The following is a 60,303-nucleotide window of genomic DNA, read 5'->3' as shown; positions in this document are numbered from 1 at the left end:
TTCAAACACATAACTAACTGAAGCGTCATAGACCTTCATCCATCCAAGCTGTCGTTTATCAGGTTGTTTTACTAACTAACTAATCTGGGTCAAGACAAACCTTTCTGTACTACAACTGTGTGAGTAACGTTAAATCAGATGTTATCAACGTCAGGAAATAGTGGGTGTTGTGTGCCGTGTTTTATTGCCTGTTTGTCGGAAACATAGCTTTTGGTGACAAGGTGATATTACAGTTAGCTTGCAATGACCTGTAATACATTAGCATTAGCTTGGTATAGCTTGTGCAAATGTGATTTATTGTGTGTCACCTGCAGGCGAGCAGCACCACAGCCCACTGGAAGAAGTCATGGCCCGTCTGGTAGCAGTTTGCAGGGAAGGAGAGGAGGACTACCCATTTCTCGCCAGACAGATTCCTCTGTATATCGATGATTCTCTCACGGTTAGTCAGCTTTCCCATATTGGTGATCACAAAAAAGAATGGAGATTACATGTGTAAAGTGGCTAATCATAATCCTCTTTGGGTCAGGTGTTAGCACTCCATCAGTTCTCTGACTGATTTCCACAAATAAAGGCTAAGTTATTACCAAGCACTGATTAGTATCTAAACATTTAAATCCAGGGAGGGACACACATTTTTGCTAACATTGTTATACTATGCATTAGACAACGATAGATTTTTTTGTTATTACTTGACATTTCTACACCTTAATGTACACCTAAAATGTTCTGCTAACTGCTCTGTACAAAGACACCTGCAAGCCAATCAGTGTCAATATAGTATAAACTATAACAACAAAGACTGCAATCTTGCCATGTGAAACTTATCAGCATGGCTGCAAATAAAACATTTCTACAAATATTGTACTTTAACTGTAATATGTTTTCTCTCTTTGTCAGATGGTGATGGCATTTTCTGATAGTGTCATGGATGTTGACAGCCAAGAAATAAACACGTCTCATTGGAAACAATTTTCTGAGGTAAGCGCTAGTTGTAATCTTCCGTGTACAGAGGCTGACAGAAGCCTCATGTGACTTGTCAACAAAGTGGTAACAAATGTATGATTCCTTCAGGATCACTCCAAGTTGAAGCAACAGGACTTGAATATTGCCTTGATGGTGACTTCCAGAGAGGTGTACAGTGCATTATCTCAGCTGGTGCCATGCGTGGGCTGCAGACGAAGTGTGGAGCACCTTTTCTCACATTTAGTGGAATCTGGGAACCCAGCCCTGGAGCCCCTCACTGTGAAACCCACAGGCATGCTCTCTGTCACCAAAGCATGTTTAGCAGACGTAAAGAAGCTGTACACCCTCTTCTACGTCCACGGGTAAGATACAAACAAGTGTGTTCCTAATATGTGACATCAGTAAGAAATGCTCTCTATGTTTTTTGGAAGATTATGAAAGCATACTGCTACAGTATACAAGCTGAAATAATGCTCTTTAGTACAGTGTTCCTACAGCTTAAGGCAATTAAGATGTATTACTTTTATTAATGGTACTCAAAATTAAATGTATTACCAACTTTACAATTAGCAAAATGTAAGAAAAAACCCAAAACATCAACCATTTAGGGTTAGGTACAACTTTGCCTCTTTTTTTGGTCCAATAAAAAGATGGTCTAAGCATTTTTGTATTACTTTTATTGTCAATACATTATATACATATAAATGTAAGGCCTTATAATCAGATACATGAATTCAATGCACATACTGAGTAAAAATAGGTTCTGACACTGTGTCCCTTTCTTCTTGGATAGTGTCATATGTGAACAACTTGCACTGTTTTCTTTTTTTCAGGTCAAAGTTGAATGACATGATTGATGCCATTCCAAAAAGTAAAAAGAACAAACGCTGCCAGTTGCACTCCTTAGAAACACACAAACCTAAACCTTTGGGGTGAGTAAAATGACTTTTTCCTGTTGTATCAGTGGTTTCTTTCTCTAAAGAGACCTTAAGGCTGTTTGTGTTATGAGGCTGCATTTTAAGTCATCTTTTATCCAACCGTAGTGAAGGGATCAAAGAGAGAGTTGTACGTTTTAAGAGTTACACTGAAAGAAGGCAGTCTTCTTTCCTTTTGGACAGTTTGTGTCCCCTGTCCAGTAGAAAGAAAACGGAAGGTCTATATTTTGGGTCAGTCATCATCGTGTGCCATTTGATGTTTTTAATTTTTTACAGTTTGAATGTTGTTGAGCACTTTGTCAAACATGACATTTAAGCCAAGCATGAGCCAGATATACAACTAGAGCTAAATAAAGAGAATATTAGACCTGTTTTTATATGCCAGGTTGTCAGAAACGCAACCACTGAGGCACGCTAATGGACGCTAATGTCGCTCAATATCTGCTGGATGTGCGAATTCTGTAAGGTATTGTTTGTTAAGAATTTCCTAAAAGGGTTGCAAGTGTTGTGTATTACATTACATGTCATTTAGCTTTTTTTTTTTAATCCAAACTGACTTGCATATAATTCAATACCTTAGACCAGAGATGGAGTCCTGGACTCGGACTCGGACTCGGACTCGCGTCATGTCGTCATTTTGCATGCTAAGTAGCCATGTGCTTTCTGGGGCTTAATCTTTATTGATATCATTTAAACATTCACTATAATAATTGTATCGTCCCCCTGAATGATGGTCAGACTCTCCAACTGATGGTATCTGTTTATTGCACACCCTTACTTTTATACAATCATTACCAACGTAAGAACTTATGCCCTTATCAGCCAGGTGCTAAAAACCGAATGCAACTATTTAGTATAGGTCAATTTATTTGTCATCTATCCTCATTATACATGTGTGTTTACACTGCTCCGTTGTCCATTGACTTCCGGTATGAGTTCCTTCAAAATAAGAGTCCCGATCTTATTAGTATCAAAATAAAAGTGCAAAACGAAAACTTTACCATAAGAAAATATTAGCACACAAATATAATCACTTCTCTAAAACTCATTTTAAATATAGTTAGACATATTAAAGGTCATATACAAATAATATTAATATGAATATTAGTAATAAGCTTTATATTTGTATAGCACCTTTTATACAAGAATTGTAGCCAAACTGGCTTCACAGCAGTTCAATAGACAAATTAGTATAAAATGACAGGATAAAAGCAATGTAGAGGAGCTAGAGCTACATTTCAACAAATATATCCACTAAGATTAATACATGAAGACTTGTGACTCGGACTCGACTCGGACACTCCTTGGGTGACTTGGACTCGGACTTGGACTCGGACTCGACTCCGACTCTCCCTAGGTGACTCAGACTTGGACTCGAAAAGTGGGGACTCGTGAATTGGTGACTTGACTACAACACTGCCTTAGACTACATAGCTACAGAAGCAATTTATGGTTGAGTGTCTTGCCAAAGGACACTTTGACATGTTGACGGCAGGGGGCTGGGGATTTAACCACTTACCTTCCCCTTGGTACATGCCCATTTTCCCCCTAAGCCAGAGCCATTTTTTGTAAACAGTTTTTTTTTTTTTTGTATCCATATGTTGGCAAAACAATCAATAGTTACATGTTTGAGTGATGATGACTGTTCAATGTGATGGCACAGCTATAATATTTGTATGTCTGCTTACAGGGGAAGCTGGATGGATGTGTGGGAGCTGATGTCTCAGGAGTGCAGGGATGAGGTGGTCCTCATTGATAGCGCTTGCCTCTTAGAGACACTGGAGACATACTTGCGTAAACACAGGTAAATTGTTATTATCATAGCCTTTATTTCAAACATGTTCTTTCCCTCTTAATTGCTGTGTCAGTGGTACAAAAAGGTTTCAATTAACCGTGTGGATCATTCTTGTCCACAGGTTCTGCACTGACTGTAAGAACAAAGTGCTGAGGGCCTACAACATCCTGGTCGGGGAGTTGGACTGCACTAAAGAGAAGGGGTATTGCGCCGCCTTGTACGAGGGACTATGCTGTTGCCCCCACGAACGCCACATCCACGTGTGCTGCGAGACCGACTTCATCGCTCACCTCCTCGGCCGGGCTGAGCCTGAGTTCTCGGGAAGCTACGAGTAAGTAACGGTTTACACCATGAATACTACAGAGCTCTCTTTCAACCAATGATTGCTTCAGTTTAAATGGAGTATATTGTCCTGGAAAGACAAGGTAAACTTAACTAATGTGCATTTAAAAAAGAGGAATTGTTTCGGCGAAAACTAAAAGGTACCATGGGGTCAGATTATAATTTTCCAAAGGGGGGTTCGTTTAGCATGAAACACTTGAAATAACTAAAGGATAAGTTAAAAAAGAAAGGTCATAGAAAACTATTTCTGCTAAAAAGTTAGCAATGATTGAGAGTCAGACCTAAACATTTCAGATGTGTGTATCTCACACGGCACTGTAACTTTTATTCATGTACCTTTGTGTTATTGTGTTTTATTATCTTTGCTTTTAAATTAGTGTTTTTAAATGCCATTTTATATCTTTGCTTTTAAATTAGTGTTTTTTATAATATGCTCTTAATGTCTTTCATTTTTGTAAAGTACTTTGAATTGCCTTGTGTTGAAAGGTGCTATATAAATAAACTTGCATGCCTTGCCTATATCATGCCATGTTTCTTTTCATTTGATGATAATGTTTTTGATGTTTTTGAAGACGCAGAGAAAGACATGCCAAGACTATTGACATTGCACAAGAAGAAGTCCTGACCTGTCTGGGTATTCACCTGTATGAGCGGCTGCACAGGATCTGGCAGAAACTAAGAGCAGAGGAGCAGACCTGGCAGATATTGTTCCATTTGGGGATTGATGCACTACGTAAACATTTTGAGGTACAAAAGTTGGAATAATGGTGTATTTCAGACAGAGAATAAACGCATAATGGCCATTTGATAATCTATATATTACCATGCCACCAGATGGCTGTGGAGAAGATGCAGGGGATCAGTCGGCTGGAGCAGTTTGTGGAGGAGCTGTCAGAGGAGGAGAGGGCCAAAGAGCTGAAGCAGGAGAAGAAGAGGCTAAAGCGGAAAAATCGTCGCAAAAACAAGTGTGGCTTTGAGATCTCTGAGCAGGAGGGAGAGGACAAGGAGAAAACTCTGGATGAGGTAAGGGTTAATTCTCATGAAATCTGCGTTCACCTGCAGATAAACATTAATTTGCATGTATTTATTTATGTCTGTCCCACTTGGTGTGTTCCAGGGTTCACTCGAGGCCGTTGAGGATGCTTGCAAAGTCTGTGGTAGCCACAATGAGGAGGAGGAGACCGGATGTGATCAGAGTGTGGCTGCCAATGGAAGCACTTCCTGTATCTGCCCAGACAACACAAAACAGGGTAATGCTGCATTCACACCGGACGCGATGCGATGTTTGGGACGGCGCGATTACATGTAAAGTCAATGCAGAGACGCGCACAGACGCGAATACGCTCCGACGGCGAGCATGAAGCGGTGGACGCGGCGCGATTGAACGGTGCCTCGTTAAACGCGAGAGTTCAATTTTTTCAACTCGAGCGTCAAATTCACGTGGCGCGTTCTCGCGGAAGCCAATCAGCGGTGAGGATCTCAGCCTGCCGTCACTGACTTTCAACCACACAACATCAGCCGTTAGCTGTTAGCATTTAGCACACAGAGCTCACAGCTCCTCATATCTGTTCAGAAACTGGACAAAAGTTAAACAAGTACAAACCACAGACTGTCTGTGTCATGGTGAATACAGTCGCTGGTTTATTTATGTCTGTAGGCCGTTGTTATGAGTGTGGAATGAGCATATACAACGTTAGCTTAGCCTGGTCGACCCGATCTTCATTCAGAAAACAAGCATTTTAAAAGGTGTTTTGCCTGCCGTCTTGTCTGCAGACTTGTCAAGCATTAATTCATGGTTTTTACTAACCGGTATCAGTATGTTGTTACTTCGGCATCATTTAGAAACGTGTATTACAATTTAATCACGGTAAAATATGTTCATTTTGTTGTAGTTGTAGCTCCCGAGCCAGCGCGTCTTGTTTGAATGATGCGAGTAAACACCGCTGGCAGCCGCGGTGAAACTCGAGCGTTTAGAGCGATGCAATAGGAGCAATTAGAGCGAAGCGAATATTCGCATCGCGTCCGGTGTGAACGCAGCATAACATTGCACGGAGGAGGACAAGGCTGTCATTGGAACTAACGAGTAATTTGTTGGAATTAATTCAAAATCAAATGCCTCCGCTACAAACAGCCCTATTTTAGTTTTTGATTTAGCCATTTGCAGCGTAGAGCACATGATATTTTTCACATTTAGGAAAGAAAGTGACAGCCACGACACGAACATCCCTAAAAGCCATTAACTCTGTATTTAAATATGTATCCATGTGTTTTTTTCAGATGTGGCTCCCCACAGCAATGGTAGTGACTGCGGCTACTCCTCCAGTATGGAGGGCAGTGAGACAGGATCGCGAGTGGGTTCTGATATTGCCTGCTCTGAGGGAATATGCAACCATGACGAAACAGGTCTGGTTTGAGCTGCTTTTAAGATGCTGAGGCCTCTGAACAGAGTCTTAACGTATAGTAGAGTGTCTCAGGTCTTTTTCTCACAGTGTGTCTTTGTTTACCTTCTGCAGGAGATGACTCAAATGCTCACCACTGTGCTAAAGAAAAGGAGGAGGATGGAATAGACAGCTGTGTGGACTGCTGGCCACACTCTGTGGAAAACCCTCAATGCAAGAGTAAAAAGAAGAAAAGGAAGGGCAAGGGTTTATGCAATGACCAGGTAAGAGAACACACTGTAGAAGACACATTCTGTATGCTGAACATTTACCGTTGTGAATTAACACAAGTATGCTCATTTCCACAGGGACAAAAAGATGACGGTTCTTTGTCAGAAGAGATCACAGGCCACAGTCAACCAACATCACACACTTGCCGTACCAAAGAAATCTTTTCCTCCTTATGTGGCGGCCCATTTGCCAGCCTTGCACTACAGTTACCGTGGGCAATACATCACAATAACCTCAGGCACGATGCAAGGCATCCAGAGGCAAACACAAGTCTCGTGGAACTTCTGGTCAGTATTTTTTATTTTTATTTAATACTAAAATAAATATCCTCCTTACAGGAGACAATGTGTATTTTTATGAATGATAGAAACAATGTTTTTCATTATCGATTAATGATTTGTTTTGTTTATAAAATGTCAGAAAATAGTGTAAAATGTACATCCAAGTTTCTATAAGTCCAAGTTGATGTCTTGAAATGTCATGTTTGTCAGTAAAAGCAAGAAACCTCTATATTTAATCAGAAAAGAGCATATCTGACATTTTAGTATGACAAATTACAATAACATTTCAGAATATTATACAGTGATAAGGCCGTGTTGCTGCTGCTCCTGTATGAAAACTGCTGCATGAAAGCTCTAGTTTATTCTTTAAAATAATTGCTTTTGTTCCCTCATTTTTTTCTTAATAAGAATTGATTAAAGGTCCCATGTCATGGCCATTTCTACTGATCATAATTCCATTGTTGAGGTCTACTAGAATAGATTTACATTGTTCAATGTTCCAAAATCACATTGGTTTCTCATACTGCATCTCTGTATAGTATGTGTATTCACTCTCTGTCCTACACGCCTTGTTGGAGCTCCTGCCCCCCCCCCCCTCCCTATGTGCTCTGATTGGTCAGCTCGCCCACTCTGTTCTGATGAGTCAACCACTGTTACAGCGGGACATCAGCGTTTATATGTTACAATGGCGTTTGTTAGCAACCAGAAAATGACACCAGTAATGACAAACAGATGAGAATGCTGCGTGGGGTCTGGGTGCCGTGTTGGCGGGACGTTGCGCGGCTCGCTGCTCCGCCCTTTGAGGCTCGAGGAGCGGACAGTGTGAGCTGGATTACTGGTGTCGTTTCCTGGTTGTTGCGTGGGGTCTGCGAGACACCGCGGAACTCAGCCTGAGCTGAAATGGTGGTTTTACACACACACTCACAGCCAGGACCAATTGGTCCATTTGGTCGGCGTTACGTCACCATGACCAGGAAGAAGAAAATGGAAAAAGAGAAATCTCCAACGAGGCGTTCTGGGGTAGCATAGACGACAGGTCTTTTCTGTGTTAGAGTTTTACTCCCTACAGGGTGTACTTTGAGGGTTTGTGACTTTGCAGACCGTTTACATGCATAAAAAGCTACATAACACACAAGGGGACGGGAAAGCATGACATGGGACCTTTAGTATGGCTCAATGTAACCTCCTGATTTTCGGTTTCGTTGCTATTACAGGATCATTCAGAAGTGGCTTCAGATGAAGAGAGTTGTCTGACACAGGATGAAATCAAGGCATTTTTTGAAAGAAACAAGTCCTTCTACAACAACCGCGACCGTTACCGACAGCTCCTGAAAGAGAAGTTCACCAACTACTGCCGCGCCACTGAGAGGAGCAAGCCAGTCTGTGGGAAGTGGTTCACCACCACCAGTGTCAACTAACTGCACTAATGGCATCTTTGCTGGGAAAAACACTTGTGACCACTGCTGCAACATCTTTCAAAAAATAGATACAATTCGGAAGTAAATTTGATGTCTTGTTCGGTCATTTCTTCTTTAAAGTGAATTTGATTCTTACTTTCTGTTGATCATCTCTCTATTTTGCACTTATACACTTTTCCATCTCATTGTGTCACTGGTAATTGTTTTCTATGACCAAGCCTAGCTGTTTGTTGTTGGTCTTGTGTAGGGTTGTTGGGTAGGTGCACAGTGGAATCACTAATCAGGCTGTTCAAGCTGTGACATTAGGGATACATTTTAGGAGTCTTATTTCATGTTTTTCTTTTCTTTTTCCTATTTTGTTTCTCTCTGGTGACACTTCAGTGTAGTGGTAAAGGTTGTACCATTAAATGTGTACAGACATTCTGAATATAAATGATTTTACAGAGAATAAACATCCATTTGTATTAAAGATGTGGGTGTGATAAGAGCGCAATGTGAAAGATTTACTAAATAAAGAATATTTATTAATATGCATTATACATTTGTTCGTTGTATTTTTTTCTTACAAACACATGTACATTATGACCTTAAGAAATAGTAAAATACAAGGGTTCAGATGTGAGCTTTTCTGGAATTTACTGTGAGCTTAGTGTGTAACATAATTTAATATACTCATAGAATTTTGATATGGTCTGGGACCAGTTCTAATTCTTGCAGGAAAACTGGATACTTGGAAACTTCAGTAAGTGATGAAGAAATTGTCTGTAGCATTTTTGCTATTCCTAAATAATCAAATACTCAGAATATAAACGTTACTCTCACTGATTGAAAATATGTGAGGCTTCAGATCATGTGTATATCTTTATCCATTGTGTAAATATAAGTAAATACTTCCATATGAATATATATTGATAACATTACTATTTTGATGATGCTATTAATACAACCACTGGTGTACTGTACTTAAGTACAATTCCGAGGTACTTTACTTGAGTATTTCCATTGTATGATACGTTGTACTTTAGTTACTTTGCTGATATGGAATAATTATAACATGATACTGAAAAATTACACCTCGATTACATTCACATGCTACCCAGCTGTAAATTAAGTAATTCAAATTAGTTCCACCTTTACCAGCTGTGATAATCATTTTGAAACATCAATAATTATAATCATTTATAATAAATATGATTCTGAAATGGGTCAATCTGCATAATGAGTACTTTTACTTTTGGTCATTTAAGTGTATTTTGATGCCAGTACTTTTGTACTTTACTTGAGTATACAGATGTAGCACTTCATGTCAGACGCCTACCCGTGCGGGTCCGTGATATGTGCGGGGTGGGCCCCTGCTGAAAAGGAAAACCCCCCGCAGGACTTGATACGCCCCCTTGATAAATACATTTAATTATAATGAAACCAGCTGCAATGGATCATGGATCCACCAGGGGGTGCAGTGATTAAAAAGCTGCCACAGTGGAACTCATGTGAAATAAAAAAAAACAGCTGATAGATCTACAGTAGAGGTATCTGATATAGCGGATATTTGTTAAGATCCATATGTCACGGATAGGATCATATTCTGTGCTAAATAAGAGACATGTAATTATTTACAAAACATCACCATGTTTTTATTTAACAAAATAATGTTGTTTAATCCAGGTAAATCGTGTCCTGCACTGCATGTATTTAATACCGTTAGTTACTTTACAGATGTGGATGAATGTTGTGAATTATAATCAAGTGTTAAATCAGACTTTAGTTCCACCTGGAGTAAATTCACAAGCTACCCTGCAGTATACAAAGTTATTCAAACTAGCTGCACCTTTACCAGCTTTGAGAACACTTTCATGATCAATCATTATAAAAGATTGTGTAGTGATCACTGATTCATACACTGGGGTTACATAATTCAATCCGGGAACTACAGGTTGGGGGTATTGTTTCCGCCCGGACATATATGTTGACGGTACCTCCGGGGTACCTACTGTGTGTCCTCCTCTTTCACTTTCTCTTCTGTTCTCGTGCTGCGACACGACAGCATGTACATTTCTGCTGCTCAGTAAAGTACAGATTTGCACCTTCGATGCACCGCTTCCGACTCCCTTCTCTCGGCACTACAATATCATATATATTATTCTGAAATGGGACAATCTGCACAATGATTAGTACTTTTGGTACTTTTACCATGTTTATTTTTGAAGCCAATATGTTTGAGTAACATTTGGATTACAGGACTTTAGCTTGTAACAGAGTATTTCTACACTTCTCCCACCTCTGCTTGTGAACAATTATGAAACTTGACCAGATGGCATTTAAACACAATTATGAATTTCTAAAAAGTGTTTAATTAATCAAAGTCAAAGTCAAAGTCAAAGTCAGCTTTATTGTCAACATTTCTACATGTGTTATACATACAGAAATCTCGAGATACCGTTTCCCACAGTCCCACAGTGTGACATATATACATAAAACAAGATACCTAGGGCCTAGATAAACGGGGTATACAACTAAGTAATAGTATTAATAAGTGCTGGTTTAATAATATATTTAAAAACACATTATTATTTCTAAATAGCGTTATGAACATTTAGTGATTACTAATAACAATGCTTAAGGCACATTCTATTATGTGCATTATAAGTAGATCTATAATGCTTATTAGAAATGGGTGTCATAGAAAGTGTTACCCAACATTACTCTTGTTGTAATTTAGCATGTTCACAAGTAAACAATCTAGAAGCTACATTTCACAAAGGTGCAAATACGGATTCTATGTCTGGTCCTCTTCCAACACAAGCACAAAAACATACACTTGCTACAATGACAACAACAACATGACAACATGTATTTACCTATTCAAACTGTGACCAATTATTTTTTTTCAAGCAAAAGAAGTTCCTTCTCTCTAAACAGTCCATGAGGGGATGCAGCACCCCCGTCTTGGACATTGTCCCACAGCGCCTCTTGGGTTCAGGGCAGGCGTTCAGTTGTTTCTGCAGAGGCATCCCGTTCACCCACAGCCACCTCCCTGCCAGGAAACGGAGCCCGATCCAAACCTCTGCTGTCTCAGAATCTTGGACCTTTTTTCTGGCAAGCAAGTTGTCGCCACCGAAGTCCATGTGAGCGAGATCATAGACATGATTTAAGTATGTGTCACTTACACTGGGGTCTATGTCAAGATTCCTGCAGTGTTCCAGAGCATCCTCCCATGTCTTGTTCTCTTTCACCAAGATTAGATCATCTTGACACACAAATGGATGTTGTTTATCGCATTCGTCATCATGCCACTCCAACACAGTTTTCAATGAAACACAATCCTCGTTTTCATCTCTGTCATTAGGTTGATTGGTTTCCCATTTTGTTAAGGTGCTTTCATCTCCATCAGACCAATTCCACTCATCGTGATTAGTTGTGTCTCTTTGGAGACCAATCCAGTACCAAGAAGGAAACGACTGTGACTGGATTGCATCAATGTCCTTCTCATCTCTGATAGTTGCCAGGTCAGTATGGTGCTCCCTGCAGTACTTTTGGGCTGAAGACCAGTTCATTAATTGCGGCACGTGAATAAACATTCTTTGATGTTGTGAGGTTTGCTCGATCAGGACCAGGTGGAAGATCAAGTTGAGGATGAGGATGGTGGAGCAGCCCTTCGTCAACATGATTCCAGAGGTGTCTTGTCTTTGCTTGTTGGCAGCTTTGACTTTCAGCTCATAGATATTCACACTGTATTCTCCCCCTGGTAAAACAAACGTTTTAAATCAAATCCAAGGGGATGTGACACGCAAATTGAATTACTACCGCCTGTCTACCAATGACAGGAGCCCGAAACTTAGACTGTCCTACCTCCACGACCCTGACATCAAAGTGACCAATCATGTCACCCTGACTCATATGGGATGGTACACACACAACACGGGCTCACCCAGTAAATACATTATTAAATGAAACCGTGGGATTAATGTTCTATTACGTACTCATTTTGTAGGCAGCATAGCTCTTGTGATATCACCATTTTTAATAATATTTTAGCTGCTGCATTACCATGTTTGAGACAATGTATTAATAATGCAGTTAGCGATGATGAGAAAAACCAATTCATTCATGTTTTTAATATGTACGCATGTACATTAATAAACTTTTCTTTAGTCAGAGACCACTTTTATAAATATCTGTCACAGTTTATCATCTATGGACAGATCTTTCAAAGTCTAAAACACTGTCAAGGAGGAACGAACATATACAGAATTGAAGTCAAGGAGACCCTGTACCTGGAGAGACGGACGTGCAATAGATTTTCAGATATATATTTTGTTGTAATATCCAAAGTACTTATTAAACCGTTAAAACTACAAGTTACTTCTAAAATATAGAAGTGTAAGTGGCACTGTTTTAAGGAAATGCACTGACACATGTTCTACAATGCTCACAGCTTAGTTTTGTATAATTTGTTTATGTAGATCCGACAACCAGGCAAATATTCTCTTCCTCTCAGTCTAGTTCAAACCAGTCTGTAACAAAAGCTCACTTTTGCTTGTATTTCAAAGCTGCATGAGCAACATTGAAACTGCAATTTTGGGTTACAAACAATTATTTAATTTTTTAGATAAATCCTTTTATTTTCCATATTACTTCCTTTAAAAATGTTTTGTATATTGATATGCCTTGTTAACAATTAAAACTCTTTTCAATAAAAGTGGTTTCATACTGTTCATTTTCAACAAAAAACCTTTACTGAAAAAGAAGATAAAGGGTTGAATACAATGAGCACAATCCTGCCACTATAACTGTAGTTACTCAAATGTGCAGGCTGTTTTTCAGACGATTAGTGGATACAATATATTATAAACAAATGTATCATGTTATAATATGCAGGACTGTATAATAATAGTTATAAGCACTCGTGAATCATAATGCTTTATAACAATTATCATAACACATTAATACACACTTTAGTATTGTATGCCCTACATGCTGTAATTTAGCATGTGCACAACAATCTAGAAGTTACGTTTTACAAAGTGGTACAAATATAGAGGCACAATCACTTACACATCAAATAGCTAAGGTATTGACAAGTAAGACATGCATCGCCATATGCAAACTCTGACCTACATGTTCTTTAATGACTTTTTTGAGCAAAAGAAGTTCCTTCTTTTCAAACAGTCCCTGAGGGGATGCAGCTCCCCCGTCTTAGACATTATCCCACAGCGCCTCTTGGGTCCAGGGCAATTCAAAGTGCTTTACAAAAATGAAAGACATTAAGAAAAAGGCATTTAAAACAGTCATTAAAAAGCAACACAATCTACCTGCATTGCTATTACTCTAAACGTGTAATAACGTGCTTTAACCACTAGGTGGTGCGGGTTAAATAACTGTCAAGTTTACAGTGTTAACACAATACATTATACCGCTGTTTTAGGTTCAGTTTATGATGGATGTATTTTTTTATCCACACATTCCTTTACCTTTTAATGTATATTAAAAGTATTTCGTTAGGCCTACTAAAAATATTGAAATACAAAATGTGGGTTTTTGTTGCAGTTTGTGAATGAACCCAAGCTGTTGAATGGCAACCAATTATGTTGATAGTTACAGCTGATAAGGCTTATTGTTTTGATATTTGTAACACCAAACCGATGGTCCTGACGGACGGCAAAAAAGTCTGACATTATACTTTTTTTTTTTTAGAGCGAAGGCCCTGTCACCCCAGGTCCAGAGCTTTGTCCTGATGGGCTGTAGTAGATTAGCATCAGCCGACCTGAGGGCGACGGGTAGGGGTGTGTTGTTGGTTGAGGTCACAGAGGTAGGGGGGGGGGGGGCTTTGTCGGTGAGTACTAATATTTTGAAGTCAATGCAGTAGTTGATGGGGAGCCAGTGGAGGTCCTGGAGGATGGGGGTGATGTGGTTGGAGCGTCGGGTGGAGGTGAGCATACGGGCAGCAGAGTTTTGGACACATTGCAGTTTATTGAGGATATTTGCGGGTGAACCATAAGGAAAGCTTTTGTATTAATCCAGTCGGGATGTAATGAATGCATGGATGAGAGTTTCAGCGGATGTGAAGGAGAGGGAAGGTCGGATATGGGCAATGTTCTTGAGGTGGAAGAAGGCTGTTTTTGCTATATTCCTGAGGTTTAGGCAAATATGATACATTACAAACTAGATGTAAGTCATTACAATTGCTCATTGTTTGCTTTAAGTTAGAATATTGTTAAGTCTAACATGTATATTATGAAGTAAAATGATTGTGTCATTATTTAACAGTGCTTTAAGCTAATTATATTGTATTTTGAGAATATTTATAATGCAATAAAGACATGGGTTTCATAGAAAGTGCTACCAGACCAACAACATGCTGTGGTCCATCACCTTTTCATGTGTCTAAAATCAATTAGTTGAATTTCACAAAATTGTCAATATGGACACTATGTCTACTCCTCTACCAACACAAGCGCAAACACAAAAACATGCTAAAATATTGACGAATAAAACATGCAACTACATATTCAAACTCTGACCGACATGTTTTCCAGTTACTTTAGTGAACAAAAGAAGTTCCTTCTCTCTAAACAGTCCCTGAGGGGATGCAGGTCCCCCGTCTTGGACATTGTCCCACAGCGCCTCTTGGGTCCAGGGCAGGCGTTCAGTTGTTTCTGCAGAGGCGTCCCGTTCACCCACAGCCACCTCCCTGCCAGGAAACGGAGCCCGATCCAAACCTCTGCTGTCTCAGAATCTTGGACCTTTTTTCTGGCAAGCAAGTTGTTGCCACCGAAGTCCATGTGAGCGAGATGATAGACATGATTTAAGTATGTGTCACTTACACTGGGGTCTATGTCAAGATTCCTGCAGTGTTCCAGAGCATCCTCCCATGTCTTGTTCTCTTTCACAAAGATTAGATCATCATCATAACCATCATAACACACAAATGAAAGTTGTTTATCGCATTTGTCATCATTCCACTCCAACACAGTTGCCAATGAAACACAATCCTGGTTTCCATCTACGTCATTAGGTTGCCCCAATTTCCATTCTCTTGAGGTGCTTTCATCTCCATCATACCAATTCCACTCAACTTGATTAGTTGTGTCCCTGAGGAGACCAATCCAACAGCGATTGTTCCAATGGCATGGATGTGATATTGACCGGATTGCATCAATGTCATTCTGATCTCTGATAGTTGCCAGGTCAGTATAGTGCTCCCTGCAGTACTCTTGGGCTGAAGACCAGGTCATTCTGTCCGACACGTGAATAAACCTTCTGCTTTGTTGTGAGGTCTGTTCGATCAGGGGCAGGTTGAGGATCAAGTTGAGGATGATGAGGATGGTGGAGCAGCTCTTCGTCAACATGATTCCGCAGAGGTGTCTCAACTTTGACCTATGGCAGCTTAGACTTTCAGCACCAACAATCTCTACAGTGTAATCTCTGTGCAACGTCCCTGGTTAAATACCTGAAAAACATGACATGGGATGTGCCCTCCGCTCCCCTGACTGCCCTGCCATCAAATGGGACAAACATTTTCCTAATTGATTTAGGATGGCACACAGAAACACACAGGCTCACCCAGTGAAGATTATTAAATGTAACCTTAGGTTGCTTTTCTTTTAGAACTTTAAGTTGAAGATGAAGAACATAATTTAATACTGGATCTTAGAACAGCAAACTCTATTGGAATTTTGAACAGTAAAGACCATCTTTTTCATTTGGCTTTTAATTTGTGGTAATTTTAGTAGTATACCTTGTTATGTGATCTAACTATTTCTGTTTGTATTTTATAACTTGTTTTTAATTATGTTCCTCACTCTTTATTGTGTACTTATTGTTATTTGTATGTATCTTGTCTTGCACTTTGGGCTGTATCCTGCATGAAAGGTGATACATAAATAAAGTGTATTATCTGTAAAAAGACAAATGGCTGTTTTAATCTGTGAACAGGTATTACTAAGTCACCCTTCTAGTTCAATGTATTAAACACTTAGAGGAAGGAAGGACCAAAGATGTATGACTCTTCAACCTGGAAACACATTTTGGGTTACACTGTTGGAAGAGATTCTTAGCTCTCCAATGATATCCTTATGGTTTGTGTTCTCCAATTATTCAGCTAAATATTTCACAGACACAACATTTCATGTTCTGAAAGCAAAGATGTTGTTTAAACTCCAAATGGAGTTTTTGACATGAATCCACATTTATATTGGAATGTGTCGTAACAACATCAGACTGATTTCAATAAAGCGGGTCACATGTTGTCCTTATTCACTCTTGCCAAGGATAAGGATAATCTCCCCTCAAATAAGGCACACATATATATGTTTAATAATAATTAAAGAAGTTAAAAAACGACAAGTTGTTGCTAAAGTAAAAGTGGCACTGCTTTAAGGAAATGACTGACGCATGTTCGGTAAGACTCACATCTAAGTTTTGTTTAATTTGTTAGGTACATCTGAAAAACAGGCAAATGTTCCTTCCATCCTTCCTATTCCTCTCAGTCAAATAGGTTTATATGTAAACTACAAGTCACTTGTGTCACTGTCAAAGTCAAACAAGGCAGTGGGAAGAACCTACTTTGGATCACTGTGTAGCGTGTTTGAAAGCACAGGGGCCAGCTGTTCTTTTGGTGGGCCAGTCAAATCAATTGTAAAAGGTGGAGAGGTTCCCAAACGTAACTTTTAGATGTTCACATCATAAAGGAACAACGCAGAAATCATAGCTTCACACACTTCTTGTTTATTTTCGCAGCATACAACAGTGTACAACTCTACAAATTGTAAGCTCTGATACAGATACAGTGCAGTATTGAATACATACATTTTGCAGACCTATCACATTGTCATTATAAAAAGCTTAAATACAATGTATAAATGTATGAGACAAATGCATTACAGGTCTTATAACTTAAACGTAATTACTCCTGCATAAAAGCTTTAAAAGAGAGAGATAGAGATGCATGTTATTATCGAGAAAGAAACCAGTGAGCAAAGAGTTTGACAGACAGATGGCAGAGAGAGGAGGGGAGGTCTACGATACAACGTCCTCGACAACTTCTGTAGTCCTATTCCTATGTCACACAGAACGATTTTAAAAGCAATGTATTTCTATTGGTAGTGTGTTTCGTGCCTGCACCACGTCTTTTTGTCCGGCCGGGTCTTGGAAGACCGGAAGCTGTGTGGTTCATAAAAACATGTTCTTACTCAATATCAAGCCACGACTATTGTTTTTATTTTAAATCGTATAATGTCGGGCTTTTTTTGCCGTCCGTTAGGAAAATAAATGTGGCTCAGAGCCTCAGAATACTGAAATCTGTATTTTTTTTAATCTTTTTTTCCTCCTAATTTGTTATTCTTTTCTAAATAACACACTTTTATTTACAAAACAATAACACACAATTATCCTTGTTTTAATTTATTTGTTTAATTCTATAATCTCGGGCTTTTTTGGCGTCCGTCAGGAACTGAATTTAAAAATAAAATAGCCCTTTCCATGAACTGTCTTCCTGCCCAGAGTGGGGGAAAAAACGTTGAACTCTTTTCTACCGATACTAGCTCAAATAGAATCTGAAATGGCCCTCAGACCCACCTTGCTTTCCTTTGGCTCCAGTGGGGTTCAGCTGGGTCTCACAGTAGAAGGTCTTGATTTCTTATCCTGTTTCATGGTAGGTCCCCACCACTTTGTAACTGTGTGAGCCAATTTCTGATCATGTTCTTTGACCCGTACTATGACCCCTGGTGACAGCATGCAACCGAAATGTTCAAGAAGGAGATTCTCACCGACCTGTTCTATGGTTCTGCTTGGTTACTTCCACTTGTGGAAGAGTTCCCTTGGTGGCAGATCTCCCAGGGGGCCTTGTCCCGCTCCATGTCAAGCTCTGTGGGCTTCATTCTGAAGACCCCTACAATGATTTCACACTTGGTTACCAGGGCTGTGCAATATATAGAATATATCATATTCTTCTCAATAGTGGGGAAAAAGTGACTGTGTCTCACAGTATTAGATTACATTGGTTGGATTAGATTGACTTTATTGTCCATGTCAGTGGATATGTGTCTTTGGCTTGATGCAAGTACAGCAAATACAGCACGTACCATAATTGCCTCATTTAAAGAATGTTCACATAGCTGCTCATATGAAATGCTACAACAAATATATGACCCTGCAGTGGACACCTACAGTAAATCAATAATGCAAACATTTTGAGTCAACACAAATATGTAATATTAAGTTTTTTTTTACTATTAATTTATTACTTATTTCATAATAACATATTCCATAATGCATGTAATGCAGCGCATCTGAAAAAGATTATTACAGATGAATTAATAAGGCGTTTTACTGCAAAATATATCACTTTAAAACTATTCTTAAATCAAAAGGTGTTATAGTGCTTCAGCTCCATTCTTTAACTAGAGGTCCCAGTGTTTGCTTATTGTTTTCCATACAAACAGGAAACCCCAAAGTCATGAGGCTCGATGTATTCCAATTTGTGCTAATCCAAAAATAAATAGTTCTCTATATCTGTCTTTCAGACTCCAACTACTGATTTTGTTCAGTCTCTCAACTCTCATCGTCCTGACAACAGCTGGTGGAGACCAAAATAGAGTTTAAAGTGAAAATTAAACTTGCATTCAATTCAGTCCAAATTAGTGTTGATTCTGCGTTGAGACTGCTGGATAATGAACTTTGCTAAGTCTGTTTACTATTACAACAACAACATTATAAAATCGTCTGTTTCTACTATTTATAGAATGCTTTATTAAAACACTGGCATTGAGAAATTGAGTTTTGCTGAATGGGGTTGCATAGGTTGAGGTTTTAATTGTCTTTACTGCCAGTGCCAGGAAATGTAAATAAACAATCAAATATGATGAAAATCAAGTTTTGCAAACACGAAATTCTAGATTATTTATTATTAAACTGGTACAAATTGAGATTTGTTTATCACATATCATAATGTGTGCATGTAGCTTGATTAATGTGCTGGAGCCTGGGAGCTTTTTAACGGTTTGTCAGTTGTTCATGTTTGATAACTGCACAACATATCTACTTACGGCTGGGTACAAATAAATAACCTAAACCTGAACTGAACCTGGCGTGCTTATTGCTGACTGCAAGGAGTGTCTTATGATGTAAATGTGACAAGATAATCCTTTGTATAGTAAGGACAATAGCAAGGCCTAAACTGGTCATGATCATTTCTTTGTGATCTGAAAAAAGACACTAATGTGTCATTGTGTTTGCATGTGTGTGTGTGTGTGGATGTCAATGAAGGGTGTTGGAGTAGAATACCTCGGCTACGCGCCGTTCGTTGGATGAGGCTGGATCTCTATTAAATTAAAGAAAGGAATTGAAAACACCGGAATCAAAGTTATAACAAATTATCTGAGTTTACTTCTAGTAGGAAACCAAACACATATACAAGTTATACAGAGTACTCGAGTACTCCGGGCTTCAGGCCTGATGATGCGGTTTTACAGGTAGACAGACCAGCTTTCAGAAAACGAGAAGTATGGACTCCAGGTTTGTGATGCGGTTTACCGTCTTCTAGCACCAGCTTTCAACAGACCAGAAGCATTTTACACTCAAAATCATCAGTATTTCTATCCATTTTTGGGGCGGAGATGGGTCATCTCTTCCTTCCCACTTTTCTCCCAAGCGAATTAGAGAACCCCTGGGGAGGAGCTGTTTAAACTGACCACCTCCTCCAAGTGCCCTGACTGGCTGGATTCGCTTCTGGCCGGGTTCAATAGTTCTCACCAGGACTTGAAATTCCAAAGTCCCCTAAGGTCAAAAGTCAATTCTTATCTCCGTCCCGATCTCCCCTCCCTACCTTTTCCAGGGGAGTTATCTCATAAACTTTTCTTTTTCAAACAATTAAACCTTTAGTGCCCCCATAAAAAGAGACCCAAATCTACCTTAAAAAACAACATCTGGTGTGTTGAGGTGAAAGGGACAGGGTGTGTATATGACCCAGGAGTGTGATTACTTAAAACAGTTCAAACATGTTCACTAAAATACAATTCAAAATAATACATCTTTACTTCAATACAGTTTAGAATCATATCTTCTTACTTCAATCCCTCTTTTGATCTCACCTCACAAGATCAACATATAGCATTAGAAACATTACCACTGTCATTCTTTTTTCCTACTGTGTCTGTCCCAACATTTATATAAACCCATCAGAAGCTGGGATATAGAGCACTTTAAACCTTTAGGAACAGTCCACAACAAGAACTTCTCATGACAGTGGAGGGAGAATAAAATATGTCTAAAAAAGTTCGTCCTTGTCGGCTGAGTCATCATATTCTTCCCCCTCCGACGCATACGCCAACAAGGGCATTTGGTACGGAGGGGAAGGGGCAGCTTTTCCCTCAATTGTGGAACTGATGAGTCTAACACACAATGAGCGGATACAAGGCACACAACAACAACCACATGTCACCAAAATGGCAATAAAAGTAGCCACAGAAATCAGAAAAGACATTATCATACTTTTCCCTCTTTTGGTAACACATAGTTCTGTAGAATAAAAAATACAAATCCCTTTTTATGGGATATAAAAATAAAGTTGAAAGTTCCTCAAAAAAAAAAAATTGATTGTTCAGACAAAGTTCCACACCGGCTATATCAACCTGTTTCAGCGGGAAATGGAGTTCCCTGTGCCGTCTTGGTTTGCCATATCTTCGTCCCCCCAGCCCGCTGACGGCGGCTTCTGGGGTGCTTGCTAGAGAGATGTGGCCTGATTGTTCTCCCCCGGCCCGCTGATGGCGGCTTCCGGGTCGACTGTTGGAGAGATGTCCCGATCCTCCTCCTCCGGCCCGCTGATGGCGGCTTCCGGGTCGACTGTTGGAGAGATGTCCTGATCCTCCTCCTCCGGCCCGCTGATGGCGCCTCCTGGGTCGACTGCCTTGACGAGAGCCAGATCTGTTCTGATGTCGTCTAGGGTCCTCGCGACGAGGGCCAACTCTTTCCTGATGTCGTCTAGGGTCCTCGCAGGTGTTTTTCCCGACCGCACACTGGCTCCAGTGGTACCAGTTGTCTCCCTTTCCATCTAGGCGAACGGCATGGGAGGTCCCCTCCAACCAGACGTAATCTGCTGTGTTGGCCTTGTGTTTCTCGGGTCCCCCTTTTGACGTCAGCAGCCTGTGTGGAGAAGTCTCATACCAAGCCCTTAAGTTGCTGGAAATATGGTTTTGAAATCATCTTTTCTACTTCTTTAGTGTTTATTGGCGGCACAAACTAGACTGGAGTGTGGACAAGAGACTATGCAGAAAATAATAAACAAAAATTAAAAAATTAAAAATTAAAATTAAAAATTAAAAATTAAAAATTAAAAAATAGAACAAAAATAAAAATAAAACAAAAAAAGGAACAAACTAACAAAACAAAAAATAACCAAAGCTAGATTATTTTAAATGTATCAATTTCTCTTAAAAGCAACAAATAAAACAAAACAAAAAATACCATAACTAGTATTTTAAATTGATAAATTTCTCCTAAAAACGTAATAATCTCACATACATATTGTCTGATGTATATCCTATCCTTTTCCCCCTTTTTCTGAAATAGAACGCCGTTAACGGTGTTCTTATTTTCAGAAACATCGAGCCTTATACATCAGTTATTTAATATCAGCTATATATTTATTATTACTATTACTTATATATCAGGCATTAAATGTCAGCCTTCTTCCACGATTGACCTCGTCTACATTATCTGACTTATATTGATACGTGTCTGTTTGTATTTATTTAATATACTGGGCAATTTATTGATAACTTTTTGAATCTCCCTCTTTTCTTAACAACTGGAGCTATGGCTACTTTGAAATCTGACTTGGTTAAGAGATGATTTGTTTATTGGTGAGAGGCACACTCTTGCCCTCGTGATTGGGTGGGGGTGGATATTTAGGGAGAGTTCCTTACAATCTCCAGATCTTCCTCTCAGTGTAGAGGCCATAAAACCTTTTAATGGGCTCTGTGGTCTGTTCAGATTTAGATTTTCTTCCTCTCCAGAGGTCACGCCTGTCTTTGACCCTGTGTGCTGCTGTGATTCTGCAGCACCTCAGGACAGAGAAAGGGGAGATCTCTTCCCAAAAGTGTAAGCTCCCTTTTGAGCAACATAGCAACACATTAAACTCTCCCTGACTCGTTTGTAAAGCGTTCTTTAAGGCCTGAATTGAGTCTTCCGTTGTGTAACGGAAAATCCCATTTCCAAAAAGGGTCAGTTTAATAGCCCTTATCATATTATCGCTCTGTGCTTGCATGCTAGGACCTATTGTCTTTGCCAGAGCTGCTGCTATTCTTTCTACATGTATTAGCTCCATATTAGCAGGGTTCACTAACATGGTTGGTTGATCCAGTTTAAGATTTTCAATATCTTCCATTACTATTTCCAACATTCCTTTTCCCTGAATATCAGGTCTAACAATGTGTTTTCCTTTAGGAGTATTAGATGGGATACTCATAAGTGGCATTTGTGAGCCCTTATCTCCGTAGGGTGGAGGTAGGGTCTCAGACATTATACCACCTTCTTGTTGCTCTCTGTCTCTCAAGTATTACACAGATTTGACTTAAAAAAATCACACAGAGCTTCTCATACCTTATCATCTAACAGTCAGGCAAATTTTTATTGTGCGATGTTTATTTCAACAGATAGCGTGACTTCCAGAAGTAGGCTTCTACAATCTCCTCACGGTGATTGCGACTTCAGGTCAAGAGTTAAAAACTCAGTCAACAAAATCTCTTTATCGTCACGTTTAATGAGCCTGATTATCCCCACAACAGTTTTGTGATGAGATACGGTCGTTCCAAATTATTAGTTGGAGGTCGCGTCTCTCTCCTCTTGTTTCATCCACCATATAACAATTACAGACACTTTATACATTTAAAGAACCACGAAAGGTAACCGCATTAATCAATCTTATCATGATCTGCGGGGAATTTAACCCTTCTGTTTTTTACACCTCCGTAGTCTTCGTATTTAGTGAGTGAAGGGCTGGGACTTTTTACCCGCCTCTCTCAAACACTATCTTGCTCTAGGTCCAGGACTGAATACCCGACACTAAGCACTTAATCAAACTTTTCCAACTTGAATATGTATTGTATTTCCCACCGTGACTAAGAACACTGAGAACGCTGCTGACAACTCTAAATTTTTTAGTATAATCAATCACAGATTTTTGATAGTCAAAACAGGTGTCTGCTCACCTTTTGTATATGGCCATTGGTTTAGTTGTCACCAGTATCTCTGTGTCCTCCCCCTGGACTGGATTCTGTCCCCTGGCTGTTGGTGTCCCTTTCTAGAGATCAGCTCACAAACGTCGGGAGTCACCACTTGTTGGAGTAGAATACCTCTGCTACGCGCCGTTCGTTGGATGAGGCTGGATCTCTATTAAATTAAGAAAGGAATTGAAAACACCGGAATCAAAGTTATAACAAATTATCTGAGTTTACTTCTAGTAGGAAACCAAACACATATACAAGTTATACAGAGTACTCGAGTACTCCGGGCTTCAGGCCTGATGATGCGGTTTTACAGGTAGACAGACCAGCTTTCAGAAAACGAGAAGTATGGACTCCAGGTTTGTGATGCGGTTTACCGTCTTCTAGCACCAGCTTTCAACAGACCAGAAGCATTTTACACTCAAAATCATCAGTATTTCTATCCATTTTTGGGGCGGAGATGGGTCATCTCTTCCTTCCCACTTTTCTCCCAAGCGAATTAGAGAACCCCTGGGGAGGAGCTGTTTAAACTGACCACCTCCTCCAAGTGCCCTGACTGGCTGGATTCGCTTCTGGCCGGGTTCAATAGTTCTCACCAGGACTTGAAATTCCAAAGTCCCCTAAGGTCAAAAGTCAATTCTTATCTCCGTCCCGATCTCCCCTCCCTACCTTTTCCAGGGGAGTTATCTCATAAACTTTTCTTTTTCAAACAATTAAACCTTTAGTGCCCCCATAAAAAGAGACCCAAATCTACCTTAAAAAACAACATCTGGTGTGTTGAGGTGAAAGGGACAGGGTGTGTATATGACCCAGGAGTGTGATTACTTAAAACAGTTCAAACATGTTCACTAAAATACAATTCAAAATAATACATCTTTACTTCAATACAGTTTAGAATCATATCTTCTTACTTCAAGGGGTACATTTTCTCAATAGTTTATAAAGTTATCATCAAGTATGACATTTGTGTAAAAGGTTATGAGTATTATTTACTTCAAACATACCAAGGTTGTTCAGGAGAAAGAGAAAAAAAGAGCTGTGACAATAGACGAGGTCCAGAAACGGTTGCGATCATCCATCTTCTTTATTGTACGGAAGCCCTGAGAGGCAAATGAGCAACACTATGTTCTAAATAGGACTTGAAATGATTAAAACATGATTCCGACCAAAACATACAAAAGGTTACGAAACTACGTTTTTCCTGCCTGTTCTTAAAGCTCCCATGTCATGCTTTTCCGGTTATTACCCGTCCCCTTGTGTGTTATGAAGGTTTTTATGCATGTAAACGGTGTGCAGAGTCAAAACCCTCAAAGTACACCCTGTAGCGAGTAAAACTCTAACACAGAAAATACTTCCCCAAAACGCCTCGTTGGAGATACGTCACTGCCCATTTGATTCTTCCGGGTACCGCCTGATGTCATGCGGTACCCGGAACGAAATGGACCAATCCCGAAGAGCTATGGCCACACCAGCAGCGGCGTGTTCCTCCTCCAGAGGTTCGAAGAACCGGCATTTCACAGACGAAAGCTTCTGGGAAGATCTGGGTATACAACCTGTAAATTTGCATTGTTATTTGTGTATTTATCAAACAAGACTGTTTAAATGTGTAAACTGTGTTGGACTGCTAAGCCATTGACACAGTGCTAACTGTGCTAACTAAGTTGCTAGAGTTTCCATGTCAACTCTAATATCAGCAGATGGCCTTGCATACATGTATCTCATAGCAGGAGAATGTCTGCATTCACACACAAAATACCTATTGATAGTATACTCCGGGTGATTTGCCGTGCTGTCAGTCGCGAAACGTAATTACATTATAGCTGGCGTAGCGTGTATGCAACCGATCTAACACACGGAGCTAGAGCTAGTTTTGGTCGGAAAAACATTTTTGTGATGCTACGTTGCTAGCGTTTAAATATATCAACTACAATGTCAGCAGATGGCCTTACATGTTTGTCATGGCAGGAGAATGTCTGCAGTCACACACACGGAATACTCATACAGTATACTCCGGGTGATTTACCGTACATTGTGACAGTACATATACTGCATGTAGCTAACGAGGCTAGCTGTATGCTAGCGCAAAACAATGTATTCATGCAAGTTACATTGTATGGTAGCAGAATACCCGTATACGATTGCAATTATAAACACGTTATTGCTAGCCTAATATGAACCACTAGCTTTTGTTCATAGTAGTTTTATTACACTGCATTATAGTTGCCTTTCCTCCAAGCTAACGTTCATATCGTGTTAGCTACCAAGGTAAACAAAGCTAGGTTAGCATATTAGCAGGCAAGCTGTTCATTACACAACTACTACTAACGAATCTAAAACAACTAAGTTTCTCTAATATTTTGTGATTTGCATTTGATTTCGTCCAGCCAGATCCTGGCGGACAATCCATGACGGGGACGGGACTTCTACTACTACTGAGGCCTCGTGCTAAAAGGCACCGCACCGGCTGTGCGCAGGCAAGATGCGAGGAGGAATGGATGATATACCGTGTGTATATATGTATATTTATCTTCATTTTGTACATTTCTAAAAATAAAGTTTAATGGAAATACTTAGTAGGCCTATCCTTTCTTCCCTGAATTCATATATAGCAAACCATGATTTGATTTCTCATCAAACAGTAGTAGTTTATTACAGGTAAAAATAACTTACTCTTTGTTATGACCGGCTCGTAGGCCACAACGGAAAGGCAAGGAGACATACACGAGTTTACAAAACCACGGCACATTTATTGTGGTAAATGCAGAGATAGGTGGTCGAGGGGAGAGGGTCGCTCAGTTCGTCCTTCTGCAGCCGCTTTGGAGAGAGACTCCGGGCCGCTGGGATTAATAGCACCGGCTACGGAGGTGTCCGTGATCGCGCTGATTACCCTCTTCAGCTCCACCCCACCGTAAGCCCTGCAACACACCTGCACAAAGGCCCTGGGGCCGTCACACTCTTCTATAACAACAGTTGTAGGTTCAGTTCGGTTAGTTAGTATAAAATATCAGCTGTACCGACGCCATTATTACACTGATGTTCCCCGAAAAAAGCGGGCGGAGCCTCTCTGGTGGTTGACTAATCAGAACAGAGTGGCCAAGCTGACCAATCGGAGCACACTAGGCTCACAGGGGAGGGGGGGGCAAGAGCTCCAACGAGTCGTTTAGTGGAGAAAGTGAATACTGCTGAATACACATGCTTGACAGAGATGCTGTATGCGAAACCAATGTGAGTTTGGAAAATTGCACAGTATAAATCTATTTTAGTATACCTCAACAATGTAATTATGATCAGTGGAAATGGCCATGACATGGGCCCTTTAAGTCATAACCAAAGGAAAAACAATGCAGATCAGACTTAGAAAATGGTTGACACATATTTCTTCTTCTTGTTTGCCCCTCGGCTTCCATCATATTGTGTCAGGCTGCATTACTGCTTGTATTTATAAAAGCTGATTGGAATTTCAGCCAATATCTAAAATGTATTTCAGATATCACATGTTCTCTTCAATCTTTCCAATGAAAACCATCAACAAAAATATGTAATTGAAGAAAAAAAAGAGTATTTAAAAAATGTACAGGCTTTTCCCCCCCAATTCATAAATACATATTTTATGTTTATATGTAAGAAAGATTATAATTAAAAATAGTAAGGTTTTTTACGTATATAATGTATCATAAAACATTGGCTACTTTCAATGCATAGCATTCTGCTTATACAATGTATATAAATAAACAAAATGCGTTGTAAAAATTAAAATTACAAAGTATTTTTTCTAATGACTTAAAATGTTAAGTAAAACATTACTTCATACTTGCTGGTAACTCAATTTATTTTGTAATTAAGTTGTGAAAACATAATAATTGTATAATGCCTTACCCATTTACTATCCTGAGGCATTTGCATATAAAAAAGCTGGTGCTTGTGCTAATAGATAGCTTGAAGTCACGAGAAATATAAACACATCTTAAGTGTCAGTGAATGACCATTACTTATGAACAGTGGTGTAAAGTAACTAAGTACATTTACTCAAGTACTGTACTTACTTGAGTATTTCCATTTTTTTCTTCTTTGTATTTCTCCCCCACTACAATTCAGAGGTAAATCGTGTACCTGCACTGCATGTATTTTATACCTTTAGTTACTTTACAGATGTGGATGAATGATGTGAAATATAATCAAGTGTTCAATCAGACTTTAGTTCCACCTGGAGTAAATTCACAAGCTACCCTGCAGTATACAAAGTCATTCAAACTAGCTGCACCTTTACCAGCTTTGAGAACACTTTCATGATCAATCATTATAAAAGATATCATATATATTATTCTGAAATGGGACAATCTGCACAATGATTAGTACTTTTGGTACTTTTACCATGTTTATTTTTGAAGCCAATATGTTTAAGTAACATTTGGATTACAGGACTTTAGCTTGTAAGAGAGTATTTCTACACTTCTCCCACCTCTGCTTGTGAACAATTATGAAACTTGAACAGATGACATTTAAACACAATTATGAAATTCTAAAAAGTGTTTAATTAATCAAAGTCAAAGTCAAAGTCAAAGTCAGCTTTATTGTCAACATTTCTACATGTGTTATACATACAGAAATCTCGAGATTCCGTTTCCCGCAGTCCCACAGTGTGACATATATACATAAAACAAGATACCTAGGGCCTAGATAAACGGGGTATACAACTAAGTAATAGTATTAATAAGTGCTGGTTTAATAATATATTTAAAAACACATTATTATTTCTAAATAGCGTTATGAACATTTAGTGATTACTAATAACAATGCTTAAGGCACATTCTATTATGTGCATTATAAGTAGATCTATAATGCTTATTAGAAATGGGTGTCATAGAAAGTGTTACCCAACATTACTCTTGTTGTAATTTAGCATGTTCACAAGTAAACAATCTAGAAGCTACATTTCACAAAGGTGCAAATACGGATTCTATGTCTGGTCCTCTTCCAACACAAGCACAAAAACATACACTTGCTACAATGACAACAACAACATGACAACATGTATTTACCTATTCAAACTGTGACCAATTATTTTTTTTCAAGCAAAAGAAGTTCCTTCTCTCTAAACAGTCCATGAGGGGATGCAGCACCCCCGTCTTGGACATTGTCCCACAGCGCCTCTTGGGTTCAGGGCAGGCGTTCAGTTGTTCCTGCAGAGGCATCCTGTTCACCCACAGCCACCTCCCTGCCAGGAAACGGAGCCCGATCCAAACCTCTGCTGTCTCAGAATCTTGGACCTTTTTTCTGGCAAGCAAGTTGTCGCCACCGAAGTCCATGTGAGCGAGATCATAGACATGATTTAAGTATGTGTCACTTACACTGGGGTCTATGTCAAGATTCCTGCAGTGTTCCAGAGCATCCTCCCATGTCTTGTTCTCTTTCACAAAGATTACATCATCATAACCATCATAACACACAAATTAAAGTTGTTTATCGCATTCGTCATCATGCCACTCCAACACAGTTGCCAATGAAACACAATCCTGGTTTCCATCTACGTCATTAGGTTGATTGGTTTCCCATTTTGTTAAGGTGCTTTCATCTCCATCAGACCAATTCCACTCATCGTGATTAGTTGTGTCTCTTTGGAGACCAATCCAGTACCAAGAAGGAAACGACTGTGACTGGATTGCATCAATGTCCTTCTCATCTCTGATAGTTGCCAGGTCAGTATGGTGCTCCCTGCAGTACTCTTGGGCTGAAGACCAGTTCATTCTGAGCGGCACGTGAATAAACATTCTTTGATGTTGTGAGGTCTGCTCGATCAGGACCAGGTGGAAGATCAAGTTGAGGATGAGGATGGTGGAGCAGCCCTTCGTCAACATGATTCCAGAGGTGTCTTGTCTTTGCTTGTTGGCAGCTTTGACTTTCAGCTCATAGATACTCACACTGTATTCTCCCCCTGGTAAAACAAACGTTTTAAATCAAATCCAAGGGGATGTGACACGCAAATTGAATTACTACCACCTGTCTACCAATGACAGGAGCCCGAAACTTAGACTGTCCTACCTCCACGACCCTGACATCAAAGTGACCAATCATGTCACCCTGACTCATATGGGATGGTACACACACAACACGGCTCACCCAGTAAATACATTCTTAAATGAAACCGTGGGATTAATGTTCTATTACGTACTCATTTTGTAGGCAGCATAGCTCTTGTGATATCACCATTTTTAATAATATTTTAGCTGCTGCATTACCATGTTTGAGACAATGTATTAATAATGCAGTTAGCGATGATGAGAAAAACCAATTCATTCATGTTTTTAATATGTACGCATGTACATTAATAAACTTTTCTTTAGTCAGAGACCACTTTTATAAATATCTGTCACAGTTTATCATCTATGGACAGATCTTTCAAAGTCTAAAACACTGTCAAGGAGGAACGAACATATACAGAATTGAAGTCAAGGAGACCCTGTACCTGGAGAGACGGACGTGCAATAGATTTTCAGATATATATTTTGTTGTAATATCCAAAGTACTTATTTAAATATTAAACCGTTAAAACTACAAGTTACTTCTAAAATATAGAAGTGTAAGTGGCACTGTTTTAAGGAAATGCACTGACTGTTGTGTCTCGCCAGATTTGTTAGTATTATTTCTCTGTTTAGTTCATATTGTCAAGTCCGCGTCTGCCAACCCTTTTTTGTTGTCTGTCATTTCCTGTTTTACTTTGTGAGATCCTTCTCTAATTTCAGGTAGTTTGACTCCTACCTGGTCAGGTGTGCCAATTGACCTGATTACCTGCCCCGCCCTTATTGTTTGCACCTGTGGAGTCCCTTGTATGTGTATTTATTCCCTGTTTTCTCTGTGCCAAGTGCCAGATCGTTTTGATTCTTGTGATGCCTGTCAGCCAGTTGTGTTCTGTGCTACAGTGAATTTAGGTTAGCTTTTGAGAAGTCTTTTGAGCGTTTTTGTATTATATTGTAATATCGCCACAAGTAAATCCTTTTTTGAATCATCTTTTGTCTGGAGTCGTGCATTTGGGTCCTATCATTTTGTGTGTGCCCCAGTCGTAACATTACGATCTGGCCAACAAATGGACTCAGCCGACTTTCAAACCCTGAGAGCAGCGCTCTCATCTCAGGCTCAACGCCTGCGGCAGCAGGAGGAGGACATGACGGGCATAAACCAGGGAGTGAAGGCCCTGACTGACAGCCAGAGTGAGTTTCGTGATGCGGTTACGACGCAGATCAATCGTCTGGCTGAACAGTTCCATAATATACTCACTCGTTTGGATAGTGTGCCCGCCGCTTCTTCCGACGTGGCTGCCCCAGCCCCAGAGACTACAGCTGATTTTCTCGTGCCAAATTCCATGATTCGTCTTGCTCCTCCTGCGAAGTTCTCAGGCGAGTCTGGTAATTGCAGTCCTTTTCTAACTCCGTGTGACCTGCATTTTACCTGCCTGCCTGCTGCTTTCCCCAGCGATTCAGCCAAGGTGGCGTTCATTGTGTCCCACCTCACGGGAAGAGCGGAAGCCTGGGCTACGGCGGAGTGGGCACGGAACTCTCCGGTGTGTAAATCATTACAACTGTTCATTGAGACTATAAAAAAAATCTTTGACCGAACCACACCGGGGAGAGAAGCTGCCAGAGCCCTGACACAGATCTCCCAGCAGAATCAGAGTGTGTCTGATTACGCCATTGACTTTCGCACTTTGGCCACGGACAGTGGATGGAATGAAGACGCACTATATGATATGTTTCTCAGCGGACTCAGTGACTGTGTGCGGGATCTTCTTGTTCCTCTTGATCTTCCGCCGGATTTGGACAGTATGATCGCCTTGGCTATACGCACAGACACTCGGCTGCAAGAGCGACGGAGGGAGAAAGCCAGGAAAGCGTCACCTCCGCTAGCCAAACGAGGAAGCTCACCTCCTGCACGATCTCCACGACGGCCCGGATTTCGTACCCACTATTCCTCCTCTACCGTGAAACCTGCTTCGTGGACCACAGAAGAGGAACCCATGCAGCTCGGAAGGGCCAGGCTGTCTCCCGAGGAAAAGCAGCGGCGTCTCCGGGACCGTTTATGTTTCTACTGTGGGAAGCAGGGACATTTCCTGGGAGCCTGCCCGTTAAAAGACGGGGCTCACCAGTAAGACGGAGGGTGCTGGTGAGCCGACTGACAACCGCAGATTTTCCTTCACGTTCCATGACCCAAGTAGAGGTTAGTAATAATGAGCACAGCATATGTTTGAAAGTACTAGTAGATTCAGGGGCTGACGCTAATTTAATGGACTGGGGGTTAGCTAAACGTTTGAAAATTGCCTCCGTGCCTTTGACTCAGACACTTGAGGCTAGCGCTCTTGACGGTACTCTCATGTGCAAAGTGACTCATAGAACCATGCCTCTTAAAGTAACTATTGATCATGAACACACAGAGCATATGACTTTTCATCTGTTTGATTCTGCACAACATGCAGTAATTCTGGGCTATCCCTGGTTGTGTAGACATAACCCTCACATTGATTGGCGGACTGGTAAAGTTTTGGGGTGGGGAAGCGACTGTTCTCATTCGTGTTTCAGGGAAAAAAACTGCTGAAACTGTGAGAGCCCATTATAGACACTGACATGGAAGATGAAAGTAGCCAAGACTCAGACTTCCCCGACCTTTCGAACGTGCCCAGCTGCTACCGAGATCTCAAGGAGGTGTTCAATAAGACTAAAGCGACTTCCCTTCCTCCTCATCGCACCTATGACTGCGCCATCGATCTCCTGCCTGGGTCCCCCTTGCCCAAGGGAAGACTGTACTCTCTCTCTGCTCCAGAGAGAGAGTCTATGAGGGAGTACATAGACGGCTCTCTCAAAACGGGCCTCATCCGTCCCTCGTCATCTCCCGCCGGAGCTGGTTTTTTCTTCGTCGAGAAGAAGGATGGATCCCTGAGACCCTGCATCGACTACAGCCCCCTAAACGGCATAACCATAAAAAACAGGTACCCCCTTCCGCTTATGGCCTCAGCGTTTGAACTTTTGAAAGGTGCTAGAGTTTTTTCAAAACTAGACCTGCGTAACGCTTACCACTTAGTAAGGATACGGGAGGGGGACGAGTGGAAGACTGGTTTTAACACTCCAAGCGGACATTATGAATATTTGGTAATGCCTTTTGGTCTAACAAACGCACCTGCAGTTTTTCAGGCTCTCATAAATGATGTGTTGAGGGAGTTTTTGAATCATTTTGTTTTTGTCTATCTTGATGATATTTTGATTTTTTCCCGTGATGAGGATTCACACGTTCCTCATGTTCGCCAAGTATTAAGGAAGTTGTTGGACAATCAACTTTATGTAAAGGCTGAAAAATGTGAGTTCCACGTCAGTTCCACTTCATTTCTGGGTTTCATCCTGGGTCCTGACCAGATAATGATGGATCCTGCTAAAGTGAGCGCTGTGGCTGATTGGCCCACACCCTCTTCCAGGAAAAAAGTCCAACAGTTCCTTGGATTTGCAAACTTCTACAGGAAGTTTGTTAGGAATTTTAGTTCTATTGCCGCACCTATGCATGTACTCGCCTCTCCTTCTGTTCAGTTTGTGTGGACTCCACAGGCAGACCAAGCTTTCCAGAAGTTAAAAAAGGTGTTCACAACAGCTCCAATACTTACCATCCCGGATCCTCAACGACAGTTCACGGTGGAGGTGGATGCCTCCAACGAGGGCATCGGGGTGGTCCTCTCACAGAGGGCAGAGAAAGACAGTAAGCTCCATCCGTGTGCCTACCTTTCACGTAAATTGTCTGCTGCTGAAAGAAACTATGATGTAGGCAATAGAGAGTTATTAGCCGTGAAGGTAGCACTGGATGAGTGGAGGCACTGGCTAGAGGGGGCAGGACAGCCATTTATTGTGTGGACAGACCACAAAAATGTGGAGTACATACGCAAGGCTAAGAGGTTAAACTCCAGACAGGCACGATGGACCTTATTTTTCAATAGGTTTAACTTCACTCTCTCCTACCGTCCTGGCTCACAGAACACCAAACCTGACGCGTTATCCAGGCTTTTTGACCCAGAGGCCCTTTCCAAGGAGACCGAATCCATTCTACCACCCACTCGGGTAATAGGAGGGGTGACATGGCCAGTTGAGGCTAAGGTAAACCGAGCATTAGAGGGAAAAACTGTACCCAGCGGAGGTCCTCCTAACCGTCTCTTTGTTCCCCCATCTGTCCGCTCTGACGTGATTCACTGGGCTCACACGTCTGTACTAACATGTCATCCAGGTATTAAAAGAACTATGTACATGATAAAACAAAGGTTTTGGTGGCCTAAAATGGAGAAGGAAGTAACTGAGTATGTGGCAGCCTGCACTACCTGTGCTCGGAATAAGACCTCTACCCAGTCTCCCATGGGTCTACTGCAACCTTTATCCATTCCAAGCCGCCCATGGTCTGACATCTCGCTGGATTTTGTCACTGGACTGACGCCCTCTGCAGGTAACACCACCATCTGCACTGTTGTGGACAGATTTACCAAGATGACTCACTTTATCCCCATGCCTAAATTGCCCTCTGCTAAAGAGACAGCAGAAGCTCTTTTATCTCATGTTTTCAGGTTGCATGGTTTTCCTCGAGATGTGGTGTCAGACCGTGGGCCGCAGTTCGTTTCCCAGTTTTGGAAGGAATTCTGCAGCCTGATAGGAGCCACTGCCAGCCTCACATCTGGTTACCACCCACAGGCTAATGGTCAATCAGAGAGGATCAACCAGGAACTGGAGACGTGTTTAAGGTGTCTGGTGTCCCAGAATCCCACAACTTGGAGCAAGCAGCTGATATGGGTGGAGTATGCCCACAACACCCAACCTACATCTGCCACGGGTCTCTCCCCGTTTCACTGCGCCTATGGTTACCAACCTCCTCTTTTTCCAGAAGTAGAGAAGGAAGTGACTGTCCCATCAGCACATGCCCTGGTGAGGTGGTGTCGCAGAGTCTGGGCAGGAGCCCGCCAGATTCTCCTGAAGAGTGCTGCTCGCATGAAGAAAGCAGCAGATCGACATCGTCGTCCTGCACCTGCCTACAGACCCGGGCAGAAGGTTTGGCTATCTACGAGAGATCTACCCCTATGTGTGGCCTCCAGGAAGCTGGCTCCGAGGTTTGTGGGTCCGTTTCCCATAACCAAAGTTATTAACCCGGTGGCTGTTCGCCTGCGCCTGCCCAGGTCCCTGAGAGTTCATCCTACCTTTCATGTTGCTAAAGTCAAACCGGTTCGTGAGAGTCGTTTGGTTCCTCCATCCAAGCCCCCTCCTCCCCCCCGGATGTTAGACGGCGGTCTGATCTACGACGTCAAGAAACTGCTAGCAGTCAGGAAGAGAGGACGTGGCCGACAGTTCCTGGTAGACTGGAAAGGATATGGTCCAGAACATCGGTTGTGGGTACCAGCAAGCTTCGTTGTGGATCAGAGCCTGATAAATGACTTTTTCAGGCTAAATCCACAGGACTCTGGGCCGTCCGGAGTCGGCCGTAGAGGGGGGGGTACTGTTGTGTCTCGCCAGATTTGTTAGTATTATTTCTCTGTTTAGTTCATATTGTCAAGTCCGCGTCTGCCAACCCTTTTTTGTTGTCTGTCATTTCCTGTTTTACTTTGTGAGATCCTTCTCTAATTTCAGGTAGTTTGACTCCTACCTGGTCAGGTGTGCCAATTGACCTGATTACCTGCCCCGCCCTTATTGTTTGCACCTGTGGAGTCCCTTGTATGTGTATTTATTCCCTGTTTTCTCTGTGCCAAGTGCCAGATCGTTTTGATTCTTGTGATGCCTGTCAGCCAGTTGTGTTCTGTGCTACAGTGAATTTAGGTTAGCTTTTGAGAAGTCTTTTGAGCGTTTTTGTATTATATTGTAATATCACCACAAGTAAATCCTTTTTTGAATCATCTTTTGTCTGGAGTCGTGCATTTGGGTCCTATCATTTTGTGTGTGCCCCAGTCGTAACACTGACACATGTTCTACAATGCTCACAGCTTAGTTTTGTATAATTTGTTTATGTACAGTAGATCCGACAACCAGGTAAATATTCTCTTCCTCTCAGTCTAGTTCAAACCAGTCTGTAACAAAAGCTCACTTTTGCTTGTATTTCAAAGCTGCATGAGCAACATTGAAACTGCAATTTTGGGTTACAAACAATTATTAAATTTTTTAGATAAATCCTTTTATTTTCCATATTACTTCCTTTAAAAATGTTTTGTATATTGATATGCCTTGTTAACAATTAAAACTCTTTTCAATAAAAAGTGGTTTCATACTGTTCATTTTCAACAAAAAACCTTTACTGAAAAAGAAGATAAAGGGTTGAATACAATGAGCACAATCCTGCCACAATAACTGTAGTTACTCAAATGTGCAGGCTGTTTTTCAGACGATTAGTGGATACAATATATTATAAACAAATGTATCATGTTATAATATGCAGGACTGTATAATAATAGTTAATTAATCAAGCTCAGAGACCTCGGGCTCAACAGCGCCCTCTGCGACTGGATCCTGAACTTCCTGACGGGCAGACCCCAGGCAGTGCGGGTGGGAAACATCACATCCTCCACCCTGATTCTTAACACCGGTGCCCCTCAAGGCTGCGTGCTCAGCCCTCTCCTCTACTCCCTGTTCACCCACGACTGCGTGGCCACACACAGCTCCAACACCATCGTGAAGTTTGCTGATGACACGACCGTCATCGGCCAGATCACAGACGATGACGAGACGGCATACAGAGAGGTCGAAAACCTGACATCTTGGTGCCAGGAGAACAACCTCCATCTCAACATCAGCAAAACAAAGGAGCTGATTGTGGATTACAGGAAGCAGCAGGGAGAGGGACACGCCCCCATCGCCATCAATGGGACTACGGTGGAGAGAGTCAAAAGCTTCAGGTTCCTTGGGGTCCACATCACTGAGGACCTGACATGGTCTCTTCACACCACCACCATCACCAAGAAAGCTCGACAGCGGCTCTTCTTCCTCCGCAGGCTGAGGAGGTTCAAAATGGATTCCAGGATACTCTGCAACTTCTACAGGTGCACGATAGAGAGTATCCTCACTGGCAGCATGACGGCCTGGTACGGCAGCTGCACCGACCTCGATCGTAAGGCTTTACAGAGGGTGGTGAAAACTGCACAGCACATCACCAGGACGGAGCTGCCATCCATGGAGGACCTTTACTCCCAGCGGCTCAGGAAGAAATCACTACGGATTATCAAAGACCCCCATCACCCCAGCCACAAACTGTTCTTTCTGTTGCCGTCTGGCAGACGTTACCGCAGCATCCGGGCAAGGACAAGAAGATTCGGAGACAGTTTCTTCCCGCGGGCAGTGAGACTGTTAAACAATTGAACTGTTGAAACAACATCAAACATTCAACTGCTACTCAGTAGTATGTATCTAATACCTAATATATATATATCATTCCAATAACTTGTATATAGACTCATACTGCACTATTCCACATCATAACTTTATTTCATTTTTATAACTATTATTATTTTTGTATTGCTCTTGCTCTTATTGTTATTATGTTATGTTATTATGTTGCATTGTTGGAGAAGCCTGTGACATAAGATTTTCAACTGCATAATTACTCTGTAGCTATGTCAGATTGACAATAAAGAACCTTGAACCTTGAACCTTGTTATAAGCACTCGTGAATCATAATGCTTTATAACAATTATCATAACACATTAATACACACTTTAGTATTATATGCCCTACATGCTGTAATTTAGCATGTGCACAACAATCTAGAAGTTACGTTTTACAAAGTGGTACAAATATAGAGGCACAATCACTTACACATCAAATAGCTAAGGTATTGACAAGTAAGACATGCATCGCCATATGCAAACTCTGACCTACATGTTCTTTAATGACTTTTTTGAGCAAAAGAAGTTCCTTCTTTTCAAACAGTCCCTGAGGGGATGCAGCTCCCCCGTCTTAGACATTATCCCACAGCGCCTCTTGGGTCCAGGGCAATTCAAAGTGCTTTACAAAAATGAAAGACATTAAGAAAAAGGCATTTAAAACAGTCATTAAAAAGCAACACAATCTACCTGCATTGCTATTACTCTAAACGTGTAATAACGTGCTTTAACCACTAGGTGGTGCGGGTTAAATAACTGTCAAGTTTACAGCGTTAACACAATACATTATACCGCTGTTTTAGGTTCAGTTTATGATGGATGTATTTTTTTATCCACACATTCCTTTACATTTTAATGTATATTAAAAGTATATCGTTAGGCCTACTAAAAATATTGAAATACAAAATGTGGGTTTTTGTTGCAGTTTGTGAATGAACCCAAGCTGTTGAATGGCAACCAATTATGTTGATAGTTACGGCTGATAAGGCTTATTGTTTTGATATTTGTAACACCAAACCGATGGTCCTGACGGACGGCAAAAAAGTCTGACATTATACTTTTTTTTTTTAGAGCGAAGGCCCTGTCACCCCAGGTCCAGAGCTTTGTCCTGATGGGCTGTAGTAGATTAGCATCAGCCGACCTGAGGGCGACGGGTAGGGGTGTGTTGTTGGTTGGGGTCACAGAGGTAGGGGGGGGGGGGGGGGCAGGTTGTTGATGGCTTTGTAGGTGAGTACTAATATTTTGAAGTCAATGCAGTAGTTGATGGGGAGCCAGTGGAGGTCCTGGAGGATGGGGGTGATGTGGTTGGAGCGTCGGGTGGAGGTGAGCATACGGGCAGCGGAGTTTTGGACACATTGCAGTTTATTGAGGATATTTGCGGGTGAACCATAAGGAAAGCTTTTGTATTAATCCAGTCGGGATGTAATGAATGCATGGATGAGAGTTTCAGCGGATGTGAAGGAGAGGGAAGGTCGGATATGGGCAATGTTCTTGAGGTGGAAGAAGGCTGTTTTTGCTATATTCCTGAGGTTTAGGCAAATATGATACATTACAAACTAGATGTAAGTCATTACAATTGCTCATTGTATGCTTTAAGTTAGAATATTGTTAAGTCTAACATGTATATTATGAAGTAAAATGATTGTGTCATTATTTAACAGTGCTTTAAGCTAATTATATTGTATTTTGAGAATATTTATAATGCAATAAAGACATGGGTTTCATAGAAAGTGCTACCAGACCAACAACATGCTGTGGTCCATCACTTTTTCATGTGTCTAAAATCAATTAGTTGAATTTCACAAAATTGTCAATATGGACACTATGTCTACTCCTCTACCAACACAAGCGCAAACACAAAAACATGCTAAAATATTGACGAATAAAACATGCAACTACATATTCAAACTCTGACCGACATGTTTTCCAGTTACTTTAGTGAACAAAAGAAGTTCCTTCTCTCTAAACAGTCCATGAGGGGATGCAGCACCCCCGTCTTGGACATTGTCCCACAGCGCCTCTTGGGTTCAGGGCAGGCGTTCAGTTGTTCCTGCAGAGGCGTCCCGTTCACCCACAGCCACCTCCCTGCCAGGAAACGGAGCCCGATCCAAACCTCTGCTGTCTCAGAATCTTGGACCTTTTTTCTGGCAAGCAAGTTGTTGCCACCGAAGTCCATGTGAGCGAGATCATAGACATGATTTAACAACACACTCTCACTCCCAACGCGTCCAGGAGCGACGCTTGGTCAGAATTCCGTGGCGTCCAGTTGTGACGCGCCGAGTTTCCATCAGCGTCATAAACGGATGCAAAGAGCTTTCAACTGATTGCAATGTATTCCCATCGGCGTCGGTATTTGACGCTTAGGGAAGCACGGCATTCGTTTGTGTCGGCAGCTGTTAAAGGCAATGTGAGCGTCCATTCCCATTGGATAACGGAGAATTGTACACCCGGAAGTAAGTATTCTCCTTACTGTCGATTGATTTGACAGTGATATCTCCATTACTCATCCACTCAAAAACACCAGATTACCTTTGTTAATTAAACGACATTGATAGGTTTAAATTGTGTACAATGCTTTTGTGTTTTTCCCCTACAATTCTGAGACAACTTGTTTTCTCTGAAATGTGGAGCGCCAAAGAGACTACACTACCCACAATCCCCAGCTATTGTTGTGATTGTCTGTCCGCTTTGCGACAAAACCTCGTGATAAGTCAACAAGCTCTGTGATTGGATTAAACATAAATAGGTGATATCTGCACTACTTATTAACTAAAAACCACCAGATTATCCTTGTTAATGAAACGACATTGATAGGCTTTAGTGTAAAATGCTTTTGTCACGTTTTCCCCTTCAATTCTGAGAAACAAGTAGTTTTGAGTTTTGGATGGCCGAAGACACTACACTACCCACAATCCTCAGCTATCTTCGCAAGGCCAGGTCTCGAGGTCACGTAGTTCACGTGATACATTGCTCGGAACCTTGAGACACCAGCAAGGTAAGCTGTAATAAACTCGACTGCTCACTTAATTTTCGACAATATTCAAATATAACTCAAATAAAATATTTGGGTTATGTATTCAAGTCCCACCCAGGCAGCAGGATTCGTAAGACAGTACGAGAAACTTAAAGAAAATGTAGTCTGTAACAGTTATTTTCTTTTTTGTAATAACGGATCATTTAGAAGCTAGCATTAGCCACCGTGTGGCTAGCTAGCTGTGTTAGTACAATGTCGTAGTCATCAAAGGAGCTAGCACTGTTAGTTGTATCGCTCATCAAAACAAAGAGGACTCTCTGGAGCGAAAGTATTTGTAATTATTATTATTTATTTATTATTTATTACTTAGCGGGAGTGTTTTACATGTTCGGTGTAATGACGTAAAATGTTTAGGACGCGTCACTGCGGTTGCTGGTCATTTGTTTTTTTTACCATAAGCTGTCATCAAGAAGGAATGCCATAATTTAATGTCATGATGTTTATATGTGAACAAATTACACAGTACATTAGAAGTCAGTACACATTAGCCTAATTATTAACAGAATGTTAATTGGCGTTTAAATGTTACATTCTATTATACAAAAACCCCACTTGTCATTTGTGTTTGAATATATTGAATATTCACATATGAATATATTAATTTGATTCAAACCATTGGAAGTTTGCGCACTATCTCAAGTATTCACAGCATATTAGACTGTATCTTCTGTCTCTCCAATTGCATTTAATATAGAGCATGAACTTAATAACATATTTGTGTATTTGAGAACAAATTGATCAACTGACAGCAAACATTTTTGAGATAATCCCTCTATGTTTAACTTTCATTTGCAGAATGACAAAGCCCAAAAAACAACTGTGCCCCTCCTGCCAGGCCCCAAATTCCCTTGGGCGTAAAACATGTGTGGTGTGTGTCTGCCCCCTTCAAATAAATAAAACATTTTAAAAAAAAGAAGCGGAATTAAAGGACTCTAGCTGGGGGGCTTCTGTGAAGAGCAACAGGAACGCCAGCAGGACCGTTAAGTCGGCCGAGCTATCTGTGAGTTTAAATGACTTATTATTTAAGATGTTTGGCCTCTCAGACGATTACATATCTTATTTGTCAAACAGCCTTGCCCTCAGTGAATGTGAAACCATTTTTCTGGCTTTAAAAAGATTTGTATCATTGATCAATGTGCCTGTATGCAATCTTTTTCACTCCAATTCTTGCAGGTTCTTAAACTACACACCCTTGGCTCCAGCCCGGTCCTTTTCCTTTCCAATAAGGGCCGCAGTGGGGAGATCCGTGGGGATCTGGTCCACCATTTTGGAAATGCTGATGGGGTCGTTAGGGAGATCCTACTCAAAATGAGGAAACTCTATGAGTACCTCCTGAAAAGTAAGATCATACTTGTACTTTATTATCTCATTGTGTAGTCGTCCATGGGCTTTGTGTCAATGCATTCATCAAATTCACACTTCTGTTACATCTATCCCGTTATATCATTAAAATGTCATCCCCCCCCTGAGCCTTTTTTATATAATACAACCTATGCTGTATTATAGAACAAAGGCTGTCAACATGGGCTTGTCAGGGCCAGCATGTTATCACTGTGAACACTAAGATACTAATATGAGGGTACCACACTAATGGTATTGCAGTTACCTACTTTTTAGTTTTTATTTATAATTAATTATTTGTATGCATATTTCTTTATTTTGTATTGTGTTTTAAGCCTGTACAGCACTTTGGACAACATTGAAATGTGCTATACACAAATATTTAAAGGGTTGAATTGAATGCAAATGTCGACATTACTCACCTGTAGTTAGCAAGCATGCACGTTATGCATGTGTCTGTAATACAAACACATCTCTGCAGGCATCATAAAGATATGAGGCTGCTCTGTTTTCCCAGTTTGTAACTCTTGCCTCCTCTCTTCATGTCTTAATCCCTCTCACATGAGATGGGAGAAGAGGAGGAGACACCTCGAGAGACGAGTTGAGGCAAAAGACATTCAATGAAATTAGACATCATGACACTCCTACCTCGCACCCTAATGTCCAGGACACACATGGTGCCGTACGCTGCACGTGTGCTTATCATTACGGCTTATGCTTTTTATCTGGGCATCCGAAAAGTCATGCCTATTTTCTTCTGTGAGACGCACGTGGTTCTTTGCAAAAACATACCCGGCAACAACCTGTCAAAAGTCTTATCACCATGTTTCATTACAGATTTAATGTATTTATCTGCAAGTTTTAAATTATTTCTAGTTTAATGAGAGAAGCTGCTCCAGACTGCAACTACATTTTCATTATGATCATGGTCTTAACTAAATACGATAAGTTGTTGTGTTAAACACTGATATGAGAAACATAGCAATATGTCTAAAGTCAGCTGTGGTAGCTTAAAAACATTATTTTCACACTACCTGCATTTCATTCACTTAAGAACTACCTGGTTGATTTCTAATAAGAGGGAAATTCAATGCATTTAATTAATTTCTTGCAAGTAAGGCCAAAAATAAGTCTTCCTTAAAATGTGTTCTGTTAATTTTCCCTTGTATTATTTTCAACATTTGCAGTGTGTGCTGCACAACAAGCTGCATCGACATCTGCTGGTCCACCAGCCCCCCCTGGACCAGAGCAAGAGCCAGAGCGAGAGACGGAGCGAGGGACAGAGACGGAGCCAGAGCCAGAGCCAGAGCCAGAGCCAGAGCCAGAGCCAGAGCCAGAGCCAGAGCCAGAGCCAGAGCCAGAGCCAGAGCCAGAGCCAGAGCCAGAGCCAGAGCCAGAGCCAGAGCCAGAGCCAGAGCCAGAGCCAGAGCCAGAGCCAGAGCCAGAGCCAGAGCCAGAGCCAGAGCCAGAGCCAGAGCCAGAGCCAGAGCCAGAGCCAGAGCCAGAGCCAGAGCCAGAGCCAGAGCCAGAGCCAGAGCCAGAGCCAGAGCCAGAGCCAGAGCCAGAGCCAGAGCCAGAGCCAGAGCCAGAGCCAGAGCCAGAGCCAGAGCCAGAGCCAGAGCCAGAGCCAGAGCCAGAGGCCAGAAGCCAGAGCTTCCGGAGACATTTACTCTCCATCTTTTTTCTCTTCCTCCACCTCCTCCATGCTCCCAGCCTTCTCTCTCCCCCTTGTCTTCTCCTCCACCGCCTCCATGCTCCCAGCCTTCTCTCTCCCCCTTGTCTTCTCCTCCACCGCCTCCATGCTCCCAGCCTTCTCTCCCCCCCTTGTCTTCTCATCCACCTCCTCCATGCTCCCAGCCTTCTCTCCCCCCCCTTGTCTTCTCCTCCACCTCCTCCATGCTCCCAGCCTTCTCTCTCCTCCTTGTCTTCTCCTCCACCGCCTCCACCGTCAAAGAAAAGTCGAAAAGGTTTGATTTGCACTATACTATACTATATACTATACAATACATTTCTTTAAATGATTGTTTGGAAGACTTATTACCTAATTATTAAAATGGTGTTATTTATTTTTAGAATGCAGGAAACACAGGACCCAGAAGGTGTTCCTCTATGAGAGCATTGGGGAAAGAAGAGTTTTTAATGTAAGTGTGTTATAATTTCTTCCTTTTTGTTTTTCTTGTTAAATAACATAAAAACGTACAGAACATTATTGGTACCGTCTACAGACCATCAGTGAGATATCTGCACAGAGCCCAAACGATACTAACATATAACGCCTCTGAATCCAGAGATACACAAGTATCCACTATCGTACAAGTATGGAGCAGTGAGGTTCCTCAATCCATCCTCGACACTGCACCTTTTGTTGTCATTGTAAGCATTACAGGACTACGTTTTGCATCACCTTATAACCTTGTGTTGTAGGAAACTCCCAGTCTTAAAGAAGCTGCTCCATACTGGTACGATAGTGGATTCTTCTGTATCTCTGGTTTCAGATGCTGTTGTCTGTTAGTATTGTTTATGTGTAGAAATCTAACCTTATTGATGGTCTATAAATGGTACAAATAATGTTCTGTAAAGTTGTATCACCTAACTTTGTAAAGTATCTCTCATTAATATTTCTGTCCATTTCATATCATGCCTTTCAGCAAAGACAAGAAGTGAAAATTCGCTGGACACCATGCTCCAAGTGGTAAGTTTTTCCTTAATGACCATACATGTATGTGTTGTACTGGAAGCAAAGGGTTTATACACTGATACAGTAGGCTCATCTCAATTGAATACTTTTGTATTGTATGTTGTTATGTAATTTGTCCTACAGAAGAGAGACACAAATCACTAACATATGTATTAGTTATGCTACCCGTATTTGTATATATCCTAAATGTTTGACGTGCTGTGGGTCTACCACACATGCATCACAAACCACAAGTAAGAACAGTACGTTATTATTTTATAATCAAAAAATTATTATAGAATTTGTAAGTATATTTCACACACTTTAATGTCTTTATAGAGTTCGATCTCCTGATTCGTTTAAGAGATTTAATATATTTTACTCTTAATGAAGCACTTTAAACATTTAATGACTCTGATCCTCCTTTAACGGTAAGATCAGCTGCAGTGAGCAGAGGCTGTGCAGCTGGGGGCGGAGGTCTGATGCGCGAGTAGTGTGCTCTCGTGTATCCTACCTTTCGTCTCCTCTGGAAGCCTCCTCCCTCACCCCTCCTCGACTCCTCCGTTTGCGTTGAAGCGATTGTGACGTCCTTCAACATGGCGTGTCTTGATTGATTTCCGGGTCAAGTCCTGGAGGAGGGGGAGAGAGGAGTCGAAGAGGGACATTGAGCTGAAGCTAATGTTTCAAATCCTATTTTAAATTGACTTACTTGCCTGATTAAGCATCAGAAATATATATAGCATGACATATTAATAATTATTCAACTGTTCTTTATGTGTGTTTTGCAGTGGCAAGGACTGGGAGGACACATGGGAGCCTGCCCAAAACTATAGCAGCTCAACATAATAACACACACACACAGACACAGACACACACACACACATACACACAACACACACACACACAGACACATACACACACACACACACGCACACACACACCACAACACACGCACACACACACACACCACACACACACACACACACACACACACACACACACACACAGACACACACACATACACACACACACACACGCACACACACACACACACACACAATACATTTTTTCAATAAATTGTTTCAATAAATTGTTGTTTCTGTTGTGTATTTTTTGTACAATTATTTCTCAATAGGGTAAAGCCATTTAAAATGTTTTAGTTTTTGGTATGTTAATGCAAATGTGACAATCATTATTTTCGGGCTGCCTCAGTCTTAAAACACAAGATAGATATCAATTTTTGTTATGGTCTTCTGTATATGTCATGAATAATACTGGTACAATTTGAATTTGCCCCAAAACGTGGAAACGCAGACCAGATCTTCTAAATGCCAGGGACCGGAACATCAGGAGCATCTCTAAAAGACGATATGTGACAGTCCTGCAGCAACGGACCATATGAGAAACATTATGTTAAAACCTAGAAACTTATTCTAAACCTACTATCAAAGTATTCACCTGAAATGTAGCACAATTTGGCTCCTGTTAAAAGCACTATTTGAAAATGTAGATTTGTCAGGTCAACATGTGACTTATCTGGTTTGCTATAACAGTTTTACTCCCCAGTTGAACTGTATTTGACAATCATTAAATTCACAAACATAATTTGGGAAATAAATCAAAGACAATAGTGTAAATAAGAAAGGTTTAGTTTTTGAAACTTGTAATGGAGACGTTGATACATTAACTGTCAGCAGTATTTATTGTTACTTTGTAATTCTACTCCACCACAATTCAGAGGGTAACCTTAACCTATTTGGCACATCCCTTTCAAGATGTTCTAAGGTTTATTGACATATCATATACACAACTACGGTGTAGTTATGCAATGAATGACAAACCTCGCAGGTTCGTCAACAGTGCATTACAAGAGATCTATCAATATGTTTATACCTCCACCATTAAACAGTCATATTCTGCACATTTCTTATACTATCTACATACATCTTATAAGAGTATAATTAATATGTAATGTCAGTTAAAATAAGTGCTTAAACGTAGTTAACATTGCAGGAAAGTTGATTGTCAAGTCCCAAAACAAATTATGCAGTTGCCAACTCTCACGCATCTGGCGTGTGACACACGCTTTCACTCTCAATCTCACGCTCTCACGCTGCCCAAACTATTCTCACGCCAAAAACAAGATGAACCGGCGATCCTTTTTGGTTGGTTATTTACAATGTTGAGTTGACAGCTGCTCAAGCTGTCAATCCGCTCCCTCCCCGCCCCCACCACTCTTAACAACGTTAACAGACAGCAGAGCAGTGGGAGCCGGTTGGTCAATCCCCGACCCGTATTGCGCATGCGCAGATCTGAGATCCAGTAGAAATGATAAAAAGTAAAAGTCTGCTGCTTATTGTTCTACTAGGCCAAAATAGAGTCAAAGAGTATATGAGAGTGAGAGTGTGTTAATTAATATATTTGGCAGTTTGGAGTAAGTCTGTAGATTTGTGTGTGTGTGTGTGTTTCATGTATAGGCCTCTCACGATAATTTATTTTGTTGGATACATTTTCCCGGAAATTATTGCGATAAACGATAATATTGTCGGCACCGTTGTATGACCATTTTAGACCACTGACATAATGATAATATATAATAATAATTCAAGTACATCCTTTCAAACTGCTTGTCACATCCTCATGTAAATGGCAATTTATCGAGTTCATTTTTATTTATCGTACGATAAGTCAATTATTTGCTTATTTTGCTTACAGGCACAATAAAATAGTGGAAACAAACATGTGTTTGACTTTCATTAGTGAATGAAACTTTGTGCCCTTTATAGTCTGTGTCCAATATTGTGTATTTGCATATATTGTATATATATCCAATATATATGCTAAGGTCCCGCTACTGACATGATAGCAGTCATTTAGTGCGCATATGTGTAATTAAACCCATGATATCAAAATCTCACTCCAGCCAGGTACCCAAAGTTGGCAACCCTGAATATTAGACTTTAAGTACTTTGTCAGGCTTAATATTTATCTGTAGATTTACCAAAGCTTTTTGCTTACATGTATTTAAAAGACCTTAACTTAAAGTATTATTTAATGTTTTAATAAAGCCTGATTAGTTTGCCTGATTTGCACATCCTCCTATTAATATCTGTGTACATCCGGCACTAAACTTTTATTGTAGAGATCACTTACAGTAGCCTATCTTGTTGATATTTTCTATTCTATATTTCTATTCTATATTTCTATCATTGACCTTCTACTTTCCCCCTATTTGTATGTACTCTTAATATTTAAATGTTTTCATCAAATGTAACCCATTCAACAAAACATGCAGCAGAGATTAGCAACACAACCTTACCGGCATTGCAATGACTGTAAACGTGTAATAACGTGCTTTAACCACTAGGTGAATAATACAGACGTATAAAGTACACATGGTATACAATGCTATCAAAAACACATTATGTTAATTTACATATCTAACTACCATTATCAAGCTAAATATGGACTATATGAGGCTAAGGCATTGTACCAGGTGTAGGCTAATTATGTAGGCTAAGTCAAAAACAGGCAACTGATGAGGTGTTTGAAAGGTAATTTATGAGGATCAAACAAATGAGGTACACAGAATACAATGCCATTTTATCTGTTTCATTATTAGTGTAGGACAGATATGTATATATAACACCTGAAGATGTTTTATTCATGTTAGTCATTACTTTTAATACTAGTTGAACATTACATTTTTACATTTGTATGTTTAAAAAAAAATGTTTCTAGTTATTGTGCTTTTTATCATGTTTTTAATTATTGTTTTATTATTGTACTCCCATTGTGTTATTTAATATTGTAGTTATTGCTTGTACAGCACTTTGGTCAACTGAAGGTTGTTTTAAATGTGATATATACAGGATATAGCTATATTATTGCACATATTTTAAAACATCAGACAAAAAGGTGTATCTGCCCCCTCATGGTGCTAATCAGTATGTGTGTTTGCTAAACAGAGATACAAACAGAACATGAGTGAACAGTCAAAACAATTGTTATCAACTTTATTGTTATGGGACCTTGTTTACATAGTGTTTCAGAGTAGACATGTAATAACATCTGAATAAAATGAAATGATAGAAAATGCCTTCAACAGCATATCAACAACCGGAAGAATAACTTACTGGACATACATATTAAGACATTAAGAAATGTGTCATTTTTTTTTTTTTGGAGGACCGCAGCTGACGAGAGGGGGTGTAGGGCTGAAAGAGGTCAGAGACGTATGCAGGGGCTAGGGAGTGGAGAGATGTGTAGGTTAGCAGGAGGAGTTTGTACTGGATGCGTGACTTGACCGGGAGCCAGTGAAGGTGGAGGAGGATGGGGTGATGTGTTGCCAGGGCTTGGTGCGGGTGAGGAGCCTGGCTGCAGAGTTCTGGACGTACTGGAGCCTGTCCAGGGCTTTGCAGGTGACCCCGAACAGAACTCCATTGCAGTAGTCCAGGCGTGAGGAGATGAAGGTATGTATTAATGTTTCTGCAACGGGGTCGGGGAGAGAGGGCCGGAGTCTGGAGATGTTTCGAAGGTGAAAAAAAAGCAGTTTTGACAGTAGACCTGATGTGGGAGTTGAAGGTGAGGCTAGAGTCCAGAGTGACGCCCAGGCTGGATGGAGCAGCCATCGACGGTGAGGAGCAGATCTCCAACCTCCCGGAGCAGTGTTTTTGGGGCCACAACCATGAGCTCTGTTTTGTTTTTGTTGAATTTCAGTAGGTTTGTTGACATCCAGGTTTGGATGTTGCGGAGGCAGTTGACTAGTGACAGCTGGGATGATGGATTGGTACTGATGTAGAGTTGGGTGTCGTCGGCATAGGAGTGGAAGTTGAGACCATGTTGGCGGAGTATTTCACAGAGGGGGAGCATGTAGATGTTAAATAGAAGGTAGTCTGGAGGGGGCTTCACCGTGTGTCATCAGAGCTGTCAGAGTCGCAGTCAGAAGACTCATCTGAAAGACTTTGCAAGAAGCTGATGGTCTCTGCTCCAGTCAAAAGCTGCAGATAGCATCGTCTAGCATGAGTCTTCATTTCTCCGATGTCGTGCTGCTTTTTCCTAAACATGCTCTGGAGACCTTTCATCCCGTCTTCGCTCAGGCCCAATGGTGAATCTTAAATGTATAAGATAAAGACAATATGAGTTACTTCATCACCTATCACTGATGTGTAAAGTCATGCAAAGTAAAAATGTAATATATACTGTACTTTGCAGGCAGGACATCTTTTTCAGGGAATCACTGCGGGTTGAAAGGACCTTCCAGTGTTGGTTCATTTCTGTGACGAGAATCTTCTTCTCCTCCTGTAGTCTCTTCACTGCCATGACAAGGTCGAATGCTCTTCTCTTTGTCCTGAGGTCGAAAGAGTCTGGAAAGCATTTATGAGAAAACATGAATGAATGTGTATGAAAGATCAACATTCAAAGAATCTATGAAGTCTTAAATAGATTTATATATCAGACATGAAGGTTTTCCACATTTGCTGTGAGCATTCAGCAGACTGGTGTACTTACCACTGTTTGGTAGCTGCCATGGCCAAGCTTTCTCCACAGACAGAATGGCTTCGAGGCACAGCGCTTCTGTGCTTGGAACCATTGAGTTGTATTTCTCAACTGTGGCTGTCAGGACCCCTTTCTCATCCCTGATCTTGCGGCGGATCCGGGAACGACCTTTGTTGCTGTCTGTGTCTTTGTAGAGACGCTGCGAACGTCTCTTGACACTTACTGTCAGCATTTCGATCTTGCTGGCCAAGGCAGCAGCATCCCTTGGGTTGTTTGTTGTTGCTTTTTAGAGGAAATAGGTGTATTAAGCACAGTAATTCACAATAACAGTGACATTTGATCAAATGTTTTAATATTATTTTATTACATATGCTTCATGAAAAATAAGTAATGCAAATGTCAATAGAGGGTTATCACTAATTCTGAAGATTTAAAATAAATTGATAAATCATGACTACAAAAAAGTTGAAAAACGTCATTAAGATTGTCCTCACTTTCTGCCCACTCATTCACATCTCTGACCCAGTCTTCCAGCTGCTTTTCAGTCACTGCCAACTCAGCCTTCATGGACTCCAGGTTCTGCAATTGCTTTTCCAGAGCTTTTGTGGTCTACAAACGTCAAACAATTAAAGACAAATAAATACAGAAATCTACATTTAGGCTGCAGCCACAAATAATTCTTCTAAAACTATGTTATTACCTTCAGATATCTGCGGGACAGTGAGGTGGCCAAGTTGCTGACTTTTTGCTGATTCCAGCGCATGGCCATCAGCGTCAGCATGTCTGTACGTCCTGCAAAAGAGAATATCACATTATTACTATTCCTCTTACTTCTTATACTGTAACTGGGGTTTATACTATATTGCCATCCTAAATGGTGTTCTATGGTCATAACCGTCAATGAGCTTTTATGAGTTTCTGTTGTTGGTGTAATTTGTTAGTGTAATCTGTGCCTTTCTGAACATTTTTTGAAAACTGACAGTAAAGGTTCTATCGTAACTCACCTGCTTTTGACATGTGTTTTGTGGTCACTGCTATCCGAGAGAGGAAGGCATTGACCTGTTCCACCTCCTCCCCTAGGGTTAGTCCAGCCCCCTCTTGATATGCCCCACTCCATTTCACCTGTTTAAAATATATTCAAAAGTACGACTCGTTACAACTTGTCACTATTCACAAGGAGGTTTTTACATAAAGTGATTGTGTCACATGGTAACAATTCCTTACTTCACATTTGAAGTCATGCACTTTGGCATGAAACACTGAGAGAAAGGGCTTCATGTCGAGAAGATGCTGGAGCTCTGGACAGCTTTTTGTGATTCTCTGGAGGTAGGGCCAATATTTGCAGGTCACATCCATGCAAAAGAACATACTACTGGCCAGCTTTTTCTGTAGGTACAGGGGATAAGCAAAGATTTCTCCCCTGTACATATTGAGAGCACAGAGGAGCACTCCATGTCGACAGACGGCAAGCTCTAGTCCCTCCTCATCCAGCTTGCCGGCTGATTTTTGGGAGGTCTCTCTGGCTGCCGACCACTGTCCTCCACAAACACCTCTTCCGGAGACCTAATATATAAAAATGTATTGATGAAAATGGTGCAAAGACTAACCTAACCAAACCCTTCATTAGGATATTATATTATACATAATTAGAGTCTGCAATATTACATGTTTGGTTGTGGTGTGTATATAGTCCACAAATCTTGAGACGTCTTCATCCCTGGCTATAAAGACACCGTCAAAGATGGCCTGTTCCTCAGATCTAAATAAATCAAAGGAGCAATGTATGACATCTCAGATTATTGATTGATTGATTGGTTCACATCAAGATAGTTTTGTTTCGTTATTTGTTCAAATACTGTGACATTATATATTTTCTATAGTACCTAGCTGCATTCTTGAAACGGTAATGCTTGCGGTTTCCATCCACGGAAACTGCAAGCATATCAGGGCTACACGCAGGACAGGTGAAGGGCTCCTCCTTGCACATGATGTCGACCTCATAACGCACAGCCTCCCACTCAAAGAAACTTTTGATGAAGCTGTCAGTTGAGATCTTCCCAGTCTATAACAAAATAAGGACATCAACAGATAATGTCAAAAATAAATTATAAATTATAAGGACACAGCTTACAATTTGTACAATACAAATAGATCAAAAAGGACAAGTAACTTCAATACTCACACGGCCGAAGTGCAACGTTCGCTGATCGAGCATCCTTAAATGCCTGAAAGGATAGTCCAGGTGCAGCCATTTTCATTTCTTCAAATGAGAAGAAAACATCTGTGGCATAAATGGTGGCGAAGTGAAGGGTAGCTGGCCAGTAGTCACTCCGAAGAAGGTCGTCAACCCCAGTCGTCCATGTCGCAGCGCATGCTTCACAAGCCAACTCTGGCATGCTTAGCTCATGTCGTCCTTGAAAAACAGACAAGGTGTTTTTAATACATTTGGTATTCTTTACTCAATACCCATGTTAAGGTTTAATAGACAAGCTATCCCACATGTCTTTGAGAAGGGTTGGATATTATCAAGAAGAAACTTCAATAACATCTATCTTAAGAAACAAGACAAACATTTTTCCCATTCTTACCATTCATTGTGATCACAGTCACAGTCTTTCCTGGCTTGAGGCTCAATGACTCTGATGCACAACCACAGATTTTGTCCGGGATCTCCACAGGTACAAACCGCACTGGAAAAAAATTCAAATGGGAATTAAAAATAATTTGTCTCTTTTGAAAAATACTACATTGTTATGTGACATATTTAGGATTTAACTTTACATCAGAACATTAAAAAGAGACTTAAGCACACTGCTGGGAATTAACACAGAGATGTTGAGGAAGCTCACATTTTCAAAATGAAATTCTCAACAAGTCCAGCAAGAAAATGTACATTCACAAACCAGAACTTACCACAGGAGCAAAGGGCCATATTTAGTACATGTGTTGTTGGGGCCAATGGCTGGAAGTAACCTGCAGTAGTAGCATCTCTGTTGTGGAGGGGGTGTCTGGAGTGCATGCTGACATCACAGTCAGCACAGAAGAAGGGATGTGGTCGGCAATCCCGGCACCGGACAACAGACGTTTTGCCCCAACACTGTTGGCAAATGTGTGTTCCCACATTTGCTTGGGCCACTACGGTGTTAACTAGATGTGGTCTCGCTGCCCTCCAGCTCTCTGAAAAAAAACTTTTTCGAGTGCTCCAGTTGGTCGATGCCAGCAGAGAAGCACTTGGGGTTTGTGCTACCACCTCATCTCCTGTAGTATCGCTCAGAGACTGCTGGAGATCTCGTAGAAACCCCTCTGTTAAAACGGTACAATAAAGTCCAAAGCACAATGATTAGTTTTCTTTAAAACATACTGGATGGAGTGGTTTTGAAAGCTGTAACTACTGTGTTTTTAATTCTAGCAAATTATGAAGTTTAGAAATGAAGTACGTATCACATAAAGATACAAGTATGAATATGTGTTTCGGGCTAACCAGACCAAATGAAGTACATACCAACAGTCTCTGGAGCGATAACTGGAGCAAAGATCAGATCACAGTCAGGAGCAGCAACGGGGGGATCAGTGTTACGACTGCAGCCAGCTGTATCAGAAAAAACATTTATTTTATACCATTAAATTGTACTACTTTTCCCTTACCAAGAGTTATGTTTTCATTCATTTCATATACTCAAGTGCCTAGAAATATATATCTTATACTGACCCTGATTTGAGACATTCCGGGTTGAACGTGGTCTTGCAAAGATCAAGTTTCCCTCACTGTCTCTCTTCTTCCAGCACATCATTGACACTGCTGGCACTGTTGCTGCTGCTGCTACTGCTGCTGTTGTTGCCGCTTCCAAGTGGAAGCAGCAACAACAGCAGCAGTAGCAGTACAAAGCAAATCATCAGCACTCCGTAGGTCATCCCTTAACTCTTTCTGCTCAACCAGCTCATCTGCGCTTCTCAGGAGATCCTCAAGATCAGAATCACTCATTATAGTGAAGAGACACAGACAGAGACACAGAAGAAAGACTGACAACAGAGTTAGACAGAGAAATAAATAGAGAGATAGGAAGAGACTATCAAGTACAACACAGCAAGGACAGTTTAACAAGACAGACTTGGCTCTTAAAAGTGCCTTTGGGTTGTTTGGAGTTTGGAAAAACAAAGGGTTGTTTTTTGGAGAACAAATTGCAGGATCTGTTGAGAGAAAACAACATAATTTAGAAACTCAAAAATAAAATAACAATGCCAGTGTAATTGTTGTTGTTTACAATTTTCTACTTGGCTAATAACCAATTAATGCTTACTACTGTTGTCATTAAAGGTATTTTCACACCATCGCACAGCAAAATCACTGCCACCAGTCATTTAAATAAGTAATTTGTACAAAAATTATAAAAGTATTATTACTATTAATACTAAAAACACATGTATACAAAGTATTATTAATAGATTTACGATTCGAAAATTATAAAAGCAGAGTAGACATGTGGAGATTATCCGGCTGAACAAAACGTGATCCGTCTCTGAGCTAGCTAGCTAGCTCAGGCGAGTTCATTTGTTATATTTAGGTAATACCCTAGTAGAGTGGAGATTATCCGGCTGAACAAAACATGATCCGTCTCTTAAATGTGTGTCAACCACAGACCTTATTTCGAGCTATTTTCCAAAATTCTATGGAGAAATTGCAGTGCGTGTTCTAGCTAGCTAGCTAGCAAGCTAGCTCAGGCGAGTTCATTTGTTATATTTAGGTAATACCCTATATTATTTAGTTACTATACCCCTCAGAAAGGTGCCAGAAGCAACATTGGCGCCGATTAGATTATTATTATTATTATTATTATTATTATTCGTGGCTAAGTTTATTTCCTATAACTATGTGTTACACATGCTCTTACCTTGATTCTGAAGAACTGCGACTCTCTCATCTTTTTTTTTTTTTTTTATAAAACTTTATTTTAAATTATTTGGCAGTACATGATATACACAAGTTACATTAATAATACATATAAATCACAATGCATACATATATAAATAACATAAACAGAGAGAACGTCCATATTCCAGCGAGGCTTAGTTCGGTCACAGCTTCAAAATGCCCCATGGCAGAGTCTGGGATTTGTCCAGGGTTTTTCTTCTCCTTAGTTCAGAGATTATTTGTTTCACGATGGTGCCACTGTTTATTATCGTCTGATTTAGTATCATCTTGCACCTTGTCTTCCAGATTTTCATACATGTTATACAAATTACTAACTGAAAAAGTTCCCTGTGTTTTATGACCATACCCTCATCCAGAATACAATACATGATTGAGGCATATTCTACGTCGAACTCCAAACCGATGCCCCGTAGGAGCGACCACACCTCCTCGGCTCTGTGGCAGTCCATGAGGAGGTGCTGTAAGGTCTCATCTTCCTCACAGTTTATCATGGGGCATGTTTTAGTTTTCACATAGCAGCTCCATGAAACCACAGCTCTGACGGCAAGTCTGTTAACCGATATCAGCCACCTCACGTCTCTCATGCTCTCTGATATCTGTTTACATTTCACTAATTTCAGGACTTCTTTACCTTCGTCAGGGTTTAGGTTTTTGTATGTTATAAAACCTCCATATTTGAAATCATTTACCATTTTAAAAATCACTCTATTCTGTAGTCCGATCCAATCAATCCCTAAATGTTGAACTTCAGTTGTGAAATCACCATAAACTAATTTATAATATGGACTATTTCTAGCTCTGCCTCTTCTTTTGTTCCATCCCTTTTTTCCATCCTCGACCCAAGGTGCTTTCCTATTTATAGCAGCCGAGATGTTTTTTACAAAGGTAATTTTTAGTTTAATGTCCAGGTCTATGGCTCCCAGGCCTCCATATTCCCTACTTTTAAATAACAAATTACGTTTAGTAACCTCCCTTGTTGTACCCCACACCAAATTGACACACTGTTTGTTTAGTTGCATAATTATTTGGGCTGATGGGGGAAAGATGTTTGCTAAAAAAAGGATCTTGCTAAGTATGAATGATTTTATTATGTTTATTCTTGATTTATAATTTGTATTTTTATTCTCCCATTGTTTAACTTGTTCTTTGACTTCTCTTAGTTTGTTCTCCCAATTGAGTTCAGCACAGTTGTCGCTACAAATAGTTATTCCAAGTATTTTAATTTCTTTTTTCACTTGAATGTTGATGTCGCGTTTGGTATCGTCGGCGCCGATCCAAACACCTTCAGTTTTGTTATGGTTCAATTTAGCTCCTGATGCCAATTCATATAGGTTTAGGTGATTTGTTAGAACATCCATTTCTTGTTGGTTTTTTATAATAACAGTGACATCGTCTGCATAGGCGATGGCAGTTATTTTGGGCGCATGGCCAACTGGTGTTCCTGATATTAAACTGTCATTGTTTATTATTTTAATTAATGGATTTATGGCTAGCACGTATAGAGCTGCGCTTAGAGGGCACCCCTGCTTAACCCCTCTTTCAACATTAAATGCATTTGTCAACACACCGTTTACATTTACACAGACACAAGACTTAAAATACAGACACTTAATCATGTTTATGAAGGCTTCAGGAAATCCGTAGGACTTCATCACCGACCATAAATAATCTCTGGATAAATAGTCGAAGGCTTTTTTTTGATCAAGTCCAATAATAAAGAAACCTTTTTCTTTTTTTGGTTTATTTATGATTTCTCTTAAAATTGATAAGTTGTCCCACATAAGGCGACCTTTTATAGCACATGTTTGCTCTTTATCTATTATTTTATCTAATATATCTGTTAATCTATTCATTATTATTTTTGCTAGTATCTTATAATCGGTATTCATAATAGTTAAATGTCTGTAATTATCTATATCAGTTTCATCATTTTTTTTATATAGTAGAGACAAGACACCTTCATAAAATGAGTCACCCATACAACCACTGCTGAGACCTTCATTAAACATAGAGGTCAGTAAGTTTAAAACATCATCAGATAATAATTGATAAAACTCAGTGGGCAGACCATCAGGACCGGGGCTCTTACCGACATTCAGCTCTTTCACCGCCTGGATCACCTCGTCTTTTTTAATTTCACCGAGAAGGAAATCAAATTCTTGGATGTTGTACGGAGGGATAGTTCCCAACAGAATTTCAACACAGTCCGTTTCAATGTCTATTTTTTTATATGCTTCAGAACATAAATCTCTTATCACTTCCCGTTTCTGTTTTTCATTATACACAATACAACCATCTTGATTTTTTATACATTTGATGAATTTACTTTGGATTTTCTTTTGGTTGGTTTTAATGGCTTGAGCCACGTTGCCTCTTTGATCTATTTCAGATGTATGCATATTATATGATTCCTGGTTTAATTGATCAATTTCAGTTTTTAATTTAGATATATTTTCTTTTACCGTTTTAGTTTTAACTTTCATCTGCTTTAAATGAATGTATTGTTTGATTAATGATTCATATTTAATATTTTTTGCTTTATTGAGTTCCCTACATTTAAATTTGAAAAAACATTTTAACCTACTTTTTAATGTTTCCCATAATTTGATGTCAGAGTTTGTTAAGCATCTCAATTGTATAATTTTTTGTATTTCCAGTTTTAATTCTGTTGAAACACAAGTATTTTTTAGGCACTGTGTGTTCAGTTTCCAGAAGCCTCTAATGGAAGGGGCTCCGGAGGACAACGACGTTTGGGCCAAAAGATGATCAGAAAAGTCACTAAAAAAGGTTCTGTAGTTGGTTACAGAGAAGTGATTCGATACATAAATCCTGTCTATACAGGTTTTAGTTGTTTTGTCATATCTCGTGAAATCCATTCCAAAGGGATTCAGTGAGCGACAGACATCGATTAGGCCTGCATCGCTGCAGATTTCTTTCAGCAGTTTTCCTTCCGCCCTCAGTTTAAAAACAACTGTACTACACCTATCTATATCTTCCGTTATTGTATTAAAATCTCCACATAATATAATTTTATAACCAACTGTTAAAACTTCTCTAAGTTTTCTAAATATGTGTAACTTATTTGTTGCGTCAGGGGCAGTATAAATATTAATAAGACGATATTTTTCATTTTTATAAAAACAATCCACCATAAGCAGCCTTCCTGGAATTATGTCCCTTCTTCTAATAATAGTTATGTATTTTTCCTTGAAGAAGATGCCAACTCCATCAGCTCTGCTATCTCCGATGGAGATAATACACTCTCCTTTGTGCCACATTTTACACACATCGTCAACATCTCCGGTGGTACTCAGTCTAAGTTCCTGCGCAAAGAGGAAGTCATAATCAGTGTCCAATAAATATTTCATTTTCCTCTCTCGAAAGTTCTTAGACTGAATACCACGACTCTCTCATCCAGGTTTGGTCACGTAAAGTGCAAAGGTATGCCGTCTTTACGACGGTACCTGAGGATTGTGGGTAATGTAATCGCAAAGCGGACAGAAGTCGTAACAACAATAGCTGGGGATTGTGGGTAGTGTAGTGTCTTCGGCCATCCAAAACTCAAAAGTCGTCACAACAATAGCTGGGGATTGTGGGTAGTGTAGTCTCTTTGGCGCTCCACATTTCAGAGAAAACAAGTTGTCTCAGAATTGTAGGGGAAAAACACAAAAGCATTGTACACAATTTAAACCTATCAATGTCGTTTAATTAACAAAGGTAATCTGGTGTTTTTGAGTGGATGAGTAATGGAGATATCACTGTCAAATCAATCGACAGTAAGGAGAATACTTACTTCCGGGTGTACAATTCTCCGTTATCCAATGGGAATGGACGCTCACATTGCCTTTAACAGCTGCCGACACAAACGAATGCCGTGCTTCCCTAAGCGTCAAATACCGACGCCGATGGGAATACATTGCAATCAGTTGAAAGCTCTTTGCATCCGTTTATGACGCTGATGGAAACTCGGCGCGTCACAACTGGACGCCACGGAATTCTGACCGCTCCTGGACGCGTTGGGAGTGAGAGTGTGTTGGATTTAAGTATGTGTCACTTACACTGGGGTCTATGTCAAGATTCCTGCAGTGTTCCAGAGCATCCTCCCATGTCTTGTTCTCTTTCACAAAGATTACATCATCATCATAACCATCATAACACACAAATGAAAGTTGTTTATCGCATTTGTCATCATTCCACTCCAACACAGTTGCCAATGAAACACAATCCTGGTTTCCATCTACGTCATTAGGTTGCCCCAATTTCCATTCTCTTAAGGTGCTTTCACCTCCATCATACCAATTCCACTCAACTTGATTAGTTGTGTCCCTGAGGAGACCAATCCAACAGCGATTGTTCCAATGGCATGGATGTGATATTGACCGGATTGCATCAATGTCATTCTGATCTCTGATAGTTGCCAGGTCAGTATAGTGCTCCCTGCAGTACTCTTGGGCTGAAGACCAGGTCATTCTGTCCGACACGTGAATAAACCTTCTGCTTTGTTGTGAGGTCTGTTCGATCAGGGGCAAGTTGAGGATCAAGTTGAGGATGATGAGGATGGTGGAGCAGCTCTTCGTCAACATGATTCCGCAGAGGTGTCTCAACTTTGATCTATGGCAGCTTAGACTTTCAGCACCAACAATCTCTACAGTGTAATCTCTGTGCAACGTCCCTGGTTAAATACCTGAAAAACATGACATGGGATGTGCCCTCCGCTCCCCTGACTGCCCTGCCATCAAATGGGACAAACATTTTCCTAATTGATTTAGGATGGCACACAGAAACACACAGGCTCACCCAGTGAAGATTATTAAATGTAACCTTAGGTTGCTTTTCTTTTAGAACTTTAAATTGAAGATGAAGAACATAATTTAATACTGGATCTTAGAACAGCAAACTCTATTGGAATTTTGAACAGTAAAGACCATCTTTTTAAATTTGGCTTTTAATTTGTGGTAATTTTAGTAGTATACCTTGTTATGTGATCTAACTATTTCTGTTTGTATTTTATAACTTGTTTTTAATTATGTTCCTCACTCTTTATTGTGTACTTATTGTTATTTGTATGTATCTTGTCTTGCACTTTGGGTTGTATCCTGCATGAAAGGTGATACATAAATAAAGTGTATTATCTGTAAAAAGACAAATGGCTGTTTTAATCAGGTATTACTAAATCACCCTTCTAGTTCAATGTATTAAACACTTAGAAGAAGGAAGGACCAAAGATGTATGACTCTTCAACCTGGAAACACATTTTGGGTTACACTGTTGGAAGAGATTCTTAGCTCTCCAATGATATCCTTATGGTTTGTGTTCTCCAATTATTCAGCTAAATATTTCACAGACACAACATTTCATGTTCTGAAAGCAAAGATGTTGTTTAAACTCCAAATGGAGTTTTTGACATGAATCCACATTTATATTGGAATGTGTCGTAACAACATCAGACTGATTTCAATAAAGCGGGTCACATCTTGTCCTTATTCACTCTTGCCAAGGATAAGGATAATCTCCCCTCAAATAAGGCACACATATATATGTTTAATAATAACTTAAGAAGTTAAAAAACGACAAGTTGTTGCTAAAGTAAAAGTGGCACTGCTTTAAGGAAATGACTGACGCATGTTCGGTAAGACTCACATCTAAGTTTTGTTTAATTTGTTAGGTACATCTGAAAAACAGGCAAATGTTCCTTCCATCCTTCCTCTTCCTCTCAGTCAAACATGGAGCACCATCGCTATGTTTTTTTGTCAGGAAATGCAGACCGGCTCATACAAACGATTTGTAATCATCATCCTCACGATCATTTAATGTATCATATGTTCGCCG

At 40.4% G+C, this 60,303-nt stretch overlaps 2 protein-coding genes and 2 long non-coding RNA genes across 5 annotated transcripts in view; 3 read left to right on the top strand and 1 right to left on the bottom strand.

Annotated features, from left to right (window-relative positions):
- The window catches only part of ggnbp2 (gametogenetin binding protein 2), a 9,508-nt gene extending 568 nt beyond the window's left edge, over window positions 1-8,940 (top strand). Inside the window, exons 2-14 of the mRNA XM_034114161.1 lie at window positions 315-439; window positions 898-978; window positions 1,072-1,325; window positions 1,797-1,895; window positions 3,589-3,702; window positions 3,815-4,024; window positions 4,608-4,782; window positions 4,870-5,058; window positions 5,153-5,285; window positions 6,313-6,438; window positions 6,549-6,697; window positions 6,782-6,991; window positions 8,200-8,940. Coding sequence (XP_033970052.1) covers window positions 347-439; window positions 898-978; window positions 1,072-1,325; window positions 1,797-1,895; window positions 3,589-3,702; window positions 3,815-4,024; window positions 4,608-4,782; window positions 4,870-5,058; window positions 5,153-5,285; window positions 6,313-6,438; window positions 6,549-6,697; window positions 6,782-6,991; window positions 8,200-8,403 — 2,037 coding nt within the window. The 5' untranslated portion in view covers window positions 315-346 and the 3' untranslated portion in view covers window positions 8,404-8,940. The remainder of the gene's footprint in view (window positions 1-314; window positions 440-897; window positions 979-1,071; window positions 1,326-1,796; window positions 1,896-3,588; window positions 3,703-3,814; window positions 4,025-4,607; window positions 4,783-4,869; window positions 5,059-5,152; window positions 5,286-6,312; window positions 6,439-6,548; window positions 6,698-6,781; window positions 6,992-8,199) is intronic.
- A 30,967-nt stretch (window positions 8,941-39,907) lies between these two features.
- Window positions 39,908-42,660, top strand: LOC117470002. 2 transcript variants are annotated; one of them, XR_004554644.1, is made up of 4 exons: window positions 39,908-39,988; window positions 40,823-41,027; window positions 41,201-41,366; window positions 42,556-42,660. It is a non-coding gene; the product is annotated as an uncharacterized LOC117470002 (long non-coding RNA). The 2 variants fall into 2 exon arrangements; XR_004554643.1 differs by lacking the exon at window positions 39,908-39,988 and having other exon boundaries at window positions 40,732-41,027.
- A 580-nt stretch (window positions 42,661-43,240) lies between these two features.
- On the top strand, window positions 43,241-44,920 carry LOC117470380. The gene is made up of 4 exons (XR_004554691.1): window positions 43,241-43,335; window positions 43,442-43,509; window positions 44,017-44,060; window positions 44,834-44,920. It is a non-coding gene; the product is annotated as an uncharacterized LOC117470380 (long non-coding RNA).
- A 3,296-nt stretch (window positions 44,921-48,216) lies between these two features.
- On the bottom strand, window positions 48,217-59,057 carry LOC117499456. The gene is made up of 12 exons (XM_034151850.1): window positions 58,855-59,057; window positions 52,133-52,234; window positions 51,727-51,769; window positions 51,428-51,606; window positions 51,210-51,303; window positions 50,769-51,107; window positions 50,549-50,666; window positions 50,245-50,336; window positions 50,039-50,153; window positions 49,557-49,826; window positions 49,253-49,411; window positions 48,217-49,158 (listed from the first exon to the last, which is right to left on the bottom strand). The coding sequence occupies exons 1-12, from the start codon at window positions 59,055-59,057 to the stop codon at window positions 48,953-48,955; spliced, it is 1,920 nt and encodes a 639-aa protein (XP_034007741.1). The 3' UTR covers window positions 48,217-48,952.
- Window positions 59,058-60,303: the final 1,246 nt, after the last annotated feature.

Source organism: Trematomus bernacchii, unplaced genomic scaffold (assembly GCF_902827165.1).
Source record: "Trematomus bernacchii unplaced genomic scaffold, fTreBer1.1, whole genome shotgun sequence".
In the NCBI taxonomy this organism is placed as follows: Eukaryota; Metazoa; Chordata; class Actinopteri; order Perciformes; family Nototheniidae; genus Trematomus; species Trematomus bernacchii.
The sequence above is the reverse complement of the archived record's forward strand: the minus strand, read 5'-3'. Positions and strand labels throughout refer to the sequence as shown.

Coding starts and splice junctions, on each gene's coding strand:
- LOC117499456 (XM_034151850.1), bottom strand. CDS start 59,057: ATGTTGACGAAGAGCTGCTCCACCATCCTCATCATCCTCAACTTGATC. Junction 50,667..50,768: donor TGCATGACTTCAAATGTGAA/GTAAGGAATTGT, acceptor TATTTTAAACAG/GTGAAATGGAGTGGGGCATA. Junction 49,412..49,556: donor ATGGCAGCTACCAAACAGTG/GTAAGTACACCA, acceptor AATGCTTTCCAG/ACTCTTTCGACCTCAGGACA.